The 60,948-nt window shown below is 39.3% G+C and overlaps 3 protein-coding genes across 5 annotated transcripts; 1 reads left to right on the forward strand and 2 right to left on the reverse strand.

Annotated features, from left to right (window-relative positions):
• Positions 1-6,682: 6,682 nt before the first annotated feature.
• LOC117303908 lies at positions 6,683-23,131 on the forward strand. 2 transcript variants are annotated; one of them, XM_033788360.1, is made up of 5 exons: positions 6,683-6,733; positions 14,972-15,095; positions 15,814-15,954; positions 20,521-20,751; positions 21,673-23,131. In XM_033788360.1, the coding sequence occupies exons 2-5, from the start codon at positions 14,989-14,991 to the stop codon at positions 21,839-21,841; spliced, it is 648 nt and encodes a 215-aa protein (XP_033644251.1). In that variant the 5' UTR covers positions 6,683-6,733; positions 14,972-14,988; the 3' UTR covers positions 21,842-23,131. The 2 variants fall into 2 exon arrangements, with proteins under 2 accessions (XP_033644251.1, XP_033644250.1); XM_033788359.1 differs by lacking the exon at positions 6,683-6,733 and adding an exon at positions 9,016-9,115.
• A 15,273-nt stretch (positions 23,132-38,404) lies between these two features.
• LOC117304087 lies at positions 38,405-40,311 on the reverse strand. Its single transcript, XM_033788588.1, has 2 exons — positions 40,206-40,311; positions 38,405-38,898 (listed from the first exon to the last, which is right to left on the reverse strand). The coding sequence occupies exon 2, from the start codon at positions 38,887-38,889 to the stop codon at positions 38,437-38,439; it is 453 nt and encodes a 150-aa protein (XP_033644479.1). The 5' UTR covers positions 38,890-38,898; positions 40,206-40,311; the 3' UTR covers positions 38,405-38,436.
• Positions 40,312-44,842: 4,531 nt separating this feature from the next.
• LOC117303605 (RPE-retinal G protein-coupled receptor-like) lies at positions 44,843-57,325 on the reverse strand. 2 transcript variants are annotated; one of them, XM_033787816.1, is made up of 6 exons: positions 57,027-57,325; positions 56,641-56,736; positions 48,305-48,415; positions 47,840-48,016; positions 45,899-46,173; positions 44,843-45,802 (listed from the first exon to the last, which is right to left on the reverse strand). In XM_033787816.1, exons 2-6 carry the CDS (start codon positions 56,702-56,704, stop codon positions 45,569-45,571), a joined length of 861 nt encoding a protein of 286 aa, XP_033643707.1. In that variant the 5' UTR covers positions 56,705-56,736; positions 57,027-57,325; the 3' UTR covers positions 44,843-45,568. The 2 variants fall into 2 exon arrangements, with proteins under 2 accessions (XP_033643707.1, XP_033643706.1); XM_033787815.1 differs by having other exon boundaries at positions 56,641-56,748; positions 57,027-57,324.
• Between the last annotated feature and the right edge of the window lie 3,623 nt (positions 57,326-60,948).

The following is a 60,948-nucleotide window of genomic DNA, read 5'->3' on the forward strand; positions in this document are numbered from 1 at the left end:
AACATTATGTTTGACCGCAATGCGTTGAGTCTGCAATTAGAGATGGTTTACAAGTCAGTAAACGGGGCCCAAATTAAAAAAGCCTGCAAGCACAACAACCTGCTAAGCACAGAATAGTATTGATTAGCAAAAACAGGTTAACAGCCAAAATTACGTTAAGTTTTCTTTGCTGTGGCTGGTGCCCCACTTAATTTTTGCTAGGCAAAGAAATAATTAGTCGAGCAGTATTTTCTGCTTTTAACAGCTTTATGAAATTGGGCACAGTTTGGTGAACTGTTTCTTCAATGTTTTCGTTGCAGATTTGAGGCAGTACCATGTCCTCAAGATAAAGATGGATTCATAATAGTTTTTGTAAGATACTGTAACTAATTCTGCCCGGCTACCTCTTGCCAGCAGTTTGCTGTCGGCCTATGCCTACTTGTCAAGGGTTGATCCGTGGTGGGATGTGCTTCAAATCGCTGATAGTGCATGAAAATTGTACCGACAAAACCTGTCGGACAATTGGAGTTAACAAAACAAATGAATATGAAGTGCAACATTTATCGGGGCATAAAATGTGTTAGGTCGGACATCTTGGTTGGACACAATGGGTTGGAGGTAACGGTTAGGACAGCGTGGGTTGGACATACTGGTTGAACGTAATTAATGGTATATGTGATGTAATCACACGTAACATATGCTTTAATAATTATGCATGTATTATGTACAATGTACTTTTAAGTATTCTGCAGAATAAATTGACATGTTATTTTGTCTTTTGGCAGGCTTGTTATAGAATAAAAAAGCCAACTTTAGTACGATTTTTGGTTGAAAATGTGATAAGGTCAGAATTTCAAAAGTTTGCTTTAGACTTTTAGACAATGATGACCGTTATCTTAGGGAGATTATGTGAAACAATTTTGCTCAGAGTTGAAGTTCCATTGTAAAAACTTATCATTTCTGTCCCATTTTAAATATCACATTGGATTACATTAAAGTTGTTCCATGTACAAATCCATGTCTATAAACCACATAGTGACTGTGTTTTGCAGGTGTTTTTTTTAGTGGCAGTAAATTTTTATACTAAAATGACTTACAACAAAATAATTAACCAAGTTTAAAATGTGCCCCTCCCACATATAATCATGGTAGGGTTAAAGTTCACACTACAAGTCAGCTTGTGGACTGCCTAAAACGGAACGAAAAGGTTTTACTAGACAAAGCATGTGACAACAAAACCAAATTACGGAATTAGTTCTAAAACCTCCAGTGGAACAAAACGTTGCTCTGACCCTTTGAGTTATTGACAAAAAGTTCAAATATTTTCTAACACGCTGATATCTTTTCGTTAAATATTATGTTCCAGCATTGTTAGTGTTTGTATCATTCTTCATTGTGTAAATAAACTCAAACTGATCCAAAGTACATTTTTAACAAGTAGATTTTAAAATGACGACCGATTGAAATGTTGAGGTCCGACAGGTTTTTGTTGACTCATACATCCTGCCAATGTTATACCTTGATATCGAAATAAGATCAAAAGTTTAGCCAGCTTGGCTTCACATAGAACTTCAATTAATTATTCAAATAATTATTTAATTTTGTCCAGAGACTTTTTTGAAAAAAGCTTTTGTGTTAATATTATTGACAAGGATTTGATGTATAAAAATGAGTCAATTCTAAACCGAGTTTTCTTGTGTAATTTTCTGTTTTCCCATTCATAACGTACACATGTAAATATATAAAGACATTTAAAGTAAAACAATGTTTAAAAGTTTAAACCTTTTGCATTAAAAGTACTTAATAGTATTAAATGTTTCCATTGAAGGCATACTTAACTTTGTGATCCACAATACCTTAAAACATTAAACTCAATTCCGAATGTAATAATTCTATCTTATGAACATTGAAGCTGATAATCAAATTCATAAACAGCAACACATAAGTATAAGTATAAGTATAACACTTTAAACGCTATAGACACATAATAATTTATACCTAATTAATGTTCAGAGCAAGGTAGCAGATTTTAGTATTAGTTGCCTCGTTATACTATACAGACACTCTTGTGCTCTTTGGCTGCAAAGCGTGCATTCTGATGAGGGGCAAATGACTGTGATTTTCATTTCCGACACTACGGTTTAGTCTTTATGTTGAACGTAAGTAGGACATAGTGAAAGGGGCAGATGGTGAATACGAACTAGTACAAGCAGCCGAGTTACCCAAAACCGGTAACCTGTATATAGACCGGGACAGTAAAGCCGCGTTCGCATTGGATTCATGTTTAACCAAAGACCATCATTCCAATGGGTATTATCTTACCTTGTGTTCAGGTGGGGGTAAGGTTTGGGGTGGGGTAGTAGAGTTTGGGGTGGGGGTAGGGTTGGGGCTGATGGCTAGTTTTTAGGGTGATGGCTAGGGTTTTGGGTTGGGCTAGGGTTTGGGTGGGGTTAGAGTTTGGGGTGATGGCTAGGGTTTTGGGTGGGGTTAGGGCTTTGGGTGTGGCTATGGTTTGGGCAGATGGCTAGGGTTTGGGGTGGGGTTAGGGTTGGGGTGATGGCTAGGGTTTTGGGTGGGGTTAGGGTTTGGGTAGGGTCTAGGGTTGGGCTGATGGCTAGGGTTTGGGGTGGGGTTAGGGTGTGGGGTGATGGCTAGGTTTTGGGGTGATGGCTAGGGTTTTGGGTGGGCATAGGGTTTGGGTTGGGGGCTAGGCTAGTGGTTTGGGTTGATTTGGGATGAGGGTTATAAGGTTTCACACTCATCATTTATTAGGTGAATCACTTTCCAAATAAGTTGACATTCATGATGCCATACGCACCACTCTCCGTACATTTTAGCTTGGAGAGCTAGTTGACCTATCAAACAAGAACCCTAATGAAACATTAAGATATTTAAGAAATATAAATTCATACTTTCAAAGCTGTACAAATCTTTTACATAGATATTTTAACAAACATACATGCATACATACCATTTTTTTTTATATACTGCCATTTCATCAAGACCACAGCAGTTGGTGAAGAAAGAGACAAGGAAACGATGAAACAACTTGCAAATAAAAATCATACACAACCAAACAATCATTGTGGGAACCGGGTGTGATTCCTCAGATGCTAGTTTAAAATAGAAGTGAATCAGCAAAGCGCAGAGCTGTTGGGTGTTTGGGGGGGGGGGGGGGGGGGGTGCGGGGAGACTACTCCAAAGTTTATGGGCGGAAAAAGAGAAGGATTTTTAGCAGCTGAAGCAAGAGATCTGTGATTTATCTTGTTTTCAATAAGACCGGTTTGATGACCGAAAGCCGACTCTTCCTGGGGTGTACTAAACCAAGCACGATTTTAAAAATGCTGGGCCTAGACTATTAAGGCATTTGTAAACGAATCACAGAGTTTAATATTGGATTCGTTCCTTGACTGCTATTCGGTTAGACTTTCAAGATGACACAGACAATCGTAATGCAAATGAATCAACCATTGATACCGTCCAGTTGTTGTGGGTTGGTTATAGCATGCTTATAGCCATAATACTAGTCTTGGTGTCAAAGACCATTGGTGTTGCGCGGTCACACACAACCACAAACGTTTCGATTTACATGTACATTGTATATATTATGTGTATGTACTGCAACCTGTATGTACGCTTATAACAAATGTACATAGAGAGCGCTGGCTAGCGTTCTTTTCCCGCAACGGCATCCGGTGTGGACGGAGATTCATAACTACTAAGTCTCTCCATCGAGAAAGGACCTCTGCCCCGAACCCAAGCCCTGCCCACTCGACCAACGTCCCGCGACTGCCGTATTGTTCTTATGTTATTTTGGTTGCTCCTTTGCTTTATCGTTCGGTGTGTATTGTGTGTATTTATGTTTTGTTGACCAGCACCGTACCATGACCAGCTTTGAAGACCAGGACTTAAAGAGTGCATTATTTGTATGGACACTTTTCTGGTACAAACCCCTAAAAAATTCCACTGAATAAAGGTCACATAGGTTATTCGAGAAACTCCCTACATTAAAAGCTTATTAACAAAGCCACATTCATAGAAGCCTGGTAGAACTTCTGTAAACAGGTACAATGATTAACATATCTCCATCAATAAACTGTAGCGCTCAAAGGCACAGACTTCGTACTTTCTTTCTTTCTTTATACTTTCCTCATGGGGCCAAGTAAGGGGGAAATTGAAAAGCACCCGATATTTAGAGGGAGATTTAGATATACCAGACTAAAATGGAAAATGAGTATTAAATAAGTTCAACTTAGTAAGTTTGTGATATAACAATTTACAACTAAAGAAGTCCAGAGTAAAATGTATGCGTTTAAAAGGTAGGCTTATTTATAAACTATAAACTATAAATATTGCAACTGTGGCGTGTAATGGCCTGGCGACCAAGAGCACCGGATTCAAGCTCTGTTGTTTGATCAGAAGAGTGTGGGTTCGAATCTCGGTCGTGACACTTGCTACGTAAAATTGGGGATCGGGTCGTGCTTTCTACCGGCCAGGCTTCGGATTGATAATACCCAAGCCTACATCCGAATCAACTGTAAAAGGGGTAACCCTGTTTCAGCCCAAGGAGTAGGGTGAAACGGGAAAACAAATTGTAGCCCAAACCTTGAAGTGGCCTTCAGGCATTGTGTAAAAAATAAATGTTATTATATATTACAGTGAAATAGAGCCAGTGAACAGTTACTGTTGTTTGTAACCACCTAAAATCTCACGGCTGCTGAATAAAATAATACAAATGTGTAACAGGTTTGAGTGCGGCTAGGAGGGAGGGGAGGGCACATCGCTTTGATGACAGTTTTTAAAACGTTTGCCTTACCCTGGACGGCCCCTGCCAACAAAGAATTATGTCCGAAGATTTAAAATAAAATAAATAAATAAATAATAAAACCCATCCCCTGCCCAGCGTACATAATAACCCCTGCCCACCGTACATAATAACCCCTGCCCCGAACCCATGGCCCTGCCCCGAACCCAAGCCCTGCCCACCCGGACAGCCTACCTCTGCTCACCCAACCCAGCCCCTGCCCACCCAACCCTACCCCTGCCCACCGTACATAACCTCTGCCAATTCAACCCATCCCCTAAACACCCTACTCAACCACTGCCAACTCCACCCAAACCCAAACGCAGAGTTGTTGAACATCAAAGCAAAGCGAATTCCTGATCTTTAAAGGCAGTGGACACTTTTGGTAATTACTCATAATAATTGTTAGCATAAAACCTTATTTGGTGACGAGTAATGGGGAGAGGGTGGTAGTATAAACTATTGTGAGAAACGGCTCTCTCTGAAGTGACATATTGTTTTCGAGACCTCAGATTTAGAATTTGAAGTCTCGAAATCAACCATCTAAAAGCACACAACTTCGTGTGACAAGGGTGTTTTTTTCTTCATTATTTTCTCGCAACTTTGGCGACCAATTGAGCTCAAATTTTCACAGGTTTGTTATTTTATGCATATGTTGAGATACACCAAGTGAGAAGACTGGTCTTTGACAATTACCAAAAAGTGTTCAGTGTCTTTAAATGAGAAAACCAGTAGTGTAACTGGGCCGGGGGCACAGTGGCATGTGTCCTGTTGGTGTCTGAATGCCACTGATCCTCTTAAAGGCAGTGGACACTATTGGTAATTACTCAAAATAATTATTAGCATAAAACCTTTCTTGATGACGAGTAATAGGGAGAGGTTGATAGTATAAAACATTGTGAGAAATGGCACCCTCTGATGTGCCATAGTTTTCGAGAAAGAAGTAATTTTCCACGAATTTGATTTCGATACCTCAGATTTAGAACTTGAGGTCTCGAAATCAACCATCTAAACGCACACACCTTCGTGTGACAAGGGTGTTTTTTTCTTTCATTCATATCTCGCAAGTTCGATGACCGATTGAGCTCAAATTCTCATAGGTTTGTTATTTTATGCATATGTTGAGATACACCAACTGTGAAGGCTAGTCTTTGACAATTACCAACAGTGTCCACTGCCTTTAAAGGATCTGCAGTTCAACCATGTAGCTACATACAGTGAGAAGACTTGTCTTTGACAATTACCAATAGTGTCCACTGTCTTTAAGGTGACATTTTTGTCCACCAGTTCTTCTCTTTCTCTTTATAGGCATTTTCACACTGTCCAAAATATCAGGGTCAGAACTTGTACCGAACCGGAGGTTTTGTTCAACCCGTTTCACACTGTAAATATTTCAAGCCGACTTCGATCCGGATTGATCCGGGTAGCATGCTCTAGCCGGATTGAAATCAACCCTGGTGAAAATCTCAATCCGGATCGATACTGCACGTTTCGGCGTGAATCTCTGATCCGTGTCGAAAAGAAGCGAGGCTGAATCGGAGAGGACCCGGCTATAGGTTTCAACACGGTTCGAAATGGAGGTAGTTCATCAACTAAAAACTAAATCATGAGTTTACAAATTTGTGTCAATTTTAAGTCAACACTGTTGGCGCGTGTCACTAAAAATGGAACGAATGAAAACAAATCTGAGCAGGAAGTGGCACTTTGCAATGGTAAAAGAAAGTAGCCCTATTACGCAGTATGCCAACATTTCCGACCACTAGTTCCAAATGTAAAGTGCCCTGGCCTTGACGTCACTTCGTTGTTAACCAATCACACTTGAGAATCCGAAGGGACGGTGGTGTCTTTTGTGCGAGGTCTGAGCCTGTACTGGACTAAAAGGGGCAGACGTACCGCTCAAATAATCAAATTCAGCATTTATCTCGGAGAGAGCAAGACAGCTAGCCCAAGGTAAGTTAAAGGTTTTCCCGGCCAATTTCAGCAAAAAATCACTCATTTTCATTAACATGCATTCAAATTCACGCAGTTTCCCCTAATCCTCTCAAACTAGGGTTTCTTTTGAGCTCTTAAAGCATTCAATTTCGTTTTCGTGCACACAACATTACATTTTGATCGTTCAGATTCGCTTCAGTCATTCAAGACTTTACTCTGACCATTCTTAAGTTTAATTTCTACAATTGATGTATTTTCCCGCAACGGCATCCGGTGTGGACGGAGATTCATAACTACTAAGTCTCTCCATCGAGAAAGGACCTCTGCCCCGAACCCAAGCCCTGCCCACTCGACCAACGTCCCGCGACTGCCGTATTGTTCTTATGTTATTTTGGTTGCTCCTTTGCTTTATCGTTCGGTGTGTATTGTGTGTATTTATGTTTTGTTGACCAGCACCGTACCATGACCAGCTTTGAAGACCAGGACTTAAAGAGTGCATTATTTGTATGGACACTTTTCTGGTACAAACCCCTAAAAAATTCCACTGAATAAAGGTCACATAGGTTATTCGAGAAACTCCCTACATTAAAAGCTTATTAACAAAGCCACATTCATAGAAGCCTGGTAGAACTTCTGTAAACAGGTACAATGATTAACATATCTCCATCAATAAACTGTAGCGCTCAAAGGCACAGACTTCGTACTTTCTTTCTTTCTTTATACTTTCCTAAACACCCTACTCAACCACTGCCAACTCCACCCAAACCCAAACGCAGAGTTGTTGAACATCAAAGCAAAGCGAATTCCTGATCTTTAAAGGCAGTGGACACTTTTGGTAATTACTCATAATAATTGTTAGCATAAAACCTTATTTGGTGACGAGTAATGGGGAGAGGGTGGTAGTATAAACTATTGTGAGAAACGGCTCTCTCTGAAGTGACATATTGTTTTCGAGACCTCAGATTTAGAATTTGAAGTCTCGAAATCAACCATCTAAAAGCACACAACTTCGTGTGACAAGGGTGTTTTTTTCTTCATTATTTTCTCGCAACTTTGGCGACCAATTGAGCTCAAATTTTCACAGGTTTGTTATTTTATGCATATGTTGAGATACACCAAGTGAGAAGACTGGTCTTTGACAATTACCAAAAAGTGTTCAGTGTCTTTAAATGAGAGAACCAGTAGTGTAACTGGGCCGGGGGCACAGTGGCATGTGTCCTGTTGGTGTCTGAATGCCACTGATCCTCTTAAAGGCAGTGGACACTATTGGTAATTACTCAAAATAATTATTAGCATAAAACCTTTCTTGATGACGAGTAATAGGGAGAGGTTGATAGTATAAAACATTGTGAGAAATGGCACCCTCTGATGTGCCATAGTTTTCGAGAAAGAAGTAATTTTCCACGAATTTGATTTCGATACCTCAGATTTAGAACTTGAGGTCTCGAAATCAACCATCTAAACGCACACACCTTCGTGTGACAAGGGTGTTTTTTTCTTTCATTCATATCTCGCAAGTTCGATGACCGATTGAGCTCAAATTCTCATAGGTTTGTTATTTTATGCATATGTTGAGATACACCAACTGTGAAGGCTAGTCTTTGACAATTACCAACAGTGTCCACTGCCTTTAAAGGATCTGCAGTTCAACCATGTAGCTACATACAGTGAGAAGACTTGTCTTTGACAATTACCAATAGTGTCCACTGTCTTTAAGGTGACATTTTTGTCCACCGGTTCTTCTCTTTCTCTTTATAGGCATTTTCACACTGTCCAAAATATCAGGGTCAGAACTTGTACCGAACCGGAGGTTTTGTTCAACCCGTTTCACACTGTAAATATTTCAAGCCGACTTCGATCCGGATTGATCCGGGTAGCATGCTCTAGCCGGATTGAAATCAACCCTGGTGAAAATCTCAATCCGGATCGATACTGCACGTTTCGGCGTGAATCTCTGATCCGTGTCGAAAAGAAGCGAGGCTGAATCGGAGAGGACCCGGCTATAGGTTTCAACACGGTTCGAAATGGAGGTAGTTCATCAACTAAAAACTAAATCATGAGTTTACAAATTTGTGTCAATTTTAAGTCAACACTGTTGGCGCGTGTCACTAAAAATGGAACGAATGAAAACAAATCTGAGCAGGAAGTGGCACTTTGCAATGGTAAAAGAAAGTAGCCCTATTACGCAGTATGCCAACATTTCCGACCACTAGTTCCAAATGTAAAGTGCCCTGGCCTTGACGTCACTTCGTTGTTAACCAATCACACTTGAGAATCCGAAGGGACGGTGGTGTCTTTTGTGCGAGGTCTGAGCCTGTACTGGACTAAAAGGGGCAGACGTACCGCTCAAATAATCAAATTCAGCATTTATCTCGGAGAGAGCAAGACAGCTAGCCCAAGGTAAGTTAAAGGTTTTCCCGGCCAATTTCAGCAAAAAATCACTCATTTTCATTAACATGCATTCAAATTCACGCAGTTTCCCCTAATCCTCTCAAACTAGGGTTTCTTTTGAGCTCTTAAAGCATTCAATTTCGTTTTCGTGCACACAACATTACATTTTGATCGTTCAGATTCGCTTCAGTCATTCAAGACTTTACTCTGACCATTCTTAAGTTTAATTTCTACAATTGATGTATTCAAATTAAGACCCACCGAAGCGAACATGGTTTTGCTGCTAGTTTGAGATTTCTTTTTCCTGTATGTGCAACGAATTTGAACTTCTTTGCATTGAAATTAAAAATGACTTATAATTGCTTTATGACATGAGTAAACTGGAAATTAGAGCTTCTTTACTAACACAGATGTTTTCCTAGGTGTTTCCATGTACTTTACATTATTTACATCATTTTGTTTTCTTAATTGTAATAGGTTTTCTCGGTCAATTTCGGAAAATGAGCAGCCAATTTAACCACCAGCCTATTCTATTTCGCACGAAATCTATCGCTACTAAAAAAGGGTCATTCGATTTCATTTTTAGACTAGTCAAATCTGCTTTTACGTCATTCGATTTAACAAAATAATCATTCAATTTAACAATTCATCGAAGCTGCATTCAAATTCAAAAAGTGTTTTTGAGGCAGTCAATTCTGATATTTGTGCAGTCTTAAAAACGCTTGGTTAACTTGTTTCCTTACACGAATGTTAAAGGCATGCGGTTAATTTGTTGGAACTCTTGAACATAATATGCCAAGATGTCTGACCCGCCAACAGATGGTTGGTGAATATTTACAAAAACCAACAACTGGAAAAACATTTAAAAAAAAAAAAAAAAAAAAACATTCAAACACATTCAAATGTCAGGTCTTGGTCAGTTAATCATTGAAGGTCTCCCAAAAAAATAAAGAAGAAAACTACCCTTATTGGGCCTAAGGTAAAGTCTACTGGAAACATATTATAAAGAAAATAAGGAGGTTCGATTTAAAAGTACGAAACGGTTTGCCTTATACAGTTTATCTGTTTATTCGTATTTCTTTAGTCGTACTTATTTGAATCCTCGGTGAGCGAAATTGATTGCCTCTTTACGAAATTGAAAATGATTAAATCAGCAAAATCTCTAGTTGAACCAGCTTTGCTAAATTGAATGATGATTGTGTGTCATGAAAAAGAATGGGTGCGATAGGAACTTGAATGCCTCAAAACGAAATTGAATGACCGAATTCTGAATTTGAAACGCAGTAAAAACCGGAGAGGCAAAATAGCTTTAATTCGAACGCATGAAAATTAAATTGACTGCTCATTTGCCGAATTTGACCGAGAAAACCTATAATTATTCCTTTTGCTTTGCCGTGTTACCCTAAAAGTTAAAGCCTATATCCGATAACATTGAAATGAAATTGAAATGAATGCCTTTGTTTTTGCTATGTCCAGAACTTGTCAAACAATAAATTAACGAGTCTTTTTTGGGGAAACACAAAGCTTAAAATCATAAGGGTTTGTTCTCAAATTTACAAATAAGTTAAACTCAATGTTATCCTGTTTTGTTTTTGTTTTTTTTAACACAGGTTCTTTTCTTTGTTAACAAGTTTTGTTTACGGAAACACAAAGCTGAAACCTATCAGGGTTCGTTCTCAAATTTACAAATTAGTTAAACTCAATGTTTACCTGTTTTTTTTAACATGTTCTTTCTTTGTTTGTTGTACATTTGTTCCTATTTGTTTTACTGTTCTGGGTTATGTTTGTCTCCATCTTCTTCTTCTTAAACCTTCAATGATCTGACGTGCAAGACATCTTGGCATGTAGGTCTGGCTAGGGTTATACCATCTGACGTATTTTTCATGAGTTATTTGTCCAACATAGGCAGCAACGAATGAGTATAAGCACATAGGCCTAACGAAGAATTTTAATTTGAATGCAAACATTTGGAAAATGTTTGCCCATTAATGAAAATGAATGGTTGACCAGCTCTAGCTGCTGGCTGTAACGAAATGATTGAGTCTTGAATGATTTAATTTGACCAGTGAATGCTTAACTGTTGAAATTGAATAACTCCTTTTGACTCTTGAATGCTGATTCAAAGTCAAAATGAATGGATTTTTGTTGAAATTGACCGGGAAAACCTATGAATGGATGTTTGCTGAAATTGGCCGGGAAAACCAGTCAATATAGGTTTTCTCGGTCAATTTCAACAAAAATCCATTCATTTTAAGGTTTTCCCGGCCAATTTCAGCAAAAAATCCATCCATTTTAACTCCTGGATCATTCATTTTCGTTTTGAAAATGAATGCACTTTGGATCAGCATTCAAGAGTCAAAAAGAGTTATTCAATTTCAACAGTTATTCACTGGTCAAATAAAATCATTCAAATTCATCAGGTCGCAAGACTCATTCAATTTCGTAAAAAGCCAGCAGCAAGAGCTGGTCAACCATTCAATTTCACTAATGGGCAAACATTTTCCAAATGTTTGCATTCAAATTCAAACTCTATGTTACGTGCTCATTCGTTGCTGCCTATATAGAGGCAGATATTTCCAGGGAAAACTCATTTCTGCACTGGTTTGACTTTTAAGCCCAACGGTTTTGAATAAAAAATGGCTGGCCGTGGTCGGTATACAGAGCAAGACAACATTGGGATTAATTTGTTTTTAAATTTGATAACGACCCCTTATAATTTTAAGCTTTTTGTTTCGTTAAAAAAAGTTGAAACCTCTAATTTTACATGTTCCGGACATCAGCAGAAACAAAGACAAGAACATAAATACCAGTGCAACAAAATCTCACGGCTAAAGCAAAAGATTTAGTTTTCATTTCAAAGTTAATATCGGATACAGGCTTAAACTTTAAGGGGAACAAAGCAAAAGGAACAATTATTTCAAATGAGACAAAAAGCAATATAATTATAATGTTTAGTCAGGAAACACCTATACAGGACAACTATGCTGTGCTAGTAAAGGAGCTTTAATTTCCAGTTAACTCATAAAGCCATAACTTATGTTTAATTTGAGTGCAAAGAAGTTGAAACTCGTTGCACATAAATGAAAAAGAAAACTCAAACTAGCAGCAAAATAATGTTCGCTTCGGTGGGTCTTAATTTGAATGCATCAATTGCAAATTGGTAGTAGAAATTCAACTTAAGAATGGTCAAAGTGTAGTCTTGAATACCTATAAATGAAATAGAATGACTGAAGCGAATCTGAACGAGAAAAATGCAATAATGTGTGCATGAAAACGAAATTGAATGCATTAATAGCTAAAAAGATATCCTAGTTTGAGAGGATTAGGGGAAAATTCATGAATTCGAATGCATGTTAATGAAATTGAATGATTTTTGCTGAAATTGGCCGGGAAAACCTCAACTATATGCATATTTTTTTTATAACACCGGTTAAAGTCACTGGGCACTATTGGTGATTACTCAAAATAATTATTAGCATAAAACCTTACTTGGTATTGGGGAGCTGTTGATAGTATAAAACACTGTGAGAAACGGCTCCCTCTGAAATAACGTAGTTTTTGAGAAAGAAGTACTTTTCCACGAACTTGACTTCGAGACCTCGGAATTAGATTTTCAGGTCTCGAAATAAAGCATCTGGAAGCACACAGCTTCATGTGACAAGGGTGTTTTTTCTTTCATTTTCAATCATAAATGTTGAGATACACCAAGTGAGAAGACTGGTCTTTGACAGTTGCCGCTACTGTCCAGTGTCTTTAAATGATTGTTCAGCTTGCATATACCATTATAAGTTTGTTCAAATATAAAAGACTTCCAACCAAATACTCAGCTGGGTCGGTATTGTACCTTCACCCCCTAGAGTTTCGTCGGGGTTTGGGTATTTTTTTTTAACGAAACTTACGCTGTTTAAAATGAATGATGATAGAACGCTTCACTTAAAAGCCTCGGTCACAACCCACCGTACGTTTTTTGGTCCGTACGTGTTTTGGGGAGGCCACGGCCGCCACGTTTTTTCTGAAAACGTGGGGAGGGAGTGGCAAGAGCAGAGATGAAGTACGTCAACGCACGTCACTCGCACGGTCTGCGCAAGGTGTAAGTATGTGGCCCGCACGCCACGCCTGGCCGTGAGCGGTTGCGTGCATCGTACGTTGCGCACGTTGTAAGTGACTTGTACAACGTGCTTACAACGTACGCTCATCTTGCGTACTTATACACGTGCTGGTCACGTACGGTGTCCTTACTCACTTGTATGTTGTAAGTGCGTGCAAGTGCGATGAACGTGATTTTTTTCGCCCGATGTCGGGGGGGGGGGGGGGTTATATAATAGGACGAACTCCGGCTGAATGTGAACATAAGTTTTACACATTAATAAGTTTCCTTTCTTCAATTTACATGTTCTGAAATTTAAAATGAATGATTACACGTTTGTACCATAATATGTTACATGTAAAATGTTAGAAACTATTTGGCGGACTACTATGCTACTCTCACACTAGGGTGAATATGCTAGCGAATGTGCTTACGAACGGAAATATTTAACAATCGCTCAAACTTCGCAAGATTCACCACAAATTCACTACGTTCACAAGTCATCCTCCACCTCCTTACGAAGATTGGTCACTTTATGCTGCTCTCACACGGCGAATTTGCTAGCGAGTATGCTATCGGAAGGACATATTCGACAATCGCTCAAACTTCGCAGCATTCGCCGTGTCTTCGTTAGCGTTGGTAACAAATTCGGAACGTTCACAAATTATTCCCCACCTCCTTACGTCGATCGCTCAATTTACAAACCGGTTTTGTTGATTTCAGCGAATGTTGCGAAGACGGTCATTGGGCGTGATTTTCGTAAAAAGCATTGGTAACGTTGGTAAAGCGTGCGTAAGCGTTTGCAACGTTCGTAAAGGCATTGGCAAGCGTTGGTAAGCATTCGTAAAATACATGTTCGCAAGAACATTCGCCACTCTGTGAGAGCAGCAATACGAAGCGCTTCCGTACATTCAGTGAACGTTGTGAAGACGGTAATTCGCCATCGATTTGCGCAAGCATTTGGTAAGCCATTGGTGAGCAATTGGTACTGTTGGTAAAGCGTGCGTTATATGCGTAAAATATTGGAAAGGAGAGGTTTAAGGATGACCGAGAACATTATTCACTATCAAATCGCAACTTTTGGGCGAATTCATCGCGAATTTTAAACATTCATATTCGCAAGATAATCGCCCCAGTGTGAGAGTAGCATTACAGTTCCCCACTTGGTCGCCTACCATGGCAAGATCGAGTTGTTTGAGCACATGAACTCATGTAACTCATGATTTAATTTTATGAACTCTGGGGACATCACATAGTATAGTATCTATGCAGTTCGTGAATTCAGAGCGGGCCGGTGCTTGCGTAAAGAGCCTTGGACAAGGCTACGCTTACGGAGACACGGCGGATGTTGCGAAGTTTGGGCGATGGTCAAAATATTTCCATTCGTAAGCACATTCGCTAGCATATTATTCGCAACAGTGTGAAAGCAGCATTGGGAAGCGCTTTCGAAATTTCAGCGAATGTTGCGAAGACGTTCATTCGCCGTCGATTTCCGTAAGCATTGGTAGCCATTGGTAACGTTGGTAAAGCGTGCGTAAGCGTTAGCAACTTTCGTAAGCTATTGTAAGGCATGGGCAAGCATTGGCAAGCGATGGTAATATATTCCTAAAATATTGGTAAGGACAGGTCGAGGGATGACATACTTTACAAATTTGTTCTGGGTGTGGGTTTGGTCTTTAGCAAGTGGAAGGTTTAGGTTGGAGTCAGTACAATTAAACATTGTATAAACATCATAAAGAGATTCATTGTGTTTTCAATTCTTTGTTTTATTCATTTAGATTTAAAATACAGTACAATGGCCAAGCTTTCTTATTCAGTGCTCTTCGTATGCACGCTTGCTTTGGTGCAGACCATTAGTGCCTTTGTTATCATAGATACATGTGATGAGGAGCTTCCGACAAAGTAAGTTTCTCAATATCTTCTACAGAAAAAGGCTTGTTTAGCTTGATGTAGGCATTTTGGTACTCCGGTGTCCCAGGGATTTCTTTCCGCCGGACATTCAGTCCTCCATGTTGGAATTAAACATGGACTGGAGGAGGAGGATTCAACAGAGGGCGCTATCAGATGTAGTTTGCACCACAGACATAAAGAACTTTATGTCTGTGGTTTGCACACAGTTTGCTATTGGGAAATCTCCTGCCAAACCTGCTCTATATAAAAGTCAAATTCCCTCGTTTTCTATACCACCTAAATGAAAGTGTTTTGTTTCCATATTGTTAATGGAACTTTAGGGTTTATTAATGCAACAGGCAAGCTTAGATTGTAATTCCCACCTAAACGAAAGTGTTTTGTTTCCATATTGTTAATGGAACTTTAGGGTTTATTAATGCAACAGGCAAGCTTAGATTGTAATTCCCACCTAAACGAAAGTGTTTTGTTTCCATATTGTTAATGGAACTTTAGGGTTTATTAATGCAACAGGCAAGCTTAGATTGTAATTCCCACCTAAATGAAAGTGTATTGTTTCCATATTGTTAATGGAACTTTAGGGTTTATTAATGCAACAGGCAAGCTTAGATTGTAATTCCTGTCTACTGGTTATCTCGAAAATTTTGAATAAATATCTCGAAACATTAGAAACTGTCCCTTGATGTGTTATATATTTTTTGCCTTTTGACAGTTGTTGTGATGGAAAGAACGGTACCATTACAGCCCCGTCTATGTGGCCAGATGACCAAAGTCCAGCCGGTGGACCTGCCGCAAATACCGAAGCTGTGGTCTGCGCCTTAAACAGAACGTCCCATTGTCTGGTGTGTCGCCTGTAAGTTTTAATATTATTATTATGATTTATTAACTGCACTGGCGGCCAAGCAGGCCAAGGGTACATTTACAAGTAAAAATAGTTCATATATAAACATTTACATAGATATGTAAGTGTTTTAAAAAAATGAAAGAAAAACCAGAAAAGCAAATACAACTAGACATTAAGTGTTTGTGAACAAACACGAAGCTGTTCCTTGTTGTTTTGCTTGGATTATGTGCTTCATTGCCCAAGGAATATATAACTGAAAAAAAGGTTTCAAAAAAGTTGTGTAGCTCTTGTTATAAGGTCTTACTTTCCGGTTGACCCGTAAGTAAAGGTCAACATGGGCCCACAGCTACCAAAGATTAATCTGCAATGCCAAGGAGTCTATAAAATCGGCTGTGTAGATCTTGATATTTAGTCCCACTTCCGGTTGACCCAGAAGTAGATCGAGGTCAACTTGGGGTCACAGTTTTCCAAAGCTAATATTTATTGCCGTAAGAAAGTCTATAACTGAAGTTTGAACATTAGCTTTGTACTTTTTTAGATATGGGCTCACTTCCGGTTGACCCGGAAGTAAAGGTCAACATGGGGTCAAAGTTGTATTAAACTAATCTTTAATGCCCAAGGAGTCTATAACTGAACAAAAATTGATACTCTGTTGTATAGTTCTTGAGATATGGTCCCACTTCCGGTTGACCAGGAAGTAGGGGTCAATTTGAGGTCACGGTTTTTTAAAGTTAATATTTTATGGCCAAGGAGTTTATAACTGAAAATATTTTAAAAATCGTTGTATAGTTCTTGAGATATGGTGACACTTCCGGTTGACGCGGAAGTAAAATCAACTTGAGGTCACAGTTTTTTCAAATTTATCTCTAACCCCCAAGGAGTCTTTAAGAACAAATAGTTGAAAGTCGGCCGTGAAGTTCTTGAGATATGATGCTGCAAAGATTTCCTAATTAATATGCAAATGAGGGTCACTGGTGGTTAATTAATAAATAATTTTAATATGTTTTATGATAGGAATTAAGCTAAACATCTTAAAGCTTCCATTTGATATTATTTTACGTGGCAAAAGCACATACATAATTTGTAGGATATCCTTTATTTTCCTACTCCTACCGATAGGGGGCGCTCTTATGAGACATTTCAATTGCACGATTTCTGCACCGTAATGTCTGTATCTGACTCTGTATTTGTATGTGTACGTCGCAGAGACCAAAACTGTCATAAAATGTCAAGCAATAACTTCCCCTATAGAACACGGCCCAGTTTTATGGCTCTGTGTCTGCCTCAACCAAACTCTGCCCGTTTATTATACAACCACCATTCTCTGCTTACTGTGCAGGCGCTGAAATATCTGTGCAATTAGTTCAAAGCAAAGATTACATATGACAAGTTTCCCCGCGCACAAGCAAAAATATCCCTGCTAAGCTGTGAAATATGCTTTATGTAAGCGATAATATCCGCGCTTCTGATGTGTCAATTCTTTGCTTACGCAGTGAAGCAGAGTCAAATTGGACCAGTTTCACAAGATTTCCCTTCATGTACTAACAATCTTTTTTGACTTTACATGTTTGAAGTGTAGGCCTTACCAAACCTACTTACAGGGAAAAATTACATGGTTCTCATGACCACCAAAGTCTGCGCTTACGATCACCATTTTCCGCTTACTGTGATGTGCAAGCTTGGAAAATAATGTGCGAGCTTGGAAGCACACAAACAAAAGAAATCCCTGCTATAAGCAGTCTATTTCGCTTGACATAAGCGCAGAATTCAATGCTACTGCAGAGCACTGAATCTTTTTCATTAAGCAAGTTCCCATCATGACTCGACTAGTCGCACCTCAACCCTAACTACGACACTTGTCAAGATAAAATACAGATTCTCAAGATTTGTGCCGCTATGTGCCGCAAAGGCAATATTAATTATGTTGCGAATGGGTGACTAGTGAATTTTACTACTCGACTAGTCGCACCTCAAACCTGACTACGACACTTGTCGAGATAAAATACGGATTCTCAAGATTTGTACCGCTATGTGCAGCAAAGGGCAATATTAATTATGTTGCGAATGGGTGTGACTAGTGAAATTTACTACTCGACTATGCGCACTTCAAACCTAACTACGACACTTGTCGAGATAAAGTACGGATTCTCAAGATTTGTGCCGCTATGCCGCAAGGGCAATATAAATTATTGTGCGAATAGTAGTAAGCAACACAACTGGTTCACCAAACAGGTAATCGGGACAAATTTTGTAGTCGATGTGTGGACACGATTATAACGGAGTAGAGAAAAACAGTAGTCGCGACTCAAATAATAATTTGTAGTCGCGACTTTAACACTAAAGCACACTAGTCCCCCCTGCCTACGTTTGTCACAAGTAAAGCACAGTTTTTCCTGCAAAAGCAAATCAAATTTTTAAGTCACTGTTTTCGCAGTGAAAGTTTAGCAGGAGTTGACCACAATTAGTCAACTGTAGCAAATTTTTGATGCGAATTGTGACGTGAAGAACACATTCCCTGCTAAGCTGTAATATACGCTTAGCGTATTAAAAGCACAGTTCCCTGATTACGTAAGCGCTGCGATTCTTTAAAAGCCTTTAAAAGCCATTAGCCCAGGACCAAACTACATAATAGCTTTTAAACACAAAAGCAGCTTAACCATGCTTCATGTTCAAGTTGTGAATCCAGGTGTTCTGCTCAATTTCTGCAATTTTGTAAAGCAAAATGTTTTGCCTGTTTATTATAAGCAGCTCTATAAAACTGAGCCACTCAACCACCAGAGAAACGTCAGCATAATAAAATCTCTGCTTTTGTATTCCTGTCAAAGAGTTTTTGTTTGTCATGGTCTAATTTCCGAACGTAACGCGAAATACTGGAATTAGTTTAGGCAAATGGTCCCCGGCACGAACAAGGTGACTTTACCCGTAAATAGTTCCAAATCCCGGGCGGTCTATTTTCGTCGTCTACGCTCGTCGCCTGAAACGAGCCCGGTCAAAGACGCGCCATGCTCAGAGCTTAATACGTTTTTACATGCTTTGCTAAAACCATGTGCCATTTCTACCTCCATGCTAAAACTGAGACTAAAATAGTTTTCGTGACATTTATTTTTTACTCCTTTCTCAAAAACTTCAACAACACGGCAAGCTTTCAACTATCATTATCTTCCCCCCCTGCTTCGTAACGTAGAACCATGGAGGTAGGTATAACCATGTACATGTATGTAGACTCGCCTCCATACAAGAACGTACACCAAAGATCGTGCTGCGCGAGGACATAATCAGGACCGTTTTATTTTCCAGGAAAGAAGCTTCTCATGAGCCAAAAATTTGGGGAAAAAGAACATGTTGTACAGATCGTTTTAATGTAGGTACATATTTCTGATTGTAAAAAAAATGTAAAATGTATGCCTCTATATATTGATTTCGTCGAGATTCCTGGAGGATCCGAACTCAGATCACCTGGGTAATAGCACCCGCGTTTAACCGCGGCCCCATTGGATCTATCAACACGAATATCGCGATTTTATTCCTTATATAATAACTGTAAATATTTAATAAAATAATTACAAGATGACGTGAGATAAAAAATTACTTCATTTTGCACATCTTCAATACCCAGAGAATCAATATATATGAAGAATTTTTGAAAATCGGACGTTTATTTTGGGAGATATGCTGTTAACAAGATTGCCTAATTAAATATTCATATCTTTAAAAACTCGGCTAATTGATTAAGAGATTAAAAATCATACGTAGAAAAACTAAGTTACGTACTAAGCTTCGATTTAATATAGAACTCAAGTCTTTCATTTCTACCGTTTCTAAGATTATCTTGCCACAAAAAAGTCCTGCGTTAAACCTATGGCGTTTTGAAAAAAAACGTTTCTAAAACGTTTAAAAAATCTCGACGAAAACAATACCTGTTCCGACGGACGGTCGGAACAGCTAAAAAGCTCGAACCGACACTGGCGGGCAAACAGGACAGGCCGAAAAGTACACATTTAACCATCTTTGACTGAACATGTACTTTATAGATGCACGTGATACACAATGGTTATCAAGTTTCAACCCGATGGCACGCGACAATATTATGAGAGTTGAACAACGATATTAAACATTTTTTATATAGGACTACATGTACATATTTTATTACATATTTGTCATTACTAATATGTATGACGTGTAATGTGTTTTAGTGATGTATTCCGATCATTGTTGTTATCATAATTATTTTGTCGCCCTTCCCTAGCTTTATTAATGAACATCGCACGAATATATTATGCTAATTTTGGTCAAAATATTCGCGTTTTGTGCCCCATATCGCAATAACGCCAATGTGTATGTACCCCAAGTCGTAAATATTTGCGCCGATATTGACTTAAACAATATTTATCTTGCTCGTCGTATAAATATACGTACATTTTACCTATAAAATCCACGATGTGTACCCCAAGTCGCAAATCTTGACATCAATTTGTTTGCTATTATGACATTCACAAACTTGTCATTAAACGAAAAGCCAGAATTGCTGCAATACCTTTTCTAATCCGTTTGATTTTACTTTGTTTTGTTATGAAGGAACCAGACTGCAGGTTTGATGAATATATCGAAGTGTTGTACCGCCGGTACCAACGAGTCAGATGACACGATGTTCGGTGGGCCCTTACCCTTGAACGAGTACCTCATTGGAAAATGGAGAAACTTTACTACCGAGGACATGTATTACGACTGGTACGACCTCTATCCCAGGCACGAAGATCCATCTACTCAACGCTATTACCATTACGACGAACCCACAGCAACTGGAAGGTATCAATTATTGATGTCGCTTTTATTGACTTCTTGCGTTTATATAGTCCGGTCCTCAAAATTGTTATGGGAGCCTATAATAAAATTAGTATGTGTCTCAATGCAAATGCATGTCTTTAGGGACCATTGCCTACAATATCTGTTTCTTAATGGATACCTCTGCGGTATCATATTTATTTTCATAAGTGATGTATCTTTACTTTATTGTATTATTTAAACTGATCGCTATTGAGTGATATGAGGGTAGTGTGTTTTATCTGTTGATACTGTGGAAATAAAATGAACCTTAATTCTCGAAACTCGAAGATATAAATGTGGACCAGCTACCATAATAATAGCCACCCATCATGCACGTTGGACTGTTGGACAGGAACTTCCTGAAATGTGTGTGCCCATTAATAATGAGATAAATGCCTAATCATTCGATCAACCCTAGGTCGGTTCAAATGAAATTGAATGATTATTGTGATAGTTTTGAATTGAATCACAGAATGCTGGCATAGTGAAGTTGATTTTTTTTCTTGTATATGTGTCCCTTTAAAGGGCTCCGTATGTGCATTGTCGCTGACTGAAAAGGAAAAAAAAAATAATGTATCAACTTTATTCAACACAAATATTTGACTGGTAAATTTAATAATCAGTACTCATTTTCAAAGTAAATAACCGACATCATTTTGCCATTCGCTACACAATTATTGACACATTTATTGAATAAACATCAACAACATTAAACGGAGAGTCTTCATTTTCAAAGTAAATAACCGACATCATTTTGCCATTCGCTACACAATTATTGACACATTTATTGAGTAAACAGCAACAACATAACAAACAGAGAGTGCACATTTTGAAAGTTTTAAAATTATGAATTATTATTATTCTCTAAATTAGCTTAATGTTTGATTTGTGTTTGCTTAATAGGTCGGGTTTGAATCTCCATCTTGGGCAAAGAGTTTATGAATGTCAAACTACACTTCCAGCTACTGGTGAGAATGACTGCTGGGCACAAACCATGGCAGTCTTGGACTTGGGGAACATGACATACAACGGCACTGATTATAGTGGTTTCCTGTATGTTTTAGACGCGTAGATGAACTACAACAGTCACATTTCGGGTTGGTAAACAACGGATCCTTAGAAAATAATTGTTTCCAATAGGCTAGAAAGTTTCTCTGAAAAATAAACGACTTCTATGAGACAGCTATAATTCAAAACTAAAAAAACTCGATCTTAGGTTTATAAAGCACTTGAGAAAAACGTGATCGGCACCCAACGCCTCCGACAATTTTAATCATATTGTAAATAAAATAACAACACTTGGCCATTCAACGAACAGCTTAAGTTGAAAATGACGTCATTGCAAGGACTCCCCAAATTGAACACATCCAGACCAACAATAACAACATAGAAAAGTTAGTATTGTTGTCCTGTTGTTGGACCACACTTTCCTTTCCACTAATTGTCGGGATGTCAGCCTGTTTTTGCAGGTAGTCGGTGGAAAAGAAACAAAAATAATTAAACCCCCCTCCTGCCCCCGCCACAAACTGAAAACTAGGTTTATGCTAAACAACTTGTTTGGTTTTAAATGGCACAGCCTAGAGGTCTTATAGCTATTCGGTTTTCACTGTCATTGATTAAAGAAAACAAAACGTAGTGGCATAATTTGCAAGAATGGTATGATACACAGAGAAACTCAATTTATACACTGTAATTGGAGTGATTGATGTGAGGACACTGTAATTGGAGTGATTGATGTGATGGAGATAATCTCTCATTATTCATGTTATTTTATGTAGAACTTTACTATATATAAAAATTTGACAATCAAACTTTCGTCAAATAGTTTACCGCCAATGAATTTCTGGAGGTGAGTTTTTTCTGTTATGAGTTTAAAATGGAATGTTCCGTTCAGTCAGTGATGTCAGCCGGGTTGAATTGAACATTCCATTTGTTAACGTTTATAAAATAATCCCCTATAACTGCACAAATAAAAAACAATCATTGTTAACAATATTTTATGATGACACCCTAATTGTTGTGTTTCAGATGTTTTTAAAAACTCCTGTATCGGAGAAGAATATTGGTTTATATCCTTATAGCCTACTGGGATGACACTGCTCTAGAATTACAAAGGTCCTATTTAGGTCCGAATAATATGCCTGTGATTTTTTTTCACAGAACTCCATGAAATGACTGAGTATGTACAGGGCCAACACCCATCAGTGTAGGGAAGTCAACCCAAATTAATGTATGTGTTGTTGGAGAATAATCTGCATAACTGTATAGACAAGGTTACATTTTATGTTGTTGTGGGTTGTTCACTCAACCTCATCGTCCATGGTTCAGACTGGGGATGAACGTGTAGGCTGGTTTGCAAAATCCAATCCAATTACAAGGATCTATTAATGTGTCTTATAAAATTATTATGCAAAAAATAGTTAATGGCCTGACGTTTCAACCCTAGCAGAGTCTTTCTCGAAGGCTAAATGACAACACAACAAACATGAACAGGTAACTATGCTTCACTTAGTTACCTGTTCATGTTTGTTGTGTTGTCATTTAGCCTTCGAAAAAGACTCTGCTAGGGTCGAAACGACAGGCCATTAACTATTTTTTGCATTTATACTCTCGGTCCATTTGGTTGGTAAGTTGTTTGCAACAGCGTATTCTATTTTCTCATAAAATTATTATGTTAGCTTAAGCGATCTGTATAATCGCAACTTTATTATGTATAAGTCAAAGGGGATAACAATGTGTTTTTTAGTTCCATGAGAAATTATACTTAGGCTATTTCTCAAAAAGGTCTGTAAGCTCTTATACCGGGTGAATAAAAAAGAAGAAACGCAATCATTAGGAGGGAGCTATTATAATATTAGAACAGGAAAAATCCTGAACAAATAATGTTCATTTATAAGTAGGTCATTGATTAACATTTCGATGGTGAAAGGATGGGGATAATTGATATAGGCGTACCAGAGATATGCTTATTTCAATCGGATGGCATAACAACATTTATGTTCGAGTAAATTTGAGAGGTGTGTTAATCTTCAAGGAGGCCAGTTGCGATAGAAGAGCTGGACTTCAGTGGATTTTTTTTTCTTACATGATATCCAACAAAACCAAACGTTTTTTTTTTCAGGGCCAAGAATAACCCAAAGGCTTATTTAAGAACCAACGAATCACGAAACCCAAAACGGCCCCTTTTAGGGCCACTTAAAAGACAAAAGAGAAAAGAAAGACATTGTCACATTCCCTCCTTAAAGGCAGTGGACACTATTGGTAATTACTCAAAATAATTATCATCATAAAACCTTTCTTGATTACGGATAATGGGGACAGGTTGGTAGTATAAAAAAGTGTGAGAAACAGCTCCCTCTGAAGTGACGTAGTTTTCGAGAACGAAGTAATTTTCCAAGAATTTGATTTCGCGACCTCAAGTTTAGAATTAATTTGAGGTCTCGAAATCAAGCATCAGAAAGCACACAACTTCGTGTGACAAGGGTGTTTTTTCTTTCATTATTATCTCGCAACTTCGACGACCGATTGAGCTCAAATTTTCACAGGTTTGTTATTTCATGCATATGTTGAGATACACCAACTGTGAAGACTAGTCTTTGACAATTACCAATGGTGTCCACTGTCTTTAAATTAAACACATCCTCCAAATTTAGTTGAGCCATCTGATTGAAACAAGCAAAACTCTGGAACGCTTTTAGCAATCATCCCCATTGTTTCACCATTGTAAAGGTATATCCATGACCTACTTAGAGATTGACATTATTTGTTCAAGGTTTTTCTTATTCTTGTTATTAAAATAGTAGCTCCCATCCATTGGTTGCAGTTTTTAGGACTCACCCGGTACTTTATCATGTTTAACAAACGACACTTTCATCAAGGTCATGGTATCCACTGTTACGTATAAAATTCGAAATGGCCACACCTTGCGGAAAGACTGCTCTGTACTGATGGGGTCGTAAACTACCCAGTACCCAGTACCTGTAGAATGGATGTGCGGCCTATTATTAGGCAAGCCTGACGCTAGTAACCATCACTCGGTGACTCTGAGTTTGTTAAAGATGTACTCTTTCTTGTTTGATTTCCAAGGTAGATTAGTTTAAAGGCAGTGGACACTATTGGTAATTACTCAAAATAATGATTAGCATAAAACCTTACTTAGTGACGAGTAATGGGGAGAGGTTGGTGGTATAAAACATTGTGAGAAACGGCTCCCTCTGAAGTGACATAGTGTTCGAGAAAGAAGTAATTTTCCACGAATTTGATTTAGAGACCTCAGATTTAGAATTTGAGGTCTCGAAATCAAAAATCTAAAAGCACACAACTTCGTGTGACAAGGGTGTTCTTTTCTTTCATAGTTATCTCGCAACTCCGACGACCAATCGAGCTCAAATTTTCACAGGTTTGTTATTTTATGCATATGTTGATATATACACCAAGTTAGAAGACTGGTCTAAACGCACACAACTTCATGTGACAAGGGTGTTTTTTTTTCATTATTATCTCGCCTCTTCGACGACCAATTGAGCTCAAATGATACACCAAGTGAGAAGACTGGTCTTTGACAATTACCAATAGTGTCCAGTGTCTTTAAAGGATTTTGGCACTTGTTTTAAACACAAAATATAATATACACAGATTTACATTAAATTTACTCAGTTTGAAAATAATGATGGTAGAAAGCTCCCCTTAAATTATTACTAGCTGAGGTTCTGTAGTTTATGAGCAATGAGAAAAGAACAAGTCACAAAAACAATTTGCGTCTCACTCTCACTCAGTGAGTCGAAAATTATTGTGGATGTAAAAACGTATTAACGAGTTATGGTATGTTATCTTTTAACATGCTAAAACTTAGACTAAACTATATTTCGTGACATTTCTCAAAACAACAGTACCTCAGCACCAAAGTCAAATAATAAACGACAATGGAAACTGACTACATAAATAAATTTTGGGGGATCAGGTAACAGCTCTGTGGTTTCTTTTGCAGTCTTTCACGTCTGTGTTCGAGTCCAACCTCAGATAAGACCGGAATGCCTTTAGATACATATTACTATACTGGCACCCCGAACAAAGATAATGGGTGCGTTCGATAGCTTCCCTGCTGGGTCGACCCCGGTTACCCCAGTTTGCCCGGTACGTTCGAATAGCTTTGACGTCATTGCAGGGGCTCACCCGGGTCAGCCCCAAGTGCCCTGCTTGTGGAGTGGGTCATTTGGGGTGACCCGAGGTGCATGACGTCACCACGAGAGGGTGAATGTGATCGTTCGATTAATCTTGTCAGGGGCTCACCCGAGTGAGCACCGCAGGGTCGACCCAGGGAAGCTAATCGAACGCACCCAATGTCAAAATAGGGAGATCGTGGTCATAGGGCTAGATAAAGAAAAAACATATGATGTTCACAGATGAACCTCGATTTATCAATGACACTTGAATCACACATCAACAATATCATTTTTCTGTCATCATTTCACATCTGGAATATTGGTAAGATACGCTAGTTCTTTGACAAGAGTGCCACAGAAAAAGTCATTCATTCATGTGTGACTTTTCGTCTTGACAACTTCTTAACCTCTTCACAATCAGTGAAGACTTTAATGTAAAAGAGTGAAAAGCCACTCGTTTTGTCCGCCATACCAAAGAAGCCGTATGGCGGACAACTCTTTTAAGTGTGAAAGACGGGTATTTTCCACTCAAGTTTAGAGTGAAGTTTGTCCTAATTTTACTCAAAAGGAGTGACACAGATTGACTTTCACTCTTAAAGCCATTGTACACTTTCGGTATAGAAAGAAAACAAAGTTCCCAGATTTACAAATAACTTACAGGATTTACAGAAGGTAATGGTGAAAGACTTCTCTTGAAATATTATTCCATGAAATGCTTTACTTTTTGAGAAAACATTAAAACAATGTAAATTCTCGATATCGAGAATTACGGATTTATTTTAAACACATGTCATGACACGGCGAAACGTGCGGAAACAAGGGTGGGTTTTTCCCATTATTTTCCTCCCGACTCCGATGACCGATTGAGCCTAAATTTTCACAGGTTTGTAATTTTATATAGAATTTGTGATACACGAAGTGTGGGCCTTGGGCAATACTGTTTACCGAAAGTGTCCAATGGCTTTAACAGAGCGAAACTAACACCACTCAGACAAGAGAGTGACGTTACTCTTTTACACTAGAGATAAGAGGTGTACCACTTGGTTCAGGCAGGAGATAAATGTATTTCGCCAGTAAAATGGAAAACAAATAAGGTAACATTGAATAGTCAACATTCATCTCATGGTAGCATTCATTGACACGGTGTCGTTCAAATTCAATATTTGTATATTATGTAAACCGAGGAAGGCACTTTTCTTCTAAGGTTTCCCAGAATGACAACTTTCCGTTTACTTTAAGATTATTAATGTGCTGTGCATGACCAACGACACGCTATACAGTTATTGCATCCAAGATACAGTCATGGTGTCTGCAGTACAAGGACTGCTGGAAAAAGATACCAACATTCCTATCGGGGAGCAGGATATACTACTGCCCACTTGGCAGGTCATTGACCCCGAAAAACCGGCCATCCATTACACAAAGGGCGAGGTAATATTCAAAATAATATTAAATACTTATAATAGGCATAATATGCTGGCTGTTCAAGGCGCAGTAAAACCAGAAACAAATGCTTTGTGGACAATGATTATCTGCCTTTAAGATGATTCTTTGAGAGATAATGAGCCAGTGAATTTGTTTCAGAAAAGGGTGACAGTGTCACGATGCGGGTGTGGTGTTTTAGAGGCGTTGACGTCAGACACTGTGGTTGTTAGGGTGACGACTGAAGAGAAGAGGTTAAGAAGTTGTCAAGACGAAAAGTCACACATGAATGAATGACTTTTTCAGTGGCACTCTTGTCAAAAAACTTGCGTATCTTACCAATATTCCAGATGTGAAATGATGACAGAAAAATGACATTGTTGAAGTGTGATTCAAGTGTCATTGATAAATCGAGGTTCATCTGTGAACATCATATGTTTTTTCTTTATCTAGCCCTATGACCACGATCTCCCTATTTTGACATTGGGTGCGTTCGATTAGCTTCCCTGGGTCGACCCTGCGGTGCTCACTCGGGTGAGCCCCTGACAAGATTAATCGAACGATCACATTCACCCTCTCGTGGTGACGTCATGCACCTCGGGTCACCCCAAATGACCCACTCCACAAGCAGGGCACTTGGGGCTGACCCGGGTGAGCCCCTGCAATGACGTCAAAGCTATTCGAACGTACCGGGCAAACTGGGGTAACCGGGGTCGACCCAGCAGGGAAGCTATCGAACGCACCCATTATCTTTGTTCGGGGTGCCAGTATAGTAATATGTATCTAAAGGCGTTCCGGTCTTATCTGAGGTTGGACTCGAACACAGACGTGAAAGACTGCAAAAGAAACCACAGAGCTGTTACCTGATTCCCCAAAATTTATTTATGTAGTCAGTTTCCATTGTCGTTTATTATTTGACTTTGGTGCTGAGGTACTGTTGTTTTTGAGAAATGTCACGAAATATATTTTAGTCTAAGTTTTAGCATGTTAAAAGATAACATACCATAACTCGTTAATACGTTTTTACATCCACAATAATTTTCGACTCACTGAGTGAGAGTGAGACGCAAATTGTTTTTGTGACTTGTTCTTTTCTCATTGCTTAAAAACTACAGAACCTCAGCTAGTAATAATTTAAGGGGAGCTTTCTACCATCATTATTTTCAAACTGAGTAAATTTAATGTAAATCTGTGTATATTATGTTTTGTGTTTAAAACAAGTGCCAAAATCCTTTAAAGACACTGGACACTATTGGTAATTGTCAAAGACCAGTCTTCTCACTTGGTGTATCATTTGAGCTCAATTGGTCGTCGAAGAGGCGAGATAATAATGAAAAAAAACACCCTTGTCACATGAAGTTGTGTGCGTTTAGACCAGTCTTCTAACTTGGTGTATATATCAACATATGCATAAAATAACAAACCTGTGAAAATTTGAGCTCGATTGGTCGTCGGAGTTGCGAGATAACTATGAAAGAAAAGAACACCCTTGTCACACGAAGTTGTGTGCTTTTAGATTTTTGATTTCGAGACCTCAAATTCTAAATCTGAGGTCTCTAAATCAAATTCGTGGAAAATTACTTCTTTCTCGAACACTATGTCACTTCAGAGGGAGCCGTTTCTCACAATGTTTTATACCACCAACCTCTCCCCATTACTCGTCACTAAGTAAGGTTTTATGCTAATCATTATTTTGAGTAATTACCAATAGTGTCCACTGCCTTTAAACTAATCTACCTTGGAAATCAAACAAGAAAGAGTACATCTTTAACAAACTCAGAGTCACCGAGTGATGGTTACTAGCGTCAGGCTTGCCTAACAATAGGCCGCACATCCATTCTACAGGTACTGGGTACTGGGTAGTTTACGACCCCATCAGTACAGAGCAGTCTTTCCGCAAGGTGTGCCCATTTCGAATTTTATACGTAACAGTGGATACCATGACCTTGATGAAAGTGTCGTTTGTTAAACATGATAAAGTACCGGGTGAGTCCTAAAAACTGCAACCAATGGATGGGAGCTACTATTTTAATAACAAGAACAAGAAAAACCTTGAACAAATAATGTCAATTTCTAAGTAGGTCATGGATGTACCTTTACAATGGTGAAACAATGGGGATGATTGCTAAAAGCGTTCCAGAGATATACTTGTTTCAATCAGATGGCTCAACTAAATTTGGAGGATGTGTTTAATTTAAAGACAGTGGACAGTGGGTAATTGTCAAAGACTAGTCTTTACAGTTGGTGTATCTCAACATATGCATGAAATAACAAACCTGTGAAAATTTGAGCTCAATCGGTCGTCGAAGTTGCGAGATAATAATGAAAGAAAAAACACCCTTGTCACACGAAGTTGTGTCCTTTCTGATGCTTGATTTCGATACCTCAAATTAATTCTAAACTTGAGGTCTCGAAATCAAATTCTGAGAAAATTACTTCGTTCTCGAAAACTACGTCACTTCAGCTATTATATATTAGAACAGGAAAAATCTTGAACAAATAATGTTCATTTATAAGTAGGTCATTGATTTTAATCAATGACAAAACATTTCGATGGTGAAAGGATGGGGATAATTGATATAGGCGTACCAGAGATATGCTTATTTCAATCGGATGGCGTAACAACATTTATGTTCGAGTCAATTTGAGAGGTGTGTTAATCTTCAAGGAGGCCAGGTACGATAGAAGAGCTGGACTTCAGTGGATTTTTTTCTTACATGATATAGCCAACAAAACTAAACGTTTTTTTTTCAGGGCCAAGAATAACCCAAAGGCTTATTTAAGAACCAACGAATCACGAAACCCAAAACGGCCCCTTTTAGGGCCACTTAAAAAACAATAGAGAAAAGAAAGACATTGGCACATTCCCTCCTTAAAGGCAGTGGACACTATTAGTAATTACTCAAAATAATTATCATCATAAAACCTTTCTTGATTACGGATAATGGGGACAGGTTGGTAGTATAAAACAGTGTGTGAAACAGCTCCCTCGGCCGAAGTGATGCCCTTTATATAAAGCTGGTTCACAATGTCCTCATCAACTCACGACCATCTGCTATTGATACTTAAACCCGTGATGTCGACTGATGACTGATTGCAACTACATCAACCTCTATAGTTCATGGAATAGTTACTCCATGGAATAGCAGTACACAGCTTGACGAAAACATCTTGTCCACCAGACTGGGTTTTAAAGTAACGCTTATAACTTAACACATGTCAAAGATAATGTTTCATTTGAAATTGATTAGATCATAGATTAGATTGTGATAAAGTGCCGTAAAGATTTGTGTATTTGAAATAAAATATTCTCGAAACTTAATCCATTTACATGCAAATCATTCATTATGCTTAGATATCATAATAAATCAGAAGTATTTCGAACCTTTATTACTTTTTATCGAACTTGTTGATGTATCACTATTACTCCAACTTACAGGTTGTATCAAGACCGTGGCATTTAACTTATAGTAGACACTCTACCCGGGATAGCGTGGGATTGTTGTCGTGCTGTTATGACACTTTACCCGGGATAGCGTGGGATTGTTGTCGCGCTGTGACACTTTACCCGGGATAGCGTGGGATTGTTGTCGTGCTGTGATGACACTTTACCCGGGGTAGCGTTGGATTGTGGCCGTGCTGTGATGACACTCTACCCGGGATAGCGTGGGATTGTGGCCGTGCTGTGATGACACTTTACCCGGGGGTAGCGTGGGATTGTGGCCGTGCTGTGATGACACTCTAACCGGGGGTAGCGTGGGATTGTGGCCGTGCTGTGATGACACTCTACCCGGGGGTAGCGTGGGATTGTGGCCGTGCTGTGATGACACTCTACCTGGGGTAGCGTTGGATTGTTGTCGTGCTGTGATGGCACTTTACCCGGGGTAGCGTTGGATTGTGGCCGTGCTGTGATGACACTCTACCCGGGATAGCGTGGGATTGTGGCCGTGCTGTGATGACACTTTACCCGGGGTAGCAATGGATTGTGGCCGTGCTGTGATGACACTCTAACCGGGGGTAGCGTGGGATTGTGGCCGTGCTGTGATGACACTCTACCCGGGGATAGCGTGGGATTGTGGCCGTGCTGTGATGACACTCTACCTGGGGTAGCGTTGGATTGTTGTCGTGCTGTGATGGCACTTTACCCGGGGTAGCGTTGGATTGTGGCCGTGCTGTGATGACACTCTACCCGGGATAGCGTGGGATTGTGGCCGTGCTGTGATGACACTTTACCCGGGGTAGCAATGGATTGTGGCCGTGCTGTGATGACACTCTAACCGGGGGTAGCGTGGGATTGTGGCCGTGCTGTGATGACACTCTACCCGGGGATAGCGTGGGATTGTGGCCGTGCTGTGATGACACTCTACCTGGGGTAGCGTGGGATTGTGGCCGTGCTGTGATGACACTCTACCCGGGGTAGCGTGGGATCGTTGCCGTGCTGTGATGACACGCTACCCCGGGGTAGCGTGGGATCGTTGCCGTGCTGTGATGACACTCTACGTGGGGTAGCGTGGGATTGTTGTTGTGCTGTGATGACACTCTATCCGGGGTAGCGTTGGATTGTGGCCGTGCTGTGATGACACTCTACCCCGGGGTAGCGTGGGATCGTTGCCGTGCTGTGATGACACTCTACCCGGGGTAGCGTGGGATTGTGGCCGTGCTGTGATGACACTCAACCCGGGGGTAGCGTGGGATTGTTGTTGTGCTGTGATGACACTTTACCCGGGGTAGCGTTGGATTGTGGCCGTGCTGTGATGACACTCTACCCGGGGTACCGTTGGATTGTGGCCGTGCTGTGATGACACTCTACCCGGGGTAGCGTGGGATCGTTGCCGTGCTGTGATGACACTCTACCCCGGGGTAGCGTGGGATCGTTGCCGTGCTGTGATGACACTCTACCCGGGGTAGCGTGGGATTGTTGTTGTGCTGTGATGACACTCTACGTGGGGTAGCGTTGGATTGTGGCCGTGCTGTGATGACACTCTACCCGGGGTAGCGTGGGATCGTTGCCGTGCTGTGTTGACACTCTACCCCGGGGTAGCGTGGGATCGTTGCCGTGCTGTGATGACACTTTACCCGGGGTAGCGTGGGATTGTGGCCGTGCTGTGATGACACTCTACCCGGGGTAGCGTGGGATTGTTGCCGTGCTGTGATTGATGTCGTATGTTGAGCAACTGCTATAGCTCAGCAGGCCTCAGCAAGTCTTAGAAGAAAATAAACAATAGTTATTATATAATTATAAATTGTTGTATCCATACTTTCAAATTGCTTTAAATCATTTTTAACCAACTGCTAACTATAAGAGTTAATAACCGGTTAAGGTTATCCATTATTAAACTATCACGTAAACTTAAGTTTGGTTCAGTTAATTTACCAACTGCCAAGTACCTTCTACGTGGCTCATAATAGTAAGATCTTTACAAATACATTTCTTTTCTTTTTTCTTCGATCTTACAGTATTTAACAGTTAAAACCAAACATATAAATTCTCAAATTAATTAACAAATAAATCAGGTTATTGAGGGGCAACTCGCCCTAGTCGCCCTTTCGTGTAAGACCTTATAACATGTATATAATAAATGTACATGTATTCAAAATCATTGAAGAGCCCAAATTGCCTTGTTTTGCATCCAAAAAAGGACTCCTTAACCGTAAATATAGCTGAAAACATTGCAAAATAGGTTAATGGAATGGCAGTAATGGAGGGGTGGAGTGGCGATTGGAGACTGGTGTTGAGGTCATGAAGTCCTCGTAAATCGGTCACTTACGTGGCTCTAAAGCCCTTTTCACACGACAAAGTCAAAATAGGGTCCTTGGTCCCCGGTGCCCGTTGTCTTGACCAAGGACGTTGGTCAAACTCAAACAGGACCTTTCACACGACGCAGAAACCAACGTCCCGTATCTCAGAACATTCGTCTTTTGTGGTGCTAAAGGTCAACATTGTTTATTGTCCATTTCACTGATATCTGCATCGCCAACGTATGTACCAATCATTTTCCTGCACTGTCTTGAGTCGGCGGCCCCTGAAAAAGATTTTGTTTTGGACCGTTGGAATGAACGTGTAGTTGTGTTGCTCGAAACATTTACTCATGCTCCGACCACCAAATTCCAATGGCAGAAAAGGTTACAATCGATAATAAACTGGGGAGTGCAGATTCTTACCGATGAATGTTGTCATAAATCTGGCACACATTTTGTTGCCCACTGAATTTTTTTTTTTATAAATCCGTGGTGTTCTATGCTCGACCTTGAAACTTATCGAACGAATGCTACGTAGGCCTACTCCTACAACTATGCTGGAATTTCATTTTAAAAACATCTAACGGTTTTAGGGAAAATCAAATTGATTTTCGAGAGTGAACTATTTAAAACATATTTCCACGATCTCATGCTAAACATTGAAAACTTCCTCTCTTGAATGAGTCGTGCACACACGTTCTCATAAACACTCTCAACGGGTTTAACGTTATCATATAACGGGGTCGAACATCTTGATTTTCTTGCACCATGTGTTTCTTCTTACGCAAGCAATTCACATTCACACAGCACACACGGACGATCGTGGTATAATTTTCACAACGTTGTACCGAAGTCTGGATCTTGGTCTTAAAAGGTATCTAGCATGAAACGCTACCTAAGCGAACGCATGACTTATAATATGACGTATAACGTAAGCTGCACTGAAACCCCAGCCCAAGCTCCCATTCATCACTGGTTCTGGGATTGACGACTGACAAACGATCTGCCCAGCGCACATTGCATGCATTTTCCGCTTGACTAAACACTGGCGCTACCTACAAGCGAACGTTATGATGACCTATAATATGACGTTTAACGTAAGTTGCCCTGACCACACTGACGTTGTCGAGTATAGTGACTGGCCATAAACTCCTTTTAAATGTCTATCAGATTAGCGCGCTGGGAACTTGCAACCTGCTGCCCGGCGCACATTGTCCACTTGACAATAAGCCAGAATGTAACTTCACCTACCATAGGTATAAATGTAGACACAAACGTGATTTAAAGTTGGTTCACTGTGAAACCAAACTTAAAGGTGGTAAAATCTTTCAAACTTGGCCTTTGAAGAAAATGTGCTTCTTTCTTGAATTGTTAAGTAATGTGGTCATATTGTTTGCTTATAAAAGCAATAGTTTCGTAACAAAATACCAAAAACTCTTACAATTAGCTTTAGATTACAACAAAATATTTTGTTCATGTATGTATCACTTCAGTTTGAAGTTTTATTCTACTCTTATATTGTTTGACACAGATTTTTGAAGAAATCTTTACGATGTAAATTCAGTTTTCGGAAAATGTTGAGAAAAAAACAAAATGCGAGAAAGTCACGTTTGTGACACCTGCCCCCCTCTACATGAAACATAGAACTTGATATTTCCGTGAGAACCAATGTGTCAATTCCAGATAGGAAGGACATCGGGAAAGTATGGAACTTAAAATAAACATGTTGTTATCGGTTTTTCACTATTTTGTCGTGACTCAGATGACCGATCCATTTCAAACTTCTACAGGTTTTTATGTTTGTGGTGGATTACATAAAGTGCTTATCACTGCTAGCAACTGTTTTGTTAGCAAAAAAAAAAAAAAAAAAAAAAAATCTGCACTAAAAATTGAATGAAACTGAGTAAGCACATGTATTTAATAACAGAAGTTACATCCACATCCCTGGCAAGGTATACATTTACAAGTTTTTTTTCCTTCTCAGGCATGGCAAAGCCCCTGCTATGTACCCCTCTCAGCCAGTTTTTCTGATTGCTCCTAACGTAAAGCCCTCATTCTGGGGCCCATATTGCCCTTTATTAGAGTAATATCAAACAATGTAATTTCGCAATCGCCGGTGTAAAGCTCCGGACAATGCATGCAATGGGCAGATCGTCTATCATTCATCGGAGCCACTGAATGGAGTTTAATAGGGCCAGTTACTTTAATACCAAGGCAATTTCAGTGCAGCTTACGTTATACGTCATATTATAAGTTATACATTCTTTTTAGCGTTTCATGCTAGATACCTAAAAAGACCAGAGACCCGTGCCTATTTAAGCAGAGGTACCTTTCACACGATGTAGATTTAACAACGTTGTGTTCTTAAGACCAAGGACCCCCTGCTTATTTTCCTCGTGTAAAAAGGCTTATTAAAGTAAGACTTTAGTAAGACTTTAGTAAGCCCTTACGTGTTATTCACAAAGCATTCGTATCGCTTTACTACCGCGTTACTTACTAAACCTCTCGTAACGCCTTCTTAAGCGGGAACGCGCTTGAGCTGAACAGTCATTGATTTGTTATGTAATTCACTGGAGCGTGATCTCATTGTCCAGAACGAGTATTTATACAGTGACTGGACTGGCTACAGTCACCCTGCAAACATGGAGCAGAGCCAGACTAAAGCAAGGAGGAAGACCGTTCAACGCAAGGAGGAGGCAAAGGGGAATCATTGGAAGGCGAAGTTTCTCGCCTGCTGAGATAGTGAAGTTAGTTGACCTTGTTGCATTGAATTGGTAGGTTCTTAACAACAAATTTTCAGATGTTGTAAGTTTGTAACGCTGAAGAGAAAGGCCGACACCTGGGCAAATCGCGGAGAATCATCTGTGTTGGAAAAGTCCTCAGAACTACCAAAGTGGTACATCACAAATGGGATGACATTCAGAGATTTCGCAAGCTTTCACACGACGCAAACATGCAATGAGAGTACAAAATGTAGTTGGTTACCCCTAAACTAAAAATATAAGATAAATAAATAAACGAAGTAAATAAATAAACGAAGTAAATACTACAGAGCAACTCGTTCGCACCTTTGTAACCTCCCGACTTGACATGGGAAACTCTCTCCTCTATGGACTGCATAATAATCAAATTTACCGCTTATCTCGTCTTCAAAATATTGCCGTCAGAATTGTAACCCGGTCCAACACTAGAGTCACATCACACCTATCCTACAATATCTACATTGGCTACCCATTAAGGATAAATCATCTTCAATATCCTTGTGTATGTCTATCGCTCATATCAAAAGGCACTTTATTACTATTAACTAAATAATCACCATATCTCTCAGAAGGACTCCGACCCCATACTCCCAACCGCCAGTCTTCGTGCGATCTAATAGCAAACATCTTTTAAGGAAACCCCTGGCCAAAACATCATTGGGTGAAAGATCATTTACTTCTGCTGCTCCTTCATTATGGAACGACTCGCCCGATCATGTTAAACTTTCTCCATCAATAGTGTTCAAAACTTCCCTCAAGCCTCATCTAATGAGGACTTCATAACTTTTTCCCCATTTCTTGTGTCACTGCGCCATGAGCATTTTTAGATGGATACCCGCGCATTATACATGCCCACTATTATTATTACTATTAACTAAATAAATAAACATAAACAATTATTTAATGATGAAATAACAAAATCACGAAATATTTACTAAAAAGTGAGAAAAAATAGGTTTGAGAAAATGTCGCAAGGATTGTAGAACATATTAAAAATGGTTGTTATTGGTATAAAGCTCAATTCGCCCGAAAATGTTGGCCAGGAATGTTAAGAAAGGGTTTAAGGAAACGCTATGAAGCCGAAAACACCCCACGTAGCACTAGTAAGGACTTACGCACTCGATTGAAGTTACGAGTGCTTCGTGAATATGACGCAACTCGCTAAGAACGAACTAATAACTCGTAAGTGCTTACTAAGGCCTAAGAAGGCTTCATGAATAAGGCCCCTGAAAGCAAATGTGCTTTTCCGTTCTGAGAAAGGCTTTTTCCCAGGCTGCTCATTGAAAATGTTTTGTGAAGCTGTTACGCAACATGTTCACAAAAGAAAAGCCCTTTTGTTAACCTGCGGACACCAACTCCTTATATTATTGCATTCTTGAGTTGCACAAAGGTAGCATAAACACAAACCCCATGATCAGTTGCCCATAAAGGAAATCAAGCTTAGCTTAATTTTTTTTATTGAAGCAATTCGGATAAACACAAACAAGTTTGATTTGATTATTGAATTCATAAAAGGATTCGTACGTATAATAGTCATAACAAGAATAGTTTCCATAACCTTTTATAGTAATTATAACCTATTACATGTATAAGCATTAGTAAAAATTCATGCGGCCTACAGTTAAAAATGAACAAAACACCACAAAGTTAAAATCAAAGTAATATATTACGAGGGTACAACCTCAAAGTGAGCGCTGATAACATAAGTCATGGCATATTATAATTATGTCACTGTTTTATCCAAAGTTCAACGCCATTTGGAGAGTTGAAGTTATCCTAGATTGGCAAATTTTTGGCGAGCTGCAGAGCAGTAAAAGTTTATTTTCAGGCTCAAACATTGACATTTGGATTTAAAAAAAAAACACTCAAAATTGTAATCTAAAACATTTAAAAATATTTGTTTAAACAAATATCAAACTCTCCGTCACTGGTGCCAGTTGAATGAGCTAAAACATTGATCAAAATAAACGGTCATAACTCCTAATTGCAATGATGTACTGACTTGAAACTAAAGTCAATTATTGCTCCTTACATGTAGATTCATATGAAAAGATAAAACTCAAAGAGTTAATCACTGGTTTCAGTTGAGTGAGCATGTACTGACTTGAAATTTAAATCAAATTAATAATGTTTACATAAAGATGCATATGAAACGATAAAACTCAAAGAGTGCATCACTGGTTCCAGTTGAATGAGCTAAAACAATGAAAAACCTTAAATGGTCATAACTCCTTATTGAAATGATGTACCGATTTAAAACTTTAATCAAATATTGCTGCTGACATGTATATAATATGAAAAGATGAAACTCAAAGATCACTGGTTCCAGTTGAATGAGTTAAATTTAAGCAATGAAAACCTTAAATGGTCATTACTTCATACGTGTCAATGTCCCCACCCCTTTGACCATCAGTTGATCAAATGATTGGTCTTTCCGTTAGTCATTGGTTCTATATCCTAGATATAAACATTTGAAAGTGTTTGATGTCCTAGACTGGACCGTTCCACATATCCAAAGGGGGATCAGACCCACAGCCGTGTAGTGTTTTCTGTGAGGTTTTGAAAGAACAACCAACATATTTTTATTCGGGTTTTTGGCAAGAATGCACATTTTGCACCCTGGCGAGGAGAGTTTGTGAAGCAGTTTCAGCAGCGGGTTGCATGTTAACCATATCAACCATCAGGTTTCCTCCTGTAGTATAAGGTGCTCGTGCTAACATTATGTAGGATCCCCCGGCGGTAACCATTGTGGATGAACACATGCCTCCATCATATCCGAACCCGAAGACGTTAACTTCTTTCGTGATCGGTAGAGACGTTTTGTAAACACAGTCGACTTCAAACTTGACCGTATACATCCCATAGAATGGTGGTTGTGGCATGTGGATAACTCTACCCTTGAATGCAATTGCAGCATTCTCCAATCGGTCGACGAAGCTTTGTGGACGCCAGTCTCGAGTTGGAGAACACGATGCGGCAATGTGTACCTCGATTAATATCAAGACACAAATAGCAATTCCACACAGAGCCTTCATTATGGAAATCTACAAACAAGAGAAAATACAGGCTATGAATAATCAAGTCAATTTAATTTGGGCAATGAACTGGTGTTCAAATTTGTATGAAGCTCAATGCGAGAAACAGAAAACTGATTTTTGGGGGTTGGTATTTGACTCGACCCAAAACGAAATTGAATCGCCGAATTCTGAATTTGAAACGCAGTAACAACTGGAAAAACAAAACAGCTTTAATTCGGACGCATGAAAATTAAATTGACTGCTCATTTGCCGAATTTGACCGAGAAAACCTATATTAAAAAGCAACTGCGAAGTATCTGTACAAGTTATGCCCGTCTTGTGACGCGAGCATTATTCGAAGCTCCACATACATGTACAGTGCACAACATAACTATTGAAGTCAACTGATGAAGCGAGGGGACGGTAACAAATTCTAAGCGTGTTTTTTTTCCAGGGAAGATTTAGTATCAATTTGCATGTTTTACCTACCTTCAGCGTTTGCTAGAGAGCCCTTAAATACAATTTTGTGGGAGGAAAAGGTACTCATGATGTTTTAAAACATATTCACAAATTATGGGAAAAATCAAGTGCACATCTGACAACAGATGAATCGGGTGAATTGGCAAAATTACTCACAGAATATACTGATTTAGATTTGGGTGAATACTCAGATATATGCATCCTATCATTACTGGCACGGCTACGCCAATCAAACATGTGGAGGACCCTGTTAGGTTTTGAAAATGAGGAAAAGGTTCATCTCGATTCATTGTTCAAAATGGGCGTTATAGAACCTTCAACTTCAGGATGGGCTTCACCCCCCAGTGCTCGTCAGAAAAAAAGGTGGACAAGTCTGTCACTGTATTGATTACAGAGCTCTTAATAATGTCACTGCTAAAGATCTTTCCCTTTACCAAATACACGTATAAGCCACTTCACAGGAGAAAGTCCGTTGTCAGCAGTAACAGACGTGCGCAGCTGGAACTCAGAAGTGGCTTATTGACGAATGTTTAGATGTTCTACAGGGAACCCAGTTCTTTAGAACCCTTGATACGACCAGTGGCTATTGTCAAAAAGAACTTGATGGCAGCGACAAAAACAAAACAGCCTTTTCAACAAAGTATGAATTGTTTCAATACTGTCGTATGCCTTTTGGGCTATGTAAATGCTCCAGTCACTGTTCAACGGTCGGTGAATTTGATACTAAGGGGATTGACTTTTGGAAGGAAGTTCTGGCCTATTTGGACGATGTAATTATATCTTAGGAAAGGATTTTGACGAAACTATGAGTACGTAAGGCAAAGTACTATAAATAAATTCACAACATTACTTACCTGTACCAGTACGTTAGCGCTACAGTTAGCATTCAGTCTTGATGTAACGAACTTTGGTTGGTTTAGGCCGAAGTGATGCCCTTTATATAAAGCTGGTTCACAATGTCCTCATCAACTCACGACCATCTGCTATTGATACTTAAACCCGTGATGTCGACTGATGACCGATTGCAACTACATCAACCTCTATAGTTCATGGAATAGTTACTCCATGGAAAAGCAGTACACAGCTTGACGAAAACATCTTGTCCACCAGACTGGGTTTTAAAGTAACGCTTATAACTTAACACATGTCAAAGATAATGTTTCATTTGAAATTGATTAGATCATAGATTAGATTGTGATATAGTGCCGTAAAGATTTGTGTATTTGAAATAAACAATTCTCGAAACTTAATCCATTTACATGCAAATCATTCATTATGCTTAGATATCATAATAAATCAGAAGTATTTCAAACCTTTATTACTTGTTATCGAACTTGTTGATGTATCACTATTACTCCAACTTACAGGTTGTATCAAGACCGTGGCATTTAACTTATAGTAAACACTCTACCCGGGATAGCGTGGGATTGTGGCCGTGCTGTGATGACACTTTACCCGGGGTAGCGTTGGATTGTGGCCGTGCTGTGATCCCACTCTAACCGGGGGTAGCGTGGGATTGTGGCCGTGCTGTGATGACACTCTACCCGGGGGTAACGTGGGATTGTGGCCGTGCTGTGATGACACTCTACCTGGGGTAGCGTGGGATTGTTGTCGTGCTGTGATGGCACTTTACCTGGGGTAGCGTGGGATTGTGGGGAACGGCACCTTATATTTAAATGTTGCTATGGGACGGGATCATGGAGAACGGAGGCAGGCATTAGAGCACGTGGGACGGGGAGGGGAAGGGCAGGGGGACGGGGAACGGCACCTTATATTTAACTGTTGCTATGGGACGGGATCATGGAGAACGGAGGCAGGCCTTAGAGCACGTGGGACGGGGAGGGGAAGGGCAGGGGGCGGGGGAACGGCACCTTTTATTTAACTGTTGCTATGGGACGGGATCATGGAGAACGGAGGCAGGCATTAGAGCACGTGGGACGGGGAGGGGAAGGGCAGGGGGACGGGGGAACGGCACCTTAACTGTTGCTATGGGACGGGATCATGGAGAACGGAGGCAGGCATTAGAGCACGTGGGGCGGGGAGGGGAAGGGCAGGGGACGGGGGAACGGCACCTTATATTTAACTGTTGCTATGGGACGGGATCATGGAGAACGGAGGCAGGCATTAGAGCACGTGGGACGGGGAGAGGAAGGGTAGGGGCGGGGGAACGGCACCTTTTATTTAACTGTTGCTATGGGACGGGATCATGGAGAACGGAGGCAGGCCTTAGAGCACGTGGGGCGGGGAGGGGAAGGGGCAGGGGGACGGGGGAACGGCACCTTTTATTTAACTGTTGCTATGCGACGGGATCATGGAGAACGGAGGCAGGCCTAAGAGCACGTGGGGCGGGGAGGGGAAAGGCAGGGGGACGGGGGAACGGCACCTATTATTAAACTGGGTTGCTATGAGACGGGATCATGGAGCACGTGGAACGCGGAGAGGAAGGGGCAGGAGGACGGGGAATGGCACTTAACACGCAGCTCCGTTTTTCAGGACACGCATCCGTCCTCCAAGCAAATTATGACAAACTGAATAAACATGCTTTAGAAGTTTACACATGGGGACATTCGTTTTTATTTTAAACCTCGCGGCAGCAACTCCTCTTTGGTTACCCCCCCCCCCCCCCCCCCCCCCGCGCCCCAACACACGACTTTCTTTGTAGTTCGGAATTGCCAGGAAGCAAATATGACGAACTGAATAAAACACACCTTAACAAGTTAAGCTAACACGTTTAAGGAGATAAAAAACAAACACAATATTTCAATTTCAAACTGTTTTTGTATTTTACGCTAGCACGTAAAAGGAAATGAAACACAAATACAATATTTCTATTTCAAACTGTTTTTGTTGTTACTACGCTAGCACCTTTAACAAGAAGGGTTTTAAATTTCTAAAAGTCTTTGGCAAGTTGGCTTTTTCTATAAGTTTCAAAACACTAACACAATATTTCAAATTCATACTGTTTTTATTTTTACGCTAGCACGTTTAACCTTAATAAACCAAAAATTTGAATCGCTAAGGTTTCGCCAATGAAAGTAAATGCAGAAGCCAATAAGCTAAAAACGTTAAGAAATTAAAAACCCATCTGAGCCCTATTTCATTGCACTGCTTTCCGTGGAATTCTGCGCTTACGCGCCCAGCTGCGTCGCCATAGAAATCACACATTACAGTGCGCGTAACTTGATACCAGTTGTTTTTTAGTCGAGTTTTCAATACAATGTGATTTGGGTCATTGTTTAATTTCAACATTAACGATATAATGACACTTCCGCAGTTACTTCCATTGGCGAAACATTAACGGTTCCATTTCTTGTACTACTGTTTTCTTCATAATGGATTGTTTTAAGTAATCATTATGTTGTTTGGCTCTCGTGGCATTTTCTGTTTTGTCTACTGTCTGTTGATGCCAGTTGTTTTTCAGTCGAGTTTTCAATACAAGGTGATTTGGCTTATTCTTTAAGTTTGAACATTAACGATTGTATTACTTCTACAGTCTCTTTCATTGGTGAATCATTAACAAATCCAGTTTTTTCTTTGTGTTTTCCTTATTTTACTCCGAAACGGAGTACAAACAGGGCTGGGTAATTGGTATTGTGACGTCACTCTTTGCTAGTAATTAAGACTAGATCGGCCGCGCTTACATACACGCCATTAGCCGTACACAAAAAATCCTGGTTCTTCATGGACGCGTTAAAAAGTCTCGTGCTGGTTTTAACGCGCTGAATATGAACAATGAAAACAGTCCTTAAACACACGGTGGGCTATGTTATTTGACAGGTTTGTTGCACAATTTTATAGACCAATATCTATGATAAATGACAACAAGCAAAATTCATAGATCCAACATAAGGACAAAAGTATAAGTCTAACAGAGGCTAATCATTTATTTTTCACCGGTATAGTAGCATCAAGTCACTGCATTGTGCACGCAGAACGCGCATAATTTGAAGCATACAGTTAAGAATCACAATAGTAAAAAGTACAGATGTTAACAATTATCTAAGAATATTTAAAAATGTAATATGCACTGAAAACTAATACAAGAACAGAAGTTAAAAGCTATCAACACAAATTATACATCAGCCGGCCAAAGGTCATTAAAACTAACATAAAGCCTGCCGAAATAAATGTGTCTTGAGCAACGTTTTGAAGGTATACCTGTATCTAATCGGAAATCCTGATGACATGTTGGGGAGAATTCCCAAGTTTAGGGGCAACACACTCAAAAGCGCGATCTGGAATGACATTTATAACAATATTGTTTAAAAAATAAATGGAGTTTCCCTTACAAGCATTAGATAAAACAATGTCGGTATCACTTGAGAGGAGTTGTAATTAAACAACGACTATAATCACCACCACTACCTAATAAACCTGTTCAATACCGTGCATGCAATAAACACTTCATAGCCTATAGGAGTATTATTAGACCCAAAGTCCCAATGAATATTATCATTAATACAGCATACGATGGAGGAAAGAAAAGAGTAAGTCTGATACACAACCGAAATGAAGTTCATGTTCACATCAATGGTAATTATTGCTAAAACTAAAAAGGAAAAAAGTAGGCCTACTTACCTACCTTGTCAGCTTTCAATGGACTCAGTCTAGTCTGGGTCCCCTTCTCTTTTCTTTGCTGAGACTTATGGCTGCAGAGCAATTTGCAACCATCCTCTAGTAGCCTTAAAAGGCATAGTTACATTAAATTACATGAATAATTCGCCTGGAGGAAAGTCTCGAAATTAAACCAAAATGATGTTTTGCTATACTATAACACCACTTTAAACGCAACCGCATTCGTCAGTTTGGGTACCAGCACGTGACTGCTTGGTATAAATGGCTGCGCACATGCCAGAACCCGCGTATGTACGCGCGGCCGATCTAGTTATTTTAATTCTATATCTATGATTGATACCAAGTTAAAGGGACACACCGGCTCACCGTTTACGCAATTCAGGGGTGTACAATCATAAATAATGTTTTTATAGATGGTTGCTTTAAAACAAAAATCTTCAAAATGTCACGTATTTAGCGAAAAATGCGCTGGTCTCCCGCTAGTACTTCATTAAAGAATGATTATTAAGTGAAAGACTAGCTTGTTCATCGGTTGTAAAGGCCTACTTTGTCTAATTATTTTGGTTATATAATCGCGCATAGAAATAAGGCAAAACAAATAGGTTTTTTTTTGACCAACGACCGACCCAAAATGTCAAACAATCGGGTCGACTTTGTTATTTTTGCCTTCAGTGATGTATATATATATATTTGTTTTTCTTTCTTTTATTGTTTATTCGTTTTTAATGTAGGCATGCTTTTTAATATATATAATGTATCTGTAATAATAAAATTCACAGTCGTTCATGTTTATTTGTTTCTGTTCCCAATTTTAATTTATTTTATTTCTCAATTTTTGCTTCAATTTTCTTTCATAAGATGTTTTCTATTTTAATTGTTAACTTTGTACATACATATTATTTTATATAGTCTATATGCATGTTTTTAATTTGTGTATTATCCTTTCCTGTAATTGGCGGCTCGTCCGCTGTTGGTTTGGTCAATAAATATAATGATTTAGTAGACAATTATCTTGCACCGGGATAAAGAATATTAATTGGTTAACAGACAATTGTCATTTGGGCCAAAATGATTAATTAATGGGCGTTACCTCTAAGAAATTATACACATGATAAAATTGCCATGTTTGTAATTATATCTTTAAAAAGCCATTAGATTTGAGAAAGTTGTACGCTTTTATTTCAGGAATTGCACATAAACCAATCTGCTGCTTCGTGGTATATTCAGTCATATTTAAGCAAGAAATAATCGCCAGAATCCTGACATTAATTATCTCACGTCCATCAGCCATGTGCAGTTTTTGTGGATTTTTTGTTTGCATGTTTAATGTATATTGTGTGCATTTTCCATGGTTTAAGGAAATTTGTGGGTTTTTTTCGTTTGGTTTTTTCCATGGTTTAAGGAAATTTGTGTTTTTTTTTCGTTTTAAAAAAGCACCATCTGTCAAACTTAGTTCAGATAAAAAAAAAATCTAAGGAAATCTGACATTGCAACTTAAATGGCAATACAAGTCTACAATAACGATATGAAATAAAAACAATGCTGTGTAACAAAATATGGCCTTTAGCGTGTGCAAAGAAAAGGAGAACACCGGCATTATTAGACCTATCATAACACGAAATTATTTTCTGCATTATGCTCCTCATTCCCTCTTGTTGGATGCAACTGTTTCCTTTCTGTACATCAGACAACGGATGTTCCTATTGGTCAGCACCTGCATTACAGTGTTTCCGATTGGACAGATCTTGGCCAGGATTGGAGCAGCAGCAACCAATCGGAGCGGGACATTATGTATGTCATCTAGTGCTGCCCATAGTGCTACGATTCCATAGGCTCCCCAGTACACAATCAATGAGAACAACACCAAAAGACATACCTACAATAAATAACAAATAAATGGTCGAATGAAGAGCGCTTGTGTTAAACGACACCCTTTCGCATTCAAATTAGAGGAAACAATTGCCATGGTTACCTTGCTCTTTCCGTTGTTTGGATCTTTTCCCTTTCTGAGCTTCACTAAGCACCATAAGATGGCGCCTACTGGCAACGCATAGACCGTGCTTGCCATTAAGAACAAGTACATCATGTATGATGGCTCACGGTTTGCAAAGTCCAACATGCACGTCGATTTAGGCGGTTCGATGGCATAGCGCCCCCAACCGATGGGACTCAGTGGGGTTAGTGACCAGAAGAGGGCGTTTAGCCAGATGATTGATGTAATCAAGATGTAAGGCTGACTAGAACCCCCTGAATGAAGACAAACATTTCAATATCAGTAAATTCATTAAAGACATGAATGCCTCTTTTGTATTGAATGACATGCAACGTATATAAACTGCTCACAAAAAGTAAGGAAACTTTTTTCAATCCAGTATATTTGTTATTATTTAATACTCTCTTTGTATATGGTATATATCATTACAACGCTGAACTGTTCATCTTTAAAATGATACCACATTTGCAATGATTACATGTAGCTGGACTTGACCACGTTAGTGAGAATGAGCCAAAGTCACAAATCAAATGTGCCAAAATTAGCAATTTTGTGTTACTGTGTGAACAATCAAATTGACACTGTAATTCAAACAAGCAAGACAACTTACTGATCTTAATCCACTTTATTGAGACAAGAAGTTTGGAATGGAGCAAGACAACTTTTTTTACTACACTTTATTGATACAAGAAGGTCAGTAACGAGTGGATGATCCGAAGGCGTTGATGACAGTCTGGCACCTCCTTCTCATGCTGCACACAAGTCTTGTGATGCGCTGATGATGAGGGATGGCGTTCCATTCTTTAATAAGGAACCTGGTTGGGTCAGCCACAGTTGATGTGTTGGTGGTTCTGGCGCGGACAGCAAGGCCAAGCTGGTCACACAGATGTTCCATGGGATTCAGGTCTGGACTGTTAGCAGGCCAATCCATCCGGTGCACCCCAACATTTTTCAGGTAGTCGGTCAACAGTCGGGCTCGATGGGGGCGAGCGTTGTCATCTTGAAAGATGGCATTTGGTCCAAGAGTCTGCAAGTATGGGACTGCAATCGGCTGCAGAATATCGTCTTGCAAATACCCATCAAACAAGGTGTTTTTCATGAGATGAGGGTTAATTGTGTCTGATGAGCTCACTGGTGCAAATCTTTATGTAAACCATTAATGGTTCTGAAAAGCTTGATCGGTTTGATTATTGAGCATTACCTATTGACCATCCAGTACAGACAACGGTAATTTTGGCACATTTGGTTTGTGACTTTGCCTCATTGTTATTCGTGTAGCCAAGTTCAGCAACATGTAATCATTGCAAATGTGGTATCATTTTAAAGAGGAACAGTTCAGCTTAGCATTGATATATACCATATACAAAGAGAGTACTAGATAATTACAAATACACAAGATTGAAAAAAGTTTCCTTACTTTTTGTGAGCAGTTTAGTATCTTTATGAATGGAAAGTGAAGTGTACGCCATCCCGCTATAATTGTAAGACACACTGGACACTTTTGGTAATAATTGTCAACGACCAGTCTTCTCACTTGGTGTATCTCAACATATACACAAAATAACAAACCTGTGAAATTTGAGCCCATGAAGTTGCGAGATAATTATTATGAAAGAAAAAAAACACCCTTGTCACACGAAGTTGTGCGCTCTCCGATGCTTGTTTTCGAGACCTAAAATTCTAATTATGAGGTCTCGAAATCAAATTCGTGGAAAATTACTTCTTTCTCGAAAACTACGTCACTTTAAAGGGAGCCGTTTCCACAATGTTTTATACCATCAGCATCTCTCCATTACTCGTTACCAAGTAAGTTTTTATGCTAATAAATATTTTGAGTAATTATCAACAATTTTGAGTAATTACCACTGCCTTTAAAACAATCATGACTAAGATAGTAAAATGGGAGTCTTTCTACATTACCTTTAGCATCGTTTGAGCTTGAGTAACATTTGTCCAAAGCCAAGCATGCCATAGCTGATATGCTGAGTGTACCAAACAGCATCCCAGTAAAGGCATACAGCTGGCAGTACTCATCTCCAAATGGCCAGGTTTCACTGAAGCTTGCAAAGGCGGCAAATGGGCACATCAGAGCTATTCCTGTAATCAACAAACATTGTAGTCAATAATATGCTTCATACTTGATAACTAAACAACTTAACTACATTGCTAGTGAATAATTTCAACCTGCTTATTCATATCCAATCTCCCCTAAACAATATCATTGTGGAAGGCATTCTTTTGCCTTGTAGTTTCAACAGGGTAGGACTACGGTGGAATTGACGGAAAATGTAGTGACACCATGGGACAAGATTTGAACCTCATCACTTTGCTCTACGTAATATATACAGTTGTTTTTCGATTAGAAAACACATGAAATGTTGATACCCAAGTCTCCAATGCACAGTGTGATGCCTAGAAGACTCTGCGGTTGGTGGAGGGTTGGATTTTTCAAATACACCAGGAGAAGACGAACACAGCATATTGTTCCAAGTATAGCTACAACACAATGATATAATAACATTAAAAACGGTAGATTCATTCCTTAAACTAAATACACTGAACACTATTGGTAATTGTCAAAGACCAGTCTTCTCGTTTGGTGTATCTAAACATGCATAAAACAACAAACCTGATGTCAAAATTTTGAGCTCCATTGGTCGTCGAAGTTGCGAGATAATAATGAAAGAAAAAACACCATTGTCACACGAAGTTGTGCGCTTTCAGATGCTTGATTTTGAGACCTCGAAATCTAATTCTGAGGTCTCGAAATCAAATTCGTAGAAAATTACTTCTTTCTCGAAAACTATACGTTACTTCAGAAGGAGCCGTTTCTCACAATGTCTTATACTGTCAACAGCTTTTTATTGCTCGCTACCAAGTAAGCTTTTATGCTAATAATTATTTTGAGAAATTACCAATAGTGTCCAGTGCCTTTAACTGCCCAGTACTCTGAATCCTCGGACGGTAAGTTATGATTAAGAAACCAGGTATGATCGTCAGGAACATCCAATCATTTAAGGTAACAGCTGAAACTAAATATTTTGTGAACAACTCGCTGTTCCCAGAATTCGTTATAAGGGCGATACATAAGAGTTACGGATCGAAACGTCAAGTTGTAGCTAGTTATTACAGAGTTTGAATAATCGACATCTCTGGATCTGGGTTCCCATAAATTTTCGGCTTGACTTTTGTTACCATTGATCATGATAGTTTGAATAACTTTCGTTTTACGTTACCAAAGACGGTAGAAATATTATTAAATCCAGCCAGGGCAAGCTTGCATTTTACATCATTGTAATATTTTCTCCAGCAGTAAATCCAGTCCCATCGCTATCTACATCCCACCCGAGTAATATGCCTGTGATATTGACTCGGGAAAGTACTGAGATACATAGTGCTAATCACACATCGGTGTATGGGTAAAAAAAAAAAAAAAAAGTGTATCCCCGATGCAAATTTAACCTCAATTACACATCTACATCTATAGTTAATTTCCAAAGCCTAAACTTATAGGCCTATAACAAACCTGTAAAAAACTCTCAAAATTTGGTGGTCACGTGTTGAGTCAAAAAAAAAAAATTGACTATTGTGGTTGTGATTTTGTGCACATTAATGTCGAACTTTGATGGCAGCAATTCGTACGATGTCCGATACCGTGTGTAGGCCTAACCGTTCCCCTAGCCTAGTCTAAACTTTGACTCCACAAAATGGCCGAACGTGTTTCTTCTCGACGTCAAATTAAAACCGCGCAATTTCGTGGCATGTTTGCGTGGATCATTATACATGTATTCTACTTTCAAATTAACTAACAATTTGCATTTCATAACAAACAGTTTCAGACGCTTTTCAAAGACCAACTCAACCGATCCAATTAAACGTATTCCTTTAAAGACACTTGACACTATTGGTAATTGTCAAAGACCAGTCTTCCCACTTGCTGTATCTCAACACATGCATAAAATAACAAACCTGTGAAAATTTGAGCTCAATATTGGTCGTCGAAGTTGCGAGATAATAATGAAAGAAAAAAACACCCTTGTCACACGAAGTTGTGTGCTTTCAGATGCTTGATTTCGAGACCTCAAAATCTAATTCTGAGGTCTCGAAATCAAATTCGTGGAAAATTTCGTCTTTCTCGAAAACTGAGTTACTTCAGAGGGAGCCGTTTTTCACAGCTCCACATTATTACTAATAATTACATTGTTAGGTTTTTTGCTTATAATTATTTTGAGGCGCGGATCCAGGAATTTTTTTAACCGGGGGGCACAACTTTGTAGCCATGATACGTTTTTATTCTGCTCAAAGAAATTTAAGGGGTCGTGTCCAGGGGCCGGCCGTACGGTCCAGGGGCGAAGCCCCGGTGGGGGTCAAGGGGGCGAAGCCCCCGGGAGCTCTGAGCTTTTGGAGTTTTTGTGTCGAAAAATCAAGCCTCCGTGTGCCTAAATACAGAGGTCGAGAAACACTTTCTATTAATATCAATCGTCTAATTTTTCTGGACATTTTATAACAGTAACGTGGGACTCGTAGAAAGTTTTAATCACATCTGTTGAGCCTTTCGGTGAAATGCTTCTCCCTCTTGTTGATAATAAACTGAAATGACTTGTTAAAGTAATACAAATAATGCTGTAAAAGTTTGTCCACAAAATATTGTTGGGGCCTTGTGATACTCCTGATATAGAAAATTTAAATAAAGAGGCATTTTTGTAATAATCTTTATTGAAGAAATTAGGACTGTTTCCCATCTGTTGTCCATTCGATGTAGAATTATTAGGCCATGAAGCTGATAATTGTTTCATTTATTTTTAATTTTAAACAAAATAATCATTAATTAATGTAAAATAATAATTAACAAAAGTATGTGCAACCAATCAACATATCAAAATTTATTTACCAAAATAATTAATTGTTTTCTAAATAATTTAAACTGACTAAAGCCGTGTTCCCATTGGACTTTTTCTTCCGCGGCCACGCGGAAAGTTACCGTGACTGGATTAGGTGTAGTTCTACCGTGCGTTTCCCACCTGGACTTAAATTCCACGACGGAACAGCTAACTCGCTCTCCAAAACTGGCAGATCGTCACACATCGGGGGCGCTGTGCACAGTCACCTTTGACCTAAGCAGGATACGACGTGTCTGTGACGTAGTTTTCGCGCGCTATTTTATTGACGCACGCGACGACGCTACATAATTTTTATAGGCATTCCTCCTACAACAACAAAACCTGGAAATGGCTAGTTCAAGTTCTTTGTCTACCCCAAATGCTCCGCCGTCAACAAAAGCTCCGAGAAAAAGAAAATCTAAGACAGCTGGTGGGTCTAGTGAGGGGAAAAGAAAAAAGAATTGGGGTCATGCAGAAACTGTAGGGTTGATTGCGATCTGGGGGTCAGACGAACATGGTACATGTACACACGCTGCATATGGTATGATGGTCAGTGCAAACGAGACAGGGAACCATACTTCAATTTTCGCGCGCCCTCTGTGTGTATACAGCTACAGGAAGTGGTGTTATTTGCAAAGCGTTTTACACCGTGGTCGCGGTAGGTTTACAGCGCGGAGCGTTCCCATTGGACTTTTTATCGGCCCTGATAACTTACCGTGGCTGCGCGGAAGTCTTCCGCGACCTCATTCGGCCTGTTAGTTTTACATCACGGTCGCGGTAAGTTGACAGGGAGGTCAGTTTAACATGCGTTCCCATTGGATTTAATTTTGTCATTCTACAGAAAAGTCGCGGTACTTTAGCAAAAATAAGTCCAATGGGAACACGGCTTAACTTAGTCAACTGACCCTTTTCTTAGTATTTGTATTATGTTTGCATAACGTTTTTATAATAAGTTGTTTAATTTTTGTAAATAATAGGCCTAATGAGTGAATAATAATACTAACACTACAACATAGAAACTACGACACAGGTCAATGGCAAGTTGTAATCGATCTTTGGAAAAAAAAGCGAAAGACAATGCCATTAATTATTTCCACTGGGCAAAAACGTGTGATGGACAAATAGATTCCGGGAGGTTTTGATAAGGAGAAAACAGCAATTTTTTTTAAAACCGATTTGAGATTATAAAAAACAAAAACATGAGACGTCGATCTTTGCTTAGCTAGCTACTGGCTAGCTGTGCAATTTTATAGATGAGACTATTCTCCAACTTTCGATAGGAAAGAAAACATCGTTTTATAAAGTGCAGTTCATTAAAACATGAAATGCACCTGAGGTGCAAACACTGAACTCCGAAAAAAGTAGCACGCAGCGATCGCGATCATTCCAACAAACTCTACAATGAAGATCGCTTGCAGAAGACAAAATCATCACATCAGCAAATGTTTGCCGCTTCCCGCTGCATCACATACGTGAAGCCTTAGAAAAGTTGTGGAACCAATTTCCGTTTCATTTCAAGCAACTGTGGAATGTATGCGGTATTAGGTTTCCGACAGTAACGTCATGTAGGCAAATCTGAGTGCGATGGTTTATGGGATTGTAAGTTGAGATTGGTACCCAAATACATGTATCTTTTGAGATTGGTACCCAAATACATGTATCTTTTGAGATTGGTACCCAAATACATGTATATTTTGAGATTGGTACCCAAATACATGTATCTTTTGAGATTGGTACCCAAATACATGTATCTTTTGAACGAAAACGCATGTGAAGTCGCCGCTTTCATTCCATGCGTTCTTGGAGTTCATGGTGCATGCTGCTACGATGTGGTAACTTTTGATTGCTTTTTCGACGTTGTTGTGACAGGAGACGGTAAGCTACATGTACGCTGTGAATGTGCGTCGCGAAATGTTTTGGATTGACAAAAAAATAACAAATAACTAACAGGAAAAAACACCAGAAGTTCTTTTGACCGTGAAAAACAAAGAAAAAAACATTCATGATTATTTTGTTTTTTAATTATAGCGTATCGATAGCGTATCGGCGGATCTAAAGAGTGTCGGAACTTTTAGATAGCGTGTCGGCCCGGCACGCTATTTAATGCTAGAACGCTGGACTTTGCAAGCAGCTTTGTACCATTAAAATTGACCAAATGTCTCAAGAATTAAATATGAAACAGTAAGACTTCATCCAAGTTCTTCAACGTTGCCGTGATTTGATACCCTAGCCAGTCCCTGCCACTCCGACGGAAGTCTTTACGTATGATTGATAGGGCATAACCCAATGGTCACTTGCCTTGGGAAATGAAGGTGCCAGGGTTTAGTTTTTATCTTATGGTTACTTAAAGGATACGGGTACTTTTTGTAACACAAAACACAATGTCCACAGATTTACATTAAACTTACACAGTTTGAAGATAATGATAACACAAAGCTTCATTAGTTGCTGAGGTGCTGTAGTTTTTGAGAAATAAGTAAAACAATGTCATGGAAATAAGTTTTTAAAAGCTAAAATAATTTTCGTCTCAAGATCAGTAGGGATGTACCAGAACCTAAACGAAAGGACGTACGGAAACCTAAAAATTTCGTCCAAGAGTGTAAAGTAGGCCGCATCTGATAAGCCTGTACGTGTCACATGGGTACCTAATTATTCCATTTGGCGTACGCCCAGTTCTGAATATTGAGCAATGAACAGTGCACTGGATAATAGAATTCACTCGCAGAACTATACATACCGCCCATTTGGGTGAATGGGGGGGGGGGGGGCTGCGCTATGTGGTTTTCTTTATAAATAATAGCCTAATCCCGGTGGTATAGATGCGTTTACAAATGGCGAAGGGAAATATTGTTTCCCCCTTTAGACATGTGTCTTCGTTTCGTGCATGTGACCTCTTAATTGTGACCCTTGTTTTGTTTTCTCGGGGAAGTAATGTTCAAAATTTTAACTTCAAATATTCAAATTCTAGGCGATTTTACATCCGAGTGTTGCTTCTAAAACAGCCCTTGACTCCCCTGAGAAAATCGGAATGTGCATTCAGCTCCTTAGATACTTGAGTGGGGGTTGGGTGTATGTGGGGTGTACATTTACTCGAGGGACACACATGAAGAAATTAATGTAATCAATAAATTATCACAAAACTCAAAAATTCACACAAAGCATAAGAGATGGGGAGAGGGGGGGTCTGCAGAATTCTACCCTAAATAGTTGAAGGTATTGAACACGTTTGGAAATTTGTCAAAGACCAGTATTCTCACTTCGTGTATCCCAACATATGCAAACAAATAACAAGCCTGTGTGAAAATTTGGACTCAATTGGTCATTGATGGCAAGAAAAAGCTGGAATAAAAAACACCCTTGTTAAATAGTGTGCTTTCAGATAGTAATACAAGGCTTCTGGTCAGAAGTCTTTGCAAATTTTAGTAAGAATTTACCTCTTTCTCAAAAACCGTGGTACTTCAGCGGGAGTCGTTTGTCGCAATGTTTTATACTATCAATAGCTCTCCATTGCTCGTTACCAAGTAAATTTGTATGGTGATTTATATTTTGATTATTTACTAAACGTGTACAGTGTCTTTAACAAGCTCACCAACAATAAATAAATAAATAAATAAATAAATAAATAAATAAAATAGCGCGAAATGGACCAAAATGGCTTAAAATTGCCCCCCCCCCTTATTATTGCAGGCGATAGGCGGCACTAATTTTTTACAAACTCCCGGGAAAATCCCTGGAGTTTTTAACCCCACCGTCACCACAACAATCGTTCTCACTATCCCATTTTATATAGGTAACTTCCGGGAGTACTATTTCAAAAGGAATATGCACGGTCGTTTCACACTTACGATCAAACCCAAGAAAATACTTATGGTGTGAAAAGGGCTTTTCTTAGTAGTTCAAAAAGATCGACCAAAGGTTCCTGGGAATTTTCCCGGGAATATCCCGGGAATAACTATAGTGCGAAAAAGTTACATGAGATTCCACACTTTACCTAATTCAATTTGGCGGGTTGAACCAACATCATGTGGTTACACGTGCGTGGACTCTAAGCTGTCCCACTGCACACGACTATCTCTTCTGTCAGCAGGTATGCCCATCATTTGTGTGCCACAATTGGACAATAGGGCTACAGGTTAATCTGGGCATGGTCGTGGTGCGCCCTTCAGACCGCCTCTCGGACAATAAAGATTTGCATTCGTTCCAGTAATGAGGGGACAGAAAGTGCTGCTGGTGCAAGAGTAACGAGTGCCCAATCAAAATTCTGGTTACACGCCCGAGCATTTACCATACGTCCTATTTAGGTTTCCGTACGTCCTTTCGTTTAGGTTCTGGTACATCCCTAGGGAGACGAACATTATTGTCATGACATTGTTTACTCATTTCTCAAAAACTACAGCTCCCCAGCAACTAATATTTTCAGGGAAGCTTTTTACTATCATTATCTTCAAACTGTGTAAGTTTAGTGTAATTCTGTGGACATTGTGTTTTTTGTCCTACAAAGTACCTAGACCCTTTCAGAGGAGGATGAAATCAAAGTTATACATACTTAATTATATGCAAAAGACAATCGGTTGAAAGGCAGAAAAAAAAAAAAAAAAATAAAAATAAAAAATAAGACACACAATTATACTTAATCCTATTTGTTTTAGAATGATGCTTCTCATCTTTCCTCTCGCCTTTTTTTTCTCAGATTTGTTAATTATTTTTTACCACGCCTGAGTGTCAACTGCCTTTAATGGGGGGAGCAGGTGCGACAATCTTTGCCGATACACGATATCTCATATCCATTCAATCGCTAAATGCATTGCCATGGTAATAGGCGCTATGTACATTATATGGCATCCATGGTATGAGATAGGATCAGTGCAATAATAGCAGCTGACCTGTGCATTTCAATGAATAGTTACAAATATTCCGTCGGCTGTTTCTCCGCTGTAACAGCAAAGTCAACGTTAAAGACACTGGACAATATTAGTAATTGCCAAAGTCCAGTCTTCTCACTTGGTGTATCTCATCATGCATAAAAAAACAAACCTGCGAAAATTTGAGCTCAATTGGTGGTCGAAGTTGCGAGATAATAATGCTTTAACAAGAAAACACCCTTGTCACACGAAATTGTGTGCTTTCAGATGCTTGATTTCGAGACCTCAAATTCTAAATCTGAGGTCTCGAAATCAAATTCGTGGAAAATTACTTCTTTCTCCAAAGCTACGTTACTTCAGAGGGAGCTGTTTCTCACAATGTTTGATAGAGTATCAACCTCTCCCCATAACCAAAAGGTTTTATGCTAATAATTATTTTGAGTATTTACCAATAGTGTCCACTGCCTTTAAAGGCACTTAATTAATCAAGCCTTAATGTGCATTAGGCAACCGGGAAATGAAAAAAAACCTTATGGACAGTGTTTTTAGTCTGTCCGCTTATTATAAACGTGACCACATAGTTTACATTTTCCTGATAAATGCGTGTCTCAAAGCCAAGTGTAGGGAAAAAAGAACAAACGAGGCGTTTTTCTCGAAAACAAGTTTTTGCGAGGTGTTTTTGGAAGATTTGAATTCTAGTTTAGTCCCGTCTTGTGTGGTGCTATGGCCACTGAGTGCATTGCATGGTTAACAGGGAACTCCAAAACCCAATGGGATTATTATTTTAAGTGGAGCATAATTTTCAAGCTCGATGCAACACTTGTAACGAAACATAACTTAAACTGAGAGCATTGTGATGTTGCGCGGCCTGCATAGAAACTGAATGAGTGAAAACGTTATGGCAGGATATGGAACTGGAAGACCCGGGTAGAAGACCTTTTTGTTTTTTAAGTTTGGGTTAGAATTGCAGGTTTCCTACCTTCCACAGTGAGTATCAATCCCATGATGTAGTATTCCAAAGGACCCAGTGCTGCAACTTCCATGGTCTCAGATGATGACAGTGTTTACTCCTTAGCTATCAAAGAAACTAATTGCCGAGAGTGTACAATATTATATTATTTGAACCACAATCTAAATAATCTGAACTGTATATATGCCTACCAGGCCCGTCGCACCATCGGCCTCATATACAATTAATGTTGTGAATACCGAATTGCTCCTTGACTGTCATTAACCTCAACTATAGTTTTTCGCAATCAGCAATCAATTTAGCAACTAGATCCTATCCACCATGCTCTTACCCAGCGTTGACAGTAAACGTAACCATGCTAGGCATAGCTCAATCAGTATGTAGGCAGTACTTACCGAGCGTGTGCGAAGCCAGCACTCTTGCTTTCGGTCTAAGCTCTCAGGCTGCTGACCTGGCGTGCGGTGTATCTTCAGTTAATAAGACCCTAGAAGTATTCAGTAAACGAAACAGCAATCCACAAAATGACAATGTTGGCCTTGATCATGCTATGGTTGACCACTAATCACCAGTTACTGAGCGAAAGTACCCAATGAGAACACATTACCATTGCTTTCTGCTCTAATGGTCTTTGTGTTTCCAATGCTGCCAGTGGGATACAATGGATAACTACATAAGCTGCATGATGTTATTTACAATAGGCCTAATACTCAAGCAATTATAACAGCGTTATTCAGATCACGCAAACCTTTCCCAGGGAAGTAACAAATATTGAAATTAGATTTGCACATTCCCCATTGATCATACGGTGCATGTTGTCGGCAGCTCGATAGGAAATCGCGAGATAGAGCTATCATGAAGGCGGGAAAAGGCGATGACAGAATCAAGGCATATTTTAAGAGAAACGCGGGGTTGCACAATTTTTGCCTAGAGGCCACTTCTGTCCAAACAAAACTGAGGTTGGCGTTTTGCATTTTTTTCTCAATGTCTCATACGTCCCTTTCGGCACATTTGTTGTGCCGTTTAAAAAAAATTATGATTCAGTAATCATGCTGAGTGTACGTTTTTGTAAGACAATCTGTTTGTATGGCTATTATGATGATAAGAATTCAAAATGGCGGTTTTGGGGGGTTGGGGACGGCGCACCATCTTTGTTTTAACTTGCGTTCGGTTAGCTTCCCTGTGTCGACCCCGCCGTGCTCATTCGGGTGAGCCCATGACAAGAGCTAATCGAACGATCACCCGCCCTCTCCTAGTGACGTCATGCACCTCGGGCAGCCCCAAGTGACCCGTTCCACAAGCAGGGCACTGGGGGCTGACCCGGGTGAGCTGAGGTCTCGAAATCAAATTCGTGGAAAATTACCTTTTTCTCGAAAACTACGTTATTCAGAGGGAGCTGTTTCTCACAATGTTTTACACTATCATCCTCTTCCCATTACTCATTACCATGTAAGGTGTTATGCTTATACTTATTTTGAGCATAGAGTAAGGACAGAAGTAATTACCAATAGTGTCCACTGCCTTTAACATATTAGTTTTGGTTGAATAGACATTATGCATTGACGTCATCCAGCCGCCATCTTTGAGGTCAAACGGTGACGAAACAATCGAAACGCACATAGATTGGCCAATGAAAGACCTCCTTTTGACCTCAATGCGGGGGCGCCGTACTGAAATGACGTCATGTGAATAAGGTCTATAGAAAACGGCCATTTTGGACGCCTAGATTTCGGAAACAGCTCTATTTGGGATTTCCGGGATTTTAAGTTTAAGCCACTTGGGGCATTCATAAAACCGTAGAAAAAAATTCCCTTAAAAAGTTCGTAAAATGAATTCACTAGTCTTAATTTAAATTTGATGTTAATTATTCATTTATTAAATTGATTTGGGGTTGAACTTCAATTCAACCCAAAACCTCAAACATTTATTTTATATAATTTATTTCCTAAAAACCTCAACAAATGGAGAAGATAAAAAGATTTATAAAAATTCCATATGTGGCTCTATTATTGTGCATGCTATTGCTCATCTTAACATACTACCAGTCTCAGCCTAGAGTCCAAACCCGAAGCTTAACAATTTTTTACTGAGGAACCAAACCCTCATTTTTAATTATGGGCTGAAATTAGGAAAGATTTGGGGAAATTCTTTTGTGTTAAACTATTATGTGACGTCACTCTATTAATGAAAGAGTAGATTATTTTTACGAATCTACACTCACTCAACTGTAGATTCGTGTGAACAAACTTGAAAATGCGTGTCTTTCCGAAAACATGATGTGAAAACTACTCAGCAGAAAACATGTTTATTTTAATGTCCCCAAACCATTTTTAAAGTTAAACAATTTACTTTAGTAAATAACATAATTTTAATCAAAACGTTGTACTCAATAGTGTTCAAGCACTATAATAAGCTTATAAGTATATGTATTTTTTTTAAAGTAATAAATGTGACCAAACGTCGCTCGACAAAGTAAGATTGGGGGAAATAGTTTAAGTTGGAGAATAGACTCGAACGTGTAGATTCGTGACAATGTATTCGCCTCCAACTCGTACATTCTATCCACGAATCTACACTTTCTTGTCCATTCTCCTTTAATCTGCACATGTATCTCCTATGAAGTCTTCACCTTAAATGGCCTTTGGCGATTTCTTCATTTTAACAAGAAAACTATTCAGAATAAGATACCGGTGCCCGTTTTCATGCACAGATATTATTTATTTATTCACAGGTTTAAACAAGTCACAATAAAATTAACATACAAAATAAAGAAAACACATAAAAACGTGAATGCATGTCCAGTATAGATACAAACAATCGGATTAATAAGTAAAATGAGGTATTCATAATTCAATGTACGAAAACAAAAACTGGGTGGAAATAAAAAGTTCAACTGGGCCAGGTCTTCTTTAAGCCCAAACTTATAGCAGGTAATGATGGTACCTATAGTAATCCAACCCAAACCATGTTAATAACCCTTCTTAAATGATCTGGATTGAATTATAAGAGTTTGATGCCTTTAAGTATTCATGTAGAGCACAATGTGATAGTATTGTAAAAGGAGAAATACAGTTCAATTTGTTGTAAAAGGAGAAATACAGTTCAATTTGTTGGTACAAAATATGCAGGTGAAAGACCTGCGCCCAAACTCATAAAGCTGTTGAGCAGAAAATACCATTTATTTGCTGAGCAAAAAGTGAGTGGGGCACCAGTTACAACATTGTAAACTGAAAGGAATGTTGGCTGGTATCTGTTTTGCTAAACATTTTGTTGTTTGTGCTTACAGGCTTTAAGAAATTGGGCCATATTGTAAAGTAGCCTGTATCAATTACAATGGAGCATACTGTGCAATGTTGGGAACGCGGCATTGCAATGTTTATTAGAGATAGTTCTAACCAATGCAGCTGTTTTATTGCTACATTTATATGCCTCATTTAAAATCCAAGTCTGATTGGTTAAAAATGGAGTCATGGAAATAGGTGGGCCCCTTTCCTGGCAAGATGACGTCATACATGTAGTAAACTAAGCCCGGTTCTGAGACCGCCGGAGCTCCGAGACCGCCGGAGCTCCAAGACCGCCACACCGGGGCATAGCTGCAATCGACTTTGTCTGCCCTGAAAGTAAACGGTCGCAAATAGGTCGCTCGTGCGTAGCCGACTGTATGTACGACTATCGTTCCGTGTCACGGTAGTCAGGGTTTGTTGATTAGAAGAATCTTTGTTCGGTATATAAACGAAACATTGACAGCTTAATAATCGGGACACAGTTAAAATTATAGGCCCTCGGTGATGTCAAAACCATGACTATGCCCGAAGCGATATTTCCATACTATTAAACGCATTCATCTCAACCTTCAAAGTCAACCAGGTGTGATTCATCTTTAGTTAGAAAAGATTTTTCTTATTACAGCATAATATCTGGCACTATTTCAATATAGGGAAAGGTGTAATCAACACAATCTTTAAAGGAACACGTTGCCTTGGATCGGACGAGTTGGTCTATAAAAAGCGTATGTAACCCTTGTCTATAAAATGCATATGGTTGGAAATGGCCGAGCGTGTTAGTTCGCACAGTAAAAGGAAAACCACGCAATTTCGGGGCAAACTTGTGTGGATCATTGTATTCTACTTTAAAAACATCTTTCCAACCAGATGCATACAAAAAAGCGGTTACAAACGCTGTGTCCCTTAAAAAGCATGACAAGCACTTGCTCTTCTTAATAAAATGGCATTACAGTCAAACTATTCTCTATCTACAAGTATCAAAATGTATTGATAAAATATTTTGTAATATAAATGGGATGAGCTTTTTATGATTTGA

This window comes from Asterias rubens, chromosome 20, assembly GCF_902459465.1.
Source record: "Asterias rubens chromosome 20, eAstRub1.3, whole genome shotgun sequence".
In the NCBI taxonomy this organism is placed as follows: domain Eukaryota; kingdom Metazoa; phylum Echinodermata; class Asteroidea; order Forcipulatida; family Asteriidae; genus Asterias; species Asterias rubens.

Excerpts from the sequence above, each read along its gene's own strand:
- LOC117303908 (XM_033788360.1), top strand. The coding sequence starts at position 14,989 with ATGGCCAAGCTTTCTTATTCAGTGCTCTTCGTATGCACGCTTGCTTTG. Across the intron at positions 15,096-15,813 it reads GATGAGGAGCTTCCGACAAA|TTGTTGTGATGGAAAGAACG; the intron begins GTAAGTTTCTCA and ends GCCTTTTGACAG. Across the intron at positions 20,752-21,672 it reads GAACCCACAGCAACTGGAAG|GTCGGGTTTGAATCTCCATC; the intron begins GTATCAATTATT and ends TTTGCTTAATAG.
- LOC117304087 (XM_033788588.1), bottom strand. The coding sequence starts at position 38,889 with ATGAAGGCTCTGTGTGGAATTGCTATTTGTGTCTTGATATTAATCGAG.
- LOC117303605 (XM_033787816.1), bottom strand. The coding sequence starts at position 56,704 with ATGGAAGTTGCAGCACTGGGTCCTTTGGAATACTACATCATGGGATTG. Across the intron at positions 48,416-56,640 it reads ATTGATACTCACTGTGGAAG|CTATACTTGGAACAATATGC; the intron begins GTAGGAAACCTG and ends ATTGTGTTGTAG. Across the intron at positions 48,017-48,304 it reads ACTGTGCATTGGAGACTTGG|GAATAGCTCTGATGTGCCCA; the intron begins GTATCAACATTT and ends TGTTGATTACAG.